The sequence below is a fragment of the Toxotes jaculatrix genome, chromosome 6 (genome assembly GCF_017976425.1).
Source record: "Toxotes jaculatrix isolate fToxJac2 chromosome 6, fToxJac2.pri, whole genome shotgun sequence".
NCBI classification, from domain to species: Eukaryota; Metazoa; Chordata; class Actinopteri; family Toxotidae; genus Toxotes; species Toxotes jaculatrix.
The window spans coordinates 21398318-21470406 of NC_054399.1; the positions used below are offsets into that span (position 1 = coordinate 21398318).

Sequence of the window (72089 nt, forward strand, 5' to 3'; positions counted from 1 at the left end):
GGCGTTTTTTCGGCCAAAAAAAGTCACAATTTTTTTTGACTTCAAAATGTCATAAAAAACGTCATAGTATAGTAAGGCGTCAAAATCGGCCAAAAAAAGTCACAAAATTTTTTGACCTCAAAATGTCATAAAAAACGTCATAGTATAGTAAGGCGTCAAAATCGGCCAAAAAAAGTCCAAATTTTTTTTGACCTCAAAATGTCATAAAAAACGTCATAGTATAGTAAGGCGCCAAAATCGGCCAAAAAAAGTCCAAATTTTTTTTGGCCTCAAAATGTCATAAAAAACGTCATAGTATAGTAAGGCGTGAAAATCGGCCAAAAAAAGTCTAAATTTTTTTTGACCTCAAAATGTCATAAAAAACGTCATAGTATAGTAAGGCGTTTTTTCCGCCAAAAAAAGTCACAATTTTTTTTGACCTCAAAATGTCATAAAAAACGTCATAGTATAGTAAGGCGTTTTTTTCGGCCAAAAAAAGTCCAAATTTTTTTTGACCTCAAAATGTCATAAAAAGCGTCATAGTATAGTAAGGCGTCAAAATCGGCCAAAAAAAGTCCAAATTTTTTTTGACCTCAAAATGTCATAAAAAACGTCATAGTATAGTAAGGCGTCAAAATCGGCCAAAAAAAGTCCAAATTTTTTTTGACCTCAAAATGTCATAAAAAACGTCATAGTATAGTAAGCCGTTTTTTTCGGCCAAAAAAAGTCACAATTTTTTTTTACCTCAAAATGTCATAAAAAAACGTCATAGTATAGTAAGGCGTTTTTTTTCGGCCAAAAAAAGTCAAAAAATTTTTTTGACCTCAAAATGTCATAAAAAACGTCATAGTATAGTAAGGCGCCAAAATCGGCTAAAAAAAGTCCAAATTTTTTTTGGCCTCAAAATGTCATAAAAAACGTCATAGTATAGTAAGGCGTGAAAATCGGCCAAAAAAAGTCCAAATTTTTTTTGACCTCAAAATGTCATAAAAAACGTCATAGTATAGTAAGGCGTTTTTTCCGCCCAAAAAGTCCAAATTTTTTTTGACCTCAAAATGTCATAAAAAGCGTCATAGTATAGTAAGGCGTCAAAATCGGCCAAAAAAAGTCCAAATTTTTTTTGACCTCAAAATGTCATAAAAAACGTCATAGTATAGTAAGGCGTCAAAATCGGCCAAAAAAAGTCAAAATTTTTTTTGACCTCAAAATGTCATAAAAAACGTCATAGTATAGTAAGGCGTCAAAATCGGCCAAAAAAAGTCAAAAAATTTTTTGACCTCAAAATGTCATAAAAAACGTCATAGTATAGTAAGGCGCCAAAATCGGCCAAAAAAAGTCCAAATTTTTTTTGACCTCAAAATGTCATAAAAAACGTCATAGTATAGTAAGGCGTCAAAATCGGCCAAAAAAAGTCCAAATCTTTTTTGACCTCAAAATGTCATAAAAAACGTCATAGTATAGTAAGCCGTTTTTTTCGGCCAAAAAAAGTCACAATTTCTTTTGACCTCAAAATGTCATAAAAAAACGTCATAGTATAGTAAGGCGTTTTTTTCGGCCAAAAAAAGTCAAAAAATTTTTTTGACTTCAAAATGTCATAAAAAACATCATAGTATAGTAAGGCGTTTTTTTCGGCCAAAAAAAGTCACAATTTTTTTTGACCTCAAAATGTCATAAAAAACGTCATAGTATAGTAAGGCGCCAAAATCGGCTAAAAATAGTCCAAATTTTTTTTGGCCTCAAAATGTCATAAAAAACGTCATAGTATAGTAAGGCGTCAAAATCGGCCAAAAAAAGTCACAAAATTTTTTGACCTCAAAATGTCATAAAAAAACGTCATAGTATAGTAAGGCGTCAAAATCGGCCAAAAAAAGTCACAAAATTTTTTGACCTCAAAATGTCATAAAAAAACGTCATAGTATAGTAAGGCGTCAAAATCGGCCAAAAAAAGTCACAAAATTTTTTGACCTCAAAATGTCATAAAAAACGTCATAGTATAGTAAGGCGTTTTTTTCGGCCAAAAAAAGTCACAATTTCTTTTGACCTCAAAATGTCATAAAAAAACGTCATAGTATAGTAAGGCGTTTTTTTCGGCCAAAAAAAGTCAAAAAATTTTTTTGACTTCAAAATGTCATAAAAAACATCATAGTATAGTAAGGCGTTTTTTTCGGCCAAAAAAAGTCACAATTTTTTTTGACCTCAAAATGTCATAAAAAACGTCATAGTATAGTAAGGCGCCAAAATCGGCTAAAAATAGTCCAAATTTTTTTTGGCCTCAAAATGTCATAAAAAACGTCATAGTATAGTAAGGCGTCAAAATCGGCCAAAAAAAGTCACAAAATTTTTTGACCTTAAAATGTCATAAAAAACGTCATAGTATAGTAAGGCGCCAAAATCGGCCAAAAAAAGTCCAAATTTTTTTTGGCCTCAAAATGTCATAAAAAACGTCATAGTATAGTAAGGCGTGAAAATCGGCCAAAAAAAGTCTAAATTTTTTTTGACCTCAAAATGTCATAAAAAACGTCATAGTATAGTAAGGCGTTTTTTCCGCCAAAAAAAGTCTAAATTTTTTTTGACCTCAAAATGTCATAAAAAACGTCATAGTATAGTAAGCCGTTTTTTTCGGCCAAAAAAAGTCACAATTTTTTTTGACCTCAAAATGTCATAAAAAAACGTCATAGTATAGTAAGCCGTTTTTTTCGGCCAAAAAAAGTCACAATTTCTTTTGACCTCAAAATGTCATAAAAAAACGTCATAGTATAGTAAGGCGTTTTTTTCGGCCAAAAAAAGTCACAATTTTTTTTGACCTCAAAATGTCATAAAAAACGTCATAGTATAGTAAGGCGCCAAAATCGGCTAAAAATAGTCCAAATTTTTTTTGACCTCAAAATGTCATAAAAAACGTCATAGTATAGTAAGGCGTCAAAATCGGCCAAAAAAAGTCACAAAATTTTTTGACCTCAAAATGTCATAAAAAAACGTCATAGTATAGTAAGGCGTCAAAATCGGCCAAAAAAAGTCACAAAATTTTTTGACCTCAAAATGTCATAAAAAACGTCATAGTATAGTAAGGCGTTTTTTCGGCCAAAAAAAGTCCAAATTTTTTTTGACCTCAAAATGTCATAAAAAACGTCATAGTATAGTAAGGCGCCAAAATCGGCCAAAAAAAGTCCAAATTTTTTTTGGCCTCAAAATGTCATAAAAAACGTCATAGTATAGTAAGGCGTGAAAATCGGCCAAAAAAAGTCTAAATTTTTTTTGACCTTAAAATGTCATAAAAAACGTCATAGTATAGTAAGGCGTCAAAATTGGCCAAAAAAAGTCAAAACATTTTTTTGACCTCAAAATGTCATTAAAAACGTCATAGTATAGTAAGGCGTTTTTTTCGGCCAAAAAAAGTCAAAAAAATTTTTGGCCCCAAAATGTCATAAAAAACGTCATAGTATAGTAAGGCGTTTTTTACGGCCAAAAAAAGTCCAAATTTTTTTTTACCTCAAAATGTCATAAAAAACGTCATAGTATAGTAAGGCGTCAAAATCGGCCAAAAAAAGTCAAAAATTTTTTTTACCTCAAAATGTCATAAAAAACGTCATAGTATAATAAGGCGTTTTTTTCGGCCAAAAAAAGTCAAAAAAATTTTTTGACTTCAAAATGTCATAAAAAACATCATAGTATAGTAAGGCGTTTTTTTCGGCCAAAAAAAGTCACAATTTTTTTTGACCTCAAAATGTCATAAAAAACGTCATAGTATAGTAAGGCGTCAAAATCGGCCAAAAAAAGTCCAAATTTTTTTTGACCTCAAAATGTCATAAAAAACGTCATAGTATAGTAAGGCGTTTTTTTCGGCCAAAAAAAGTCAAAAATATTTATGACCTCAAAATGTCATAAAAAACGTCATAGTATAGTAAGGCGTTTTTTCGGCCAAAAAAAGTCACAATCTTTTTTGACCTCAAAATGTCATAAAAAACGTCATAGTATAGTAAGGCGTCAAAATCGGCCAAAAAAAGTCAAAAATTTTTTTGACCTCAAAATGTCATAAAAAACGTCATAGTATAGTAATGCGTTTTTTCGGCCAAAAAAAGTCAAAATTTTTTTTGACCTCAAAATGTCATAAAAAACGTCATAGTATAGTAAGGCGTCAAAATCGGCCAAAAAAAGTCAAAAAATTTTTTGACCTCAAAATGTCATAAAAAACGTCATAGTATAGTAAGGCGCCAAAATCGGCTAAAAAAAGTCCAAATTTTTTTTGACCTCAAAATGTCATAAAAAACGTCATAGTATAGTAAGGCGTCAAAATCGGCCAAAAAAAGTCCAAATCTTTTTTGACCTCAAAATGTCATAAAAAACGTCATAGTATAGTAAGCCGTTTTTTTCGGCCAAAAAAAGTCACAATTTCTTTTGACCTCAAAATGTCATAAAAAAACGTCATAGTATAGTAAGGCGTTTTTTTCGGCCAAAAAAAGTCAAAAAATTTTTTTGACTTCAAAATGTCATAAAAAACATCATAGTATAGTAAGGCGTTTTTTTCGGCCAAAAAAAGTCACAATTTTTTTTGACCTCAAAATGTCATAAAAAACGTCATAGTATAGTAAGGCGCCAAAATCGGCTAAAAATAGTCCAAATTTTTTTTGGCCTCAAAATGTCATAAAAAACGTCATAGTATAGTAAGGCGTCAAAATCGGCCAAAAAAAGTCACAAAATTTTTTGACCTCAAAATGTCATAAAAAAACGTCATAGTATAGTAAGGCGTCAAAATCGGCCAAAAAAAGTCACAAAATTTTTTGACCTCAAAATGTCATAAAAAACGTCATAGTATAGTAAGGCGTTTTTTCGGCCAAAAAAAGTCCAAATTTTTTTTGACCTCAAAATGTCATAAAAAACGTCATAGTATAGTAAGGCGTTTTTTTCGGCCAAAAAAAGTCAAAAAAATTTTTGGCCCCAAAATGTCATAAAAAACGTCATAGTATAGTAAGGCGTCAAAATCGGCCAAAAAAAGTCCAAATTTTTTTTGACCTCAAAATGTCATAAAAAACGTCATAGTATAGTAAGGCGTTTTTTTCGGCCAAAAAAAGTCAAAAATATTTATGACCTCAAAATGTCATAAAAAACGTCATAGTATAGTAAGGCGTTTTTTCGGCCAAAAAAAGTCACAATTTTTTTTGACCTCAAAATGTCATAAAAAACGTCATAGTATAGTAAGGCGTTTTTTCGGCCAAAAAAAGTCCAAATTTTTTTTGACCTCAAAATGTCATAAAAAACGTCATAGTATAGTAAGGCGTCAAAATCGGCCAAAAAAAGTCAAAAAATTTTTTGACCTCAAAATGTCATAAAAAACGTCATAGTATAGTAAGGCGTTTTTTCGGCCAAAAAAAGTCCAAATTTTTTTTTACCTCAAAATGTCATAAAAAACGTCATAGTATAGTAAGGCGTCAAAATCGGCCAAAAAAAGTCAAAAAATTTTTTGACCTCAAAATGTCATAAAAAACGTCATAGTATAGTAAGGCGCCAAAATCGGCTAAAAAAAGTCCAAATTTTTTTTGACCTCAAAATGTCATAAAAAACGTCATAGTATAGTAAGGCGTCAAAATCGGCCAAAAAAAGTCCAAATCTTTTTTGACCTCAAAATGTCATAAAAAACGTCATAGTATAGTAAGCCGTTTTTTTTCGGCCAAAAAAAGTCACAATTTTTTTTGACCTCAAAATGTCATAAAAAAACGTCATAGTATAGTAAGGCGTTTTTTTCGGCCAAAAAAAGTCAAAAAATTTTTTTGACTTCAAAATGTCATAAAAAACGTCATAGTAAAGTAAGGCGTTTTTTTCGGCCAAAAAAAGTCACAATTTTTTTTGACCTCAAAATGTCATAAAAAACGTCATAGTATAGTAAGGCGCCAAAATCGGCTAAAAAAAGTCAAAATTTTTTTTGGCCTCAAAATGCCATAAAAAACGTCATAGTATAGTAAGGCGTGAAAATCGGCCAAAAAAAGTCCAAATTTTTTTTGACCTCAAAATGTCATAAAAAACGTCATAGTATAGTAAGGCGCCAAAATCGGCTAAAAAAAGTCCAAATTTTTTTTGGCCTCAAAATGTCATAAAAAACGTCATAGTATAGTAAGGCGTCAAAATCGGCCAAAAAAAGTCACAATTTTTTTTGACCTCAAAATGTCATAAAAAACGTCATAGTATAGTAAGGCGTCAAAATCGGCCAAAAAAAGTCAAAAATTTTTTTGACCTCAAAATGTCATAAAAAACGTCATAGTATAGTAAGGCGTTTTTTTCGGCCAAAAAAAGTCAAAAATTTTTTTTGACCTCAAAATGTCACAAAAAACGTCATAGTATAGTAAGGCGTTTTTTTCGGCCAAAAAAAGTCAAAAAAATTTTTTGACCTCAAAATGTCATAAAAAACGTCATAGTATAGTAAGGCGTCAAAATCGGCCAAAAAAAGTCCAAATTTTTTTTGACCTCAAAATGTCATAAAAAACGTCATAGTATAGTAAGGCGTTTTTTCCGCCCAAAAAGTCCAAATTTTTTTTGACCTCAAAATGTCATAAAAAGCGTCATAGTATAGTAAGGCGTCAAAATCGGCCAAAAAAAGTCCAAATTTTTTTTGACCTCAAAATGTCATAAAAAACGTCATAGTATAGTAAGGCGTCAAAATCGGCCAAAAAAAGTCCAAATTTTTTTTTACCTCAAAATGTCATAAAAAACGTCATAGTATAGTAAGGCGTTTTTTTCGGCCAAAAAAAGTCAAAAAAATTTTTTGACTTCAAAATGTCATAAAAAACATCATAGTATAGTAAGGCGTTTTTTTCGGCCAAAAAAAGTCACAATTTTTTTTGACCTCAAAATGTCATAAAAAACGTCATAGTATAGTAAGGCGCCAAAATCGGCTAAAAATAGTCCAAATTTTTTTTGGCCTCAAAATGTCATAAAAAACGTCATAGTATAGTAAGGCGTCAAAATCGGCCAAAAAAAGTCACAAAATTTTTTGACCTCAAAATGTCATAAAAAACGTCATAGTATAGTAAGGCGTTTTTTCGGCCAAAAAAAGTCCAAATTTTTTTTGACCTCAAAATGTCATAAAAAACGTCATAGTATAGTAAGGCGCCAAAATCGGCCAAAAAAAGTCCAAATTTTTTTTGGCCTCAAAATGTCATAAAAAACGTCATAGTATAGTAAGGCGTGAAAATCGGCCAAAAAAAGTCTAAATTTTTTTTGACCTCAAAATGTCATAAAAAACGTCATAGTATAGTAAGGCGTTTTTTCCGCCAAAAAAAGTCACAATTTTTTTTGACCTCAAAATGTCATAAAAAACGTCATAGTATAGTAAGGCGTTTTTTTCGGCCAAAAAAAGTCCAAATTTTTTTTGACCTCAAAATGTCATAAAAAGCGTCATAGTATAGTAAGGCGTCAAAATCGGCCAAAAAAAGTCCAAATATTTTTTGACCTCAAAATGTCATGAAAAACGTCATAGTATAGTAAGGCGTCAAAATCGGCCAAAAAAAGTCCAAATTTTTTTTGACCTCAAAATGTCATAAAAAACGTCATAGTATAGTAAGCCGTTTTTTTCGGCCAAAAAAAGTCACAATTTTTTTTGACCTCAAAATGTCATAAAAAAACGTCATAGTATAGTAAGGCGTTTTTTTCGGCCAAAAAAAGTCAAAAAATTTTTTTGACCTCAAAATGTCATAAAAAACGTCATAGTATAGTAAGGCGCCAAAATCGGCTAAAAAAAGTCCAAATTTTTTTTGGCCTCAAAATGTCATAAAAAACGTCATAGTATAGTAAGGCGTGAAAATCGGCCAAAAAAAGTCCAAATTTTTTTTGACCTCAAAATGTCATAAAAAACGTCATAGTATAGTAAGGCGTTTTTTCCGCCCAAAAAGTCCAAATTTTTTTTGACCTCAAAATGTCATAAAAAGCGTCATAGTATAGTAAGGCGTCAAAATCGGCCAAAAAAAGTCCAAATTTTTTTTGACCTCAAAATGTCAAAAAAAAACGTCATAGTATAGTAAGGCGTCAAAATCGGCCAAAAAAAGTCCAAATTTTTTTTGACCTCAAAATGTCATTAAAAACGTCATAGTATAGTAAGGCGTTTTTTTTCGGCCAAAAAAAGTCAAAAAAATTTTTGGCCCCAAAATGTCATAAAAAACGTCATAGTATAGTAAGGCGTTTTTTACGGCCAAAAAAAGTCCAAATTTTTTTTTACCTCAAAATGTCATAAAAAACGTCATAGTATAGTAAGGCGTCAAAATCGGCCAAAAAAAGTCAAAAATTTTTTTGACCTCAAAATGTCATAAAAAACGTCATAGTATAGTAATGCGTTTTTTCGGCCAAAAAAAGTCAAAATTTTTTTTGACCTCAAAATGTCATAAAAAACGTCATAGTATAGTAAGGCGTCAAAATCGGCCAAAAAAAGTCAAAAAATTTTTTGACCTCAAAATGTCATAAAAAACGTCATAGTATAGTAAGGCGCCAAAATCGGCTAAAAAAAGTCCAAATTTTTTTTGACCTCAAAATGTCATAAAAAACGTCATAGTATAGTAAGGCGTCAAAATCAGCCAAAAAAAGTCCAAATCTTTTTTGACCTCAAAATGTCATAAAAAACGTCATAGTATAGTAAGCCGTTTTTTTCGGCCAAAAAAAGTCACAATTTCTTTTGACCTCAAAATGTCATAAAAAAACGTCATAGTATAGTAAGGCGTTTTTTTCGGCCAAAAAAAGTCAAAAAATTTTTTTGACTTCAAAATGTCATAAAAAACATCATAGTATAGTAAGGCGTTTTTTTCGGCCAAAAAAAGTCACAATTTTTTTTGACCTCAAAATGTCATAAAAAACGTCATAGTATAGTAAGGCGCCAAAATCGGCTAAAAATAGTCCAAATTTTTTTTGGCCTCAAAATGTCATAAAAAACGTCATAGTATAGTAAGGCGTCAAAATCGGCCAAAAAAAGTCACAAAATTTTTTGACCTCAAAATGTCATAAAAAAACGTCATAGTATAGTAAGGCGTCAAAATCGGCCAAAAAAAGTCACAAAATTTTTTGACCTCAAAATGTCATAAAAAACGTCATAGTATAGTAAGGCGTTTTTTCGGCCAAAAAAAGTCCAAATTTTTTTTGACCTCAAAATGTCATAAAAAACGTCATAGTATAGTAAGGCGCCAAAATCGGCCAAAAAAAGTCCAAATTTTTTTTGGCCTCAAAATGTCATAAAAAACGTCATAGTATAGTAAGGCGTGAAAATCGGCCAAAAAAAGTCTAAATTTTTTTTGACCTCAAAATGTCATAAAAAACGTCATAGTATAGTAAGGCGTTTTTTCCGCCAAAAAAAGTCACAATTTTTTTTGACCTCAAAATGTCATAAAAAACGTCATAGTATAGTAAGGCGTTTTTTTCGGCCAAAAAAAGTCACAATTTTTTTTGACCTCAAAATGTCATAAAAAGCGTCATAGTATAGTAAGGCGTCAAAATCGGCCAAAAAAAGTCCAAATTTTTTTTGACCTCAAAATGTCATAAAAAACGTCATAGTATAGTAAGGCGTCAAAATCGGCCAAAAAAAGTCCAAATTTTTTTTGACCTCAAAATGTCATAAAAAACGTCATAGTATAGTAAGCCGTTTTTTTCGGCCAAAAAAAGTCACAATTTTTTTTGACCTCAAAATGTCATAAAAAACGTCATAGTATAGTAAGCCGTTTTTTTCGGCCAAAAAAAGTCACAATTTCTTTTGACCTCAAAATGTCATAAAAAAACGTCATAGTATAGTAAGGCGTTTTTTTCGGCCAAAAAAAGTCAAAAAATTTTTTTTGACCTCAAAATGTCATAAAAAACGTCATAGTATAGTAAGGCGTCAAAATCGGCCAAAAAAAGTCAAAAAATTTTTTGACCTCAAAATGTCATAAAAAACGTCATAGTATAGTAAGGCGCCAAAATCGGCTAAAAAAAGTCCAAATTTTTTTTGACCTCAAAATGTCATAAAAAACGTCATAGTATAGTAAGGCGTCAAAATCAGCCAAAAAAAGTCCAAATCTTTTTTGACCTCAAAATGTCATAAAAAACGTCATAGTATAGTAAGCCGTTTTTTTCGGCCAAAAAAAGTCACAATTTTTTTTGACCTCAAAATGTCATAAAAAAACGTCATAGTATAGTAAGGCGTTTTTTTCGGCCAAAAAAAGTCAAAAAATTTTTTTGACCTCAAAATGTCATAAAAAACGTCATAGTATAGTAAGGCGCCAAAATCGGCTAAAAAAAGTCCAAATTTTTTTTGGCCTCAAAATGTCATAAAAAACGTCATAGTATAGTAAGGCGTGAAAATCGGCCAAAAAAAGTCCAAATTTTTTTTGACCTCAAAATGTCATAAAAAACGTCATAGTATAGTAAGGCGTTTTTTCCGCCCAAAAAGTCCAAATTTTTTTTGACCTCAAAATGTCATAAAAAGCGTCATAGTATAGTAAGGCGTCAAAATCGGCCAAAAAAAGTCCAAATTTTTTTTTACCTCAAAATGTCAAAAAAAACGTCATAGTATAGTAAGGCGTCAAAATCGGCCAAAAAAAGTCCAAATTTTTTTTGACCTCAAAATGTCATTAAAAACGTCATAGTATAGTAAGGCGTTTTTTTCGGCCAAAAAAAGTCAAAAAAATTTTTGGCCCCAAAATGTCATAAAAAACGTCATAGTATAGTAAGGCGTTTTTTACGGCCAAAAAAAGTCCAAATTTTTTTTTACCTCAAAATGTCATAAAAAACGTCATAGTATAGTAAGGCGTCAAAATCGGCCAAAAAAAGTCCAAATTTTTTTTTACCTCAAAATGTCATAAAAAACGTCATAGTATATAGTAAGGCGTTTTTTTCGGCCAAAAAAAGTCAAAAAAATTTTTTGACTTCAAAATGTCATAAAAAACATCATAGTATAGTAAGGCGTTTTTTTCGGCCAAAAAAAGTCACAATTTTTTTTGACCTCAAAATGTCATAAAAAACGTCATAGTATAGTAAGGCGTCAAAATCGGCCAAAAAAAGTCCAAATCTTTTTTGACCTCAAAATGTCATAAAAAACGTCATAGTATAGTAAGCCGTTTTTTTCGGCCAAAAAAAGTCACAATTTCTTTTGACCTCAAAATGTCATAAAAAAACGTCATAGTATAGTAAGGCGTTTTTTTCGGCCAAAAAAAGTCACAATTTTTTTTGACCTCAAAATGTCATAAAAAAACGTCATAGTATAGTAAGGCGTTTTTTTCGGCCAAAAAAAGTCAAAAAATTTTTTTGACCTCAAAATGTCATAAAAAACGTCATAGTATAGTAAGGCGCCAAAATCGGCTAAAAAAAGTCCAAATTTTTTTTGGCCTCAAAATGTCATAAAAAACGTCATAGTATAGTAAGGCGTGAAAATCGGCCAAAAAAAGTCCAAATTTTTTTTGACCTCAAAATGTCATAAAAAACGTCATAGTATAGTAAGGCGTTTTTTCCGCCCAAAAAGTCCAAATTTTTTTTGACCTCAAAATGTCATAAAAAGCGTCATAGTATAGTAAGGCGTCAAAATCGGCCAAAAAAAGTCCAAATTTTTTTTTACCTCAAAATGTCAAAAAAAACGTCATAGTATAGTAAGGCGTCAAAATCGGCCAAAAAAAGTCCAAATTTTTTTTGACCTCAAAATGTCATTAAAAACGTCATAGTATAGTAAGGCGTTTTTTTCGGCCAAAAAAAGTCAAAAAAATTTTTGGCCCCAAAATGTCATAAAAAACGTCATAGTATAGTAAGGCGTTTTTTACGGCCAAAAAAAGTCCAAATTTTTTTTTACCTCAAAATGTCATAAAAAACGTCATAGTATAGTAAGGCGTCAAAATCGGCCAAAAAAAGTCCAAATTTTTTTTTACCTCAAAATGTCATAAAAAACGTCATAGTATATAGTAAGGCGTTTTTTTCGGCCAAAAAAAGTCAAAAAAATTTTTTGACTTCAAAATGTCATAAAAAACATCATAGTATAGTAAGGCGTTTTTTTCGGCCAAAAAAAGTCACAATTTTTTTTGACCTCAAAATGTCATAAAAAACGTCATAGTATAGTAAGGCGTCAAAATCGGCCAAAAAAAGTCCAAATCTTTTTTGACCTCAAAATGTCATAAAAAACGTCATAGTATAGTAAGCCGTTTTTTTCGGCCAAAAAAAGTCACAATTTCTTTTGACCTCAAAATGTCATAAAAAAACGTCATAGTATAGTAAGGCGTTTTTTTCGGCCAAAAAAAGTCAAAAAATTTTTTTGACTTCAAAATGTCATAAAAAACATCATAGTATAGTAAGGCGTTTTTTTCGGCCAAAAAAAGTCACAATTTTTTTTGACCTCAAAATGTCATAAAAAACGTCATAGTATAGTAAGGCGCCAAAATCGGCTAAAAATAGTCCAAATTTTTTTTGGCCTCAAAATGTCATAAAAAACGTCATAGTATAGTAAGGCGTCAAAATCGGCCAAAAAAAGTCACAAAATTTTTTGACCTCAAAATGTCATAAAAAAACGTCATAGTATAGTAAGGCGTCAAAATCGGCCAAAAAAAGTCACAAAATTTTTTGACCTCAAAATGTCATAAAAAACGTCATAGTATAGTAAGGCGTTTTTTCGGCCAAAAAAAGTCCAAATTTTTTTTGACCTCAAAATGTCATAAAAAACGTCATAGTATAGTAAGGCGCCAAAATCGGCCAAAAAAAGTCCAAATTTTTTTTGGCCTCAAAATGTCATAAAAAACGTCATAGTATAGTAAGGCGTGAAAATCGGCCAAAAAAAGTCTAAATTTTTTTTGACCTCAAAATGTCATAAAAAACGTCATAGTATAGTAAGGCGTTTTTTCCGCCAAAAAAAGTCACAATTTTTTTTGACCTCAAAATGTCATAAAAAACGTCATAGTATAGTAAGGCGTTTTTTTTCGGCCAAAAAAAGTCCAAATTTTTTTTGACCTCAAAATGTCATAAAAAGCGTCATAGTATAGTAAGGCGTCAAAATCGGCCAAAAAAAGTCCAAATTTTTTTTGACCTCAAAATGTCATAAAAAACGTCATAGTATAGTAAGGCGTCAAAATCGGCCAAAAAAAGTCCAAATTTTTTTTTACCTCAAAATGTCATAAAAAACGTCATAGTATAGTAAGCCGTTTTTTTCGGCCAAAAAAAGTCACAATTTTTTTTGACCTCAAAATGTCATAAAAAAACGTCATAGTATAGTAAGGCGTTTTTTTCGGCCAAAAAAAGTCAAAAAAATTTTTGGCCCCAAAATGTCATAAAAAACGTCATAGTATAGTAAGGCGCCAAAATCGGCCAAAAAAAGTCCAAATTTTTTTTGGCCTCAAAATGTCATAAAAAACGTCATAGTATAGTAAGGCGTGAAAATCGGCCAAAAAAAGTCCAAATTTTTTTTGACCTCAAAATGTCATAAAAAACGTCATAGTATAGTAAGGCGTTTTTTCGGCCAAAAAAAGTCACAATTTTTTTTGACCTCAAAATGTCATAAAAAACGTCATAGTATAGTAAGGCGTTTTTTTCGGCCAAAAAAAGTCACAATTTTTTTTGACCTCAAAATGTCATAAAAAACGTCATAGTATAGTAAGGCGTCAAAATCGGCCAAAAAAAGTCAAAAAATTTTTTTACCTCAAAATGTCATAAAAAACGTCATAGTATAGTAAGGCGTTTTTTTCGGCCAAAAAAAGTCCAAATTTTTTTTTACCTCAAAATGTCATAAAAAACGTCATAGTATAGTAAGGCGTTTTTTTCGGCCAAAAAAAGTCCAAATTTTTTTTGACCTCAAAATGTCAGAAAGAACGTCATAGTATAGTAAGGCGTTTTTTTTCGGCCAAAAAAAGTCCAAATTTTTTTTGACCTCAAAATGTCAGAAAGAACGTCATAGTATAGTAAGGCGTTTTTTTCGGCCAAAAAAAGTCACAATTTTTTTTGACCTCAAAATGTCATAAAAAACGTCATAGTATAGTAAGGCGTCAAAATAGGCCAAAAAAAGTCCAAATTTTTTTTGACCTCAAAATGTCATAAAAAACGTCATAGTATAGTAAGGCGCCAAAATCGGCCAAAAAAAGTCCAAATTTTTTTTGGCCTCAAAATGTCATAAAAAACGTCATAGTATAGTAAGGCGTGAAAATCGGCCAAAAAAAGTCCAAATTTTTTTTGACCTCAAAATGTCATAAAAAACGTCATAGTATAGTAAGGCGTTTTTTCGGCCAAAAAAAGTCACAATTTTTTTTGACCTCAAAATGTCATAAAAAACGTCATAGTATAGTAAGGCGTTTTTTTCGGCCAAAAAAAGTCAAAAAAATTTTTTGACCTCAAAATGTCATAAAAAACGTCATAGTATAGTAAGGCGTTTTTTTCGGCAAAAAAAAGTCAAAAAAATTTTTGACCTCAAAATGTCATAAAAAACGTCATAGTATAGTAAGGCGTTTTTTTTTCGGCCAAAAAAAGTCACAATTTTTTTTGAACTCAAAATGTCATAAAAAAACGTCATAGTATAGTAAGGCGTCAAAATCGGCCAAAAAAAGTCAAAAAATTTTTTTACCTCAAAATGTCATAAAAAATGTCATAGTATAGTAAGGCGTCAAAATCGGCCAAAAAAAGTCAAAAAAATTTTTTACCTCAAAATGTCATAAAAAATGTCATAGTATAGGAAGGCGTTTTTTTCAGCCAAAAAAAGTCCAAATTTTTTTTGACCTCAAAATGTCATAAAAAACGTCATAGTATAGTAAGGCGTTTTTTTCGGCCAAAAAAAGTCAAAATTTTTTTTGACCTCAAAATGTCATAAAAAACGTCATAGTATAGTAAGGCGTCAAAATCGGCCAAAAAAAGTCCAAATTTTTTTTGACCTCAAAATGTCATAAAAAACGTCATAGTATAGTAAGGAGTCAAAATCGGGCAAAAAAAGTCCAAATTTTTTTTTACCTCAAAATGTCATAAAAAACGTCATAGTATAGTAAGGCGTCAAAATAGGCCAAAAAAAGTCCAAATTTTTTTTGACCTCAAAATGTCATAAAAAACGTCATAGTATAGTAAGGCGCCAAAATCGGCCAAAAAAAGTCCAAATTTTTTTTGGCCTCAAAATGTCATAAAAAACGTCATAGTATAGTAAGGCGTGAAAATCGGCCAAAAAAAGTCCAAATTTTTTTTGACCTCAAAATGTCATAAAAAACGTCATAGTATAGTAAGGCGTTTTTTCGGCCAAAAAAAGTCACAATTTTTTTTGACCTCAAAATGTCATAAAAAACGTCATAGTATAGTAAGGCGTTTTTTTCGGCCAAAAAAAGTCAAAAAAATTTTTTGACCTCAAAATGTCATAAAAAACGTCATAGTATAGTAAGGCGTTTTTTTCGGCCAAAAAAAGTCAAAAAAATTTTTGACCTCAAAATGTCATAAAAAACGTCATAGTATAGTAAGGCGTTTTTTTTCGGCCAAAAAAAGTCACAATTTTTTTGGAACTCAAAATGTCATAAAAAAACGTCATAGTATAGTAAGGCGTCAAAATCGGCCAAAAAAAGTCAAAAAAATTTTTTACCTCAAAATGTCATAAAAAATGTCATAGTATAGTAAGGCGTCAAAATCGGCCAAAAAAAGTCAAAAAATTTTTTTACCTCAAAATGTCATAAAAAATGTCATAGTATAGGAAGGCGTTTTTTTCGGCCAAAAAAAGTCCAAATTTTTTTTGACCTCAAAATGTCATAAAAAACGTCATAGTATAGTAAGGCGTTTTTTTCGGCCAAAAAAAGTCAAAATTTTTTTTGACCTCAAAATGTCATAAAAAACGTCATAGTATAGTAAGGCGTCAAAATCGGCCAAAAAAAGTCCAAATTTTTTTTTACCTCAAAATGTCATAAAAAACGTCATAGTATAGTAAGGCGTCAAAATCGGCCAAAAAAAGTCAACATTTTTTTTTACCTCAAAATGTCATAAAAAACGTCATAGTATAGTAAGGAGTCAAAATCGGGCAAAAAAAGTCCAAATTTTTTTTGACCTCAAAATGTCATAAAAAAACGTCATAGTATAGTAAGGCGTTTTTTTCGGCCAAAAAAAGTCAAAAAATTTTTTTGACTTCAAAATGTCATAAAAAACGTCATAGTATAGTAAGGCGTTTTTTTCGGCCAAAAAAAGTCACAATTTTTTTTGACCTCAAAATGTCATAAAAAACGTCATAGTATAGTAAGGCGTCAAAATCGGCCAAAAAAAGTCACAATTTTTTTTGACCTCAAAATGTCATAAAAAACGTCATAGTATAGTAAGGCGCCAAAATCGGCTAAAAAAAGTCCAAATTTTTTTTGGCCTCAAAATGTCATAAAAAACGTCATAGTATAGTAAGGCGTCAAAATCGGACAAAAAAAGTCAAAAAAATTTTTGACCTCAAAATGTCATAAAAAATGTCATAGTATAGTAAGGCGTTTTTTTCGGCCGAAAAAAGTCCAAATTTTTTCTTACCTCAAAATGTCATAAAAAACGTCATAGTATAGTAAGGCGTCAAAATCGGCCAAAAAAAGTCCAAATTTTTTTTGACCTCAAAATGTCATAAAAAACGTCATAGTATAGTAAGGCGCCAAAATCGGCCAAAAAAAGTCCAAATTTTTTTTGGCCTCAAAATGTCATAAAAAACGTCATAGTATAGTAAGGCGTTTTTTCGGCCAAAAAAAGTCACAATTTTTTTTGACCTCAAAATGTCATAAAAAACGTCATAGTATAGTAAGGCGTTTTTTTCGGCCAAAAAAAGTCAAAAAAATATTTTGACCTCAAAATGTCATAAAAAACGTCATAGTATAGTAAGGCGTTTTTTTCGGCCAAAAAAAGTCAAAAAATTTTTTGACCTCAAAATGTCATAAAAAACGTCATAGTATAGTAAGGCGCCAAAATCGGCTAAAAAAAGTCCAAATTTTTTTTGACCTCAAAATGTCATAAAAAACGTCATAGTATAGTAAGGCGTCAAAATCAGCCAAAAAAAGTCCAAATCTTTCTTGACCTCAAAATGTCATAAAAAACGTCATAGTATAGTAAGCCGTTTTTTTCGGCCAAAAAAAGTCACAATTTTTTTTGACCTCAAAATGTCATAAAAAAACGTCATAGTATAGTAAGGCGTTTTTTTCGGCCAAAAAAAGTCACAATTTTTTTTGACCTCAAAATGTCATAAAAAACGTCATAGTATAGTAAGGCGTGAAAATCGGCCAAAAAAAGTCACAATTTTTTTTGACCTCAAAATGTCATAAAAAACGTCATAGTATAGTAAGGCGTTTTTTCCGCCAAAAAAAGTCACAATTTTTTTTGACCTCAAAATGTCATAAAAAACGTCATAGTATAGTAAGGCGTTTTTTTTCGGCCAAAAAAAGTCCAAATTTTTTTTGACCTCAAAATGTCATAAAAAATGTCATAGTATAGTAAGGCGTTTTTTTCGCCAAAAAAAGTCCAAATTTTTTTTGACCTCAAAATGTCATAAAAAACGTCATAGTATAGTAAGGCGTTTTTTTCGGCCAAAAAAAGTCAAAAAAATTTTTGACCTCAAAATGTCATAAAAAATGTCATAGTATAGTAAGGCGTTTTTTCGGCCAAAAAAAGTCACAATTTTTTTTTACCTCAAAATGTCATAAAAAACGTCATAGTATAGTAAGGCGTCAAAATCTGCCAAAAAAAGTCACAAAATTTTTTGACCTCAAAATGTCATAAAAAACGTCATAGTATAGTAATGCGTTTTTTCGGCCAAAAAAAGTCAAAAATTTTTTTGACCTCAAAGTGTCATAAAAAACGTCATAGTATAGTAAGGCGTCAAAATCGGCCAAAAAAAGTCAAAAAATTTTTTGACCTCAAAATGTCATAAAAAACGTCATAGTATAGTAAGGCGCCAAAATCGGCCAAAAAAAGTCCAAATTTTTTTTGACCTCAAAATGTCATAAAAAACGTCATAGTATAGTAAGGCGTCAAAATCGGCCAAAAAAAGTCCAAATCTTTTTTGACCTCAAAATGTCATAAAAAACGTCATAGTATAGTAAGCCGTTTTTTTCGGCCAAAAAAAGTCACAATTTCTTTTGACCTCAAAATGTCATAAAAAAACGTCATAGTATAGTAAGGCGTTTTTTTCGGCCAAAAAAAGTCAAAAAATTTTTTTGACCTCAAAGTGTCATAAAAAACGTCATAGTATAGTAAGGCGTCAAAATCGGCCAAAAAAAGTCAAAAAATTTTTTGACCTCAAAATGTCATAAAAAACGTCATAGTATAGTAAGGCGCCAAAATCGGCCAAAAAAAGTCCAAATTTTTTTTGACCTCAAAATGTCATAAAAAACGTCATAGTATAGTAAGGCGTCAAAATCGGCCAAAAAAAGTCCAAATCTTTTTTGACCTCAAAATGTCATAAAAAACGTCATAGTATAGTAAGCCGTTTTTTTCGGCCAAAAAAAGTCACAATTTCTTTTGACCTCAAAATGTCATAAAAAAACGTCATAGTATAGTAAGGCGTTTTTTTCGGCCAAAAAAAGTCAAAAAATTTTTTTGACTTCAAAATGTCATAAAAAACGTCATAGTATAGTAAGGCGTCAAAATCGGCCAAAAAAAGTCAAAAAAATTTTTTGACCTCAAAATGTCATAAAAAACGTCATAGTATAGTAAGGCATCAAAATCGGCCAAAAAAAGTCAAAAATTTTTATGACCTCAAAATGTCATAAAAAACGTCATAGTATAGTATGCCGTTTTTTTCGGCCAAAAAAAGTCCAAAATTTTTTTTGACCTCAAAATGTCATAAAAAATTTCATAGTATAGTAAGGCGTCAAAATCGGCCAAAAAAAGTCAAAATTTTTTTTGACCTCAAAATGTCATAAAAAACGTCATAGTATAGTAAGGCGTCAAAATCGGGCAAAAAAAGTCACAATTTTTTTTGACCTCAAAATGTCATAAAAAACGTCATAGTATAGTAAGGCGCCAAAATCGGCTAAAAAAAGTCCAAATTTTTTTTGGCCTCAAAATGACATAAAAAACGTCATAGTATAGTAAGGCGTGAAAATCGGCCAAAAAAAGTCCAAATTTTTTTTGACCTCAAAATGTCATAAAAAACGTCATAGTATAGTAAGGCGTTTTTTTCGGCCAAAAAAAGTCATATTTTTGTATGACCTAAAAATGTCATAAAAAACGTCATAGTATAGTAAGGCGTTTTTTACGGCCAAAAAAAGTCCAGATTTTTTTTGACCTCAAAATGTCATAAAAAACGTCATAATATAGTAAGGCGTTTTTTTCGGCCAAAAAAAGTCAACATTTTTTTTGACCTTCGGCTAGAAGGTCGGAGGTTTATCTATTTTAGATAAAGTGGACGTGTTTACCAATGTTCGGATAGGTTTTTGTGACAATATGGCTTGTTGTAGTGTAGACTGTACTAACTAGCATGTATTAGCATATTTTGCAGCTGGCTTATGACTTAATTGCCGATTTATGGTCACTGCTGATAGAGATAGAAGACCGTAGCAGCTAATGTTAGGAACTCTTGTTTGTGTGCTGCTTTAACTGTAAGTGGATTGTGGATGGAGGCAGCGGTGAAAGCTGGTAAATATTAAACATTTTAATATATTATCATCATTATCATTATTTTTATTGTTATCATTAATATGACAATAATAATGTTTTTTAACATTTTAATATATTTTATTGATATGAAATAATAATGATTGTTTCAGTTAAATAAAAGGCTAAAAATAAATTTCCCCCCACAACTCCACCAAACCCTGCAGCTCCACCTAAAGCCTCTCTATCTGAAACAGTCATCCACCACTTCTTGTAACAAATATTAAAGTTCTTGAGAAAAATTCATAACATCATTTTAGATAGTAATTTCAAAGAGTTGTAACGTTAACGTTAACATTAAGTTTTAAGATGAGTTTTGGCAGATTTTTTGGCTTTATATCTTATGTAGTATGACCTCAATAAAAGATTAATTATTATTTCAAGTGCTGTGGCGTTATAGTTTGTAAGGAACTGAAGTTCAGGTACAAGCACTCACTGTGTTTCGTGGTTGCATGGGGTCGAGCTAGTTGGGTCGGACTCGGGGACTGTTGTGTGGTGGATGCAGCTGCATGTAGCTGCCGCTTAGTTTGTTAGCCTAGCTGATTAGCATTACGCTAGCTCGGTTGCTCCGAGCTAAGTGGGGGGGTTCTCAGCCGGCTGACCTGTAGAGTAACCGCCTCTCCGCCAAATATGGAAAGTACACTCCCATTAAAATCCAAGATGGCGCAACTCAAATGCCCATGGTTTGGTCACAAAACTGTCTCCCCGAAACCAATGGGTGACGCCACGGGTGCTATGAACCTAACGTTAGACTGGGATGATTCCGCACCACTAGGTGAAATCAATATTTTACATATTAAGGGGGGATACGAATGGCCCCTCCCATTTTGAGCTGATCCCTGTTTCTACTGAAATGTGATTGGCTCAGTCGCTCAGTCAGTCATCAAACTGTCAAAAGAAATCAAGAAAGACGAGCAGGGTAAATTAAGAAAGAAGCCACAGACACACACACACACACACTTAATTGCTTTTATTTGAGCAAAACCACATGCAAGCAACACACAAAGCATCTTCTTTTCCATGTTTTCATGTTACCCAATAAAGCAGAAATTGAACAGAATTTTGCCAGTCTTTTTGCCTCTGTTCTCCGCGCGCACACACACACAGTAGTGTTAATTTTTAAATAAACAGTGTTTGAGTATGCATAATATGTGTGAGCATATGTAGCTTACTTTAGTACACTCTACTGACTGTACATCATGTATATCATTAGATTGTTTTTATATTGCAAATAAAGTATTCATGTTAAAATCACAGTTCCACTTGCGTCTGTCGTGCGATCGGGTAAAAGGCCTCTCCAAACCAACCTCCCGGGCTGAATTTCAACCCCAGCCTTCCCCTGGCCATAGATCATATGGGACTTATGGCTGGTAGGGCACATCCTCTTCAGTGGTTGCAAGAGACATTTCCAAATCATGTGGCAGCACAGCTTTGCCCTTTTTTAGTCAGTGAAAATACCTCAACTAAACTAGACATGAATCAAAGATGAATGGCTGAGTCATCACCTCTGAACACACAGTGGGCTGATTTCCTCTTCTAAGGTGGTTGGCAGAGTAGTGGAAAATAGTTGATGACTACCACTGAGAGCAGATCACTGAGAGCGGAACAAGTATCACTTCACAGAACAGTGCTCTTACAGCATTACCAATGTTTTGTCATGTGACACTTAGGTGAGCTTGATGTCACGTCGTGAATGATGGCATTTTAATGGTCACAAATCAGTTGGACAACAATCGTTTACGTTTACGTTTACGTTTTAAACAAAAACAGTCAACTTTGTAATTTATTAGCCATTTTTATGGCATTTTGATGTTTTTTTTTCAATATAATTTGTATCAACAATTTCTTTTCATCCTCAATTATAGTGGGATCCAGTGTATCTATAAATACATTATAAAACATTACAAAGTGTCTGTCTGTTAGTCTATTGATGGGAAATGATCATAGTTTTCTACGAATTGAGAGGCAGTCCATTACATTTCTGCCTCAAAAAGTTTCCATTATTCATAATTAAAAAATTTTCATCTTACTTCCAGTTTATTTCAGATAGTATTAAAGACGTGCTCTGACTGCGTTTACTAGCTCTGTTCCAGTTCAGTGCAATTAATAAAAAAATCAATGCACAGTATGAATGCCAGACTCTGTTCTGTGGTGGCAGCATGAAGAAGATAAAACTAGATGAGTCATCTCAACAGTAATGAAAGATAAAACATTCCACTGACACAATGCGGTTTAAAAAAAAAAGAAAAAGAAAAAAAGACTTCCGACATTTACAGGTTGATGAACAGATATTAACTGAACCTCTTAACAAACATTCTTTTGACAGTAGTAGAGTTATTTTTAGCCAAGTATGTAGATCATGTTGTAGATTTTCTTATTGAACTGCACACTCTTCTCAGTTTACAGTTTGTTTTACTTTTAATTTTATTTAAAGTGGAATTGTGTATTATTTAGAACGTATAGTTTGGGTGATTTTATATTAATATAAAAAAGTGCTCTCTACTCTAGTACTCTTTACTTACTCTTTAGCTTTGTAACATTCCTTTTTGATAGGCTAAAAACACTGTGAACTTTAACTGTATCACACCTTCTTCATTAGCAGATAAAGTTTGGTGAGTTTTCTTAAAACTGTACAGGTTCAAATTTCCCATTATTCTGAGCACTTTTAAGACAAGTAATCCATACTGGCTTTATCTGTTGATGAAGACTATGTGACACAGTCAAAACCTCCAGAACAAGCCAGTAAGTGGACCTTAACTAGAAATTGTCTGTTCAACTGTTTCCAAGGTGAAGAATGAACTGTCAGCGATTTTCCACTCCTTCAACAGGAGGTCAGATCTTTTCATTCTCATTTTCCTATGAGAAGAAACAGTAACAGCAGACGACCAAAGACAACCACTGGTCGACAGCAGACGACCAGTGGTTGTCTTTTGTTAGACCCACTATTTTTCAATGAAGCATCATCAGTTTCGTATGATTTCGTAGATTGGTCACAACACCAGAATTTCCCCCGATTGTCAGCAATATCCCCCTTTCATCAGGGTATTGTATAATGACTTTTAGACTTTCTCAGAGGGACTATTGTGACATTAGCATTACATAATAATGGAAAATCATGAAATATTTCATAAGACCGACTGATTGACAGGAAGTGTGTTTTGTGAGATAGGAGTGCTACAATATACTGCAAAGAAACTGTAGAAAAGCATGGCACTTTCACTTTTGTTTGAGTTATGGATAGGTATACTGCTTGCCCCACCATACAAACACATTATGCTGATTGAATAAGAGACAGTCAACATGTCATTCTGGCAGGCATAGCTAAAAAGTATTGCCTACCAAATACTGTACACTGCGTCATGTTTTTGTATGTGCGTCACAGTGCATGTGTGTGTGCAGCACTTGCTTGCCTAGACACTGTAGCAGCATATCTGACTTACCATTTAGCAAATCAAGTGCACGCTAAACTAGAAATTGTACAGAGGACTGTATGCGTGACTTGTGAATTGAGGCAGGACCTTCTGCCTTAAAAGACCTTAATTAGCCTTAATCTGAAGCAGGTTCATATTGTAAGGACACTTAGCTGCTGCTTGCGAGTCTGTGTTTGTTTATGAAAATGATTTCTCACAACCAGATGAATACTGATAACCTAAAATAAATGTGTTCCCGCAAATAATAAAGCAATTGACATTCAATTGTGTTCGGGGTCAAGGGGGTGGCAGTGACAATTTCTTTGCTTAATTTTCACAAGAAATACTAGCCACAATAACTCGTGTCTGTATGTGTGACCCTGTGTAGTCATGCCTGTGTTGTCTGAAATAAGCTTTTCCATCAGGCTGGGCTAAGTTAGACATCTCATCTAGATGTGTGACAAGTACAAGTGAGTGACCAGCTGAGGGGGAGGAAGCGAGGATTTCCAGTACTCTTTTCTACATCAAGGCTCTAACTTTCAAATTTCTACAAAAAATAGAAGAAAAGAAAGGGATTTGGATTCTGTTGCAGCTTTGTTAACCAGAAAATAAATCAGTTTTGTGGCTGACATTCTCATGCAGAAAATGTGTTGTGGTAGGAAAATGTCAGATGAATCATATGCCTGAGGAAGTCCCTGTTTAGGTTTTTGTTTCTGATGGATGAGATCTGTTGAGGGCTGGCTGTGATACAGTATGAAGTATTTTGTTGTCACATGGTTTAGGTCCAATTAATCCTTTTAAATGTAAGGTAAATGCTCATAAATACACAATCCAAAGGATTACAGTGCAGTTACAGAACTTGTTTTACAACCCAAAAATTAGAGAAGCTAACGTGCTGCTCCATTTTTCTAATTTTAATCCAACCAAGCAACAAACAGTAGATATTTTTGTGAAAAAACAGTGTACCAATGCTCCAAGGGAGTTTCCGAATAGTATAGCATTACTGTTTATTAAAGCCATGGTGGTGGCCTTATTTTATACTAAGACATTTGCTTTTGTGTTTCCATCTTGTGACTGTTATATGACACAAAAGTGACGTGAAAGCAGAAGCTGTTTAACATTGTCGGCATTGTCAGCCGCAGCATGTTGAACCTGTTGGCCTCAAAACAGCACTGCCTTGGAAGATGTAATCATCCATGGTTTCGAACATGTTTTTGCATCTTTTCTCAGAAGTGATTCTCTTGGCGTGCTGCCCTTCAAATCTGTCATCCATTATTATGATTGCAGAAAACCAGCTCCGTCCGTGCAGCCCAGCAGGGTGGGGAGTCAGTGTCGCAAGTGTTTCACCACAAGACTGTGTGGAAGTGAAACAGCTTTCAGTGGCCGAGGGACACGAGGCCGAGGCAGATTCGGGGGAAGTCAGACTGACAGGTTCCTATTATGCTGCACGCTGTCCTCAGACAGAAGTCCCTGCTTCACTTCAATTCCTGATCTGTTTGACTTTGGTCAGCAGGAATCTTTAACACGTTGTGCTGACTGCATTTTCCTGTTTTTTCATGGTGTAATAAGTGATGAAATTTCTCAAATTTCTCAAATTGTCAATGCTGATTCAACCAATCATGAAAGAGAATAAATATGGAGGAAAAACTGCAGCAGTTATGTCAGTGCTGTACCCAGTGCTCAACTCATTCTTATTTTGTGTGACTAATCACAGTACAGCATAAGTAACTAGTTACTAGCTGACTTATTATGTCATGATTACAGGAATTAAAGTACATGATAATTTGTATAAATAAAATGTAATGTTAATGTTAAACTTGTAAAATATGGTTTCCTACGTCACTTTAATTTTAAACATTGACGTTTACCCCTGTGGTTAAACGTCCCTTAGGGATATGCTGCTTTTCAAATGAGGCTGCTGCTATACATTTGATAACACCAGACATTTGTCTCCATCTAGTGGTAACATGTACACACTAATTTATAAAGATAATGCCCAGTAAAAGGTGAGCGAGGTTACTGTAGGTTCAGTGTGAGGTAGGGCTGAATCACAGACCAAAAAAAAAATCTGTGTTGTTTGGTTTGTGGGTGACTATAACTTTTTATTAAAAATAAATAAAATAAAATAAAATTTAATTTAAAATTACCTTTAACGTAGTAAAGTGACACAAAAATAACTTCGGGCCAGCAGGAACCAGCAAATATCTAATATTTTAGCTTGATGAATGACTTAAACAATAAATCCATTTTGAATATTGCTGGAAAAATTCTGTTGATCAACTAAATGACTGTTGCTCTGTCGTTTTCTTGTAAACAAGCAAAAATTCTGTTGACAAGATAAGCTGCGGGCACTAGGACCTTGTGAAAATGATGTGGTCTAATTGAAGTTTGTTGAAACCCCTTGGATGAAAAGTGAAAAGCGATGACAAAGTGTCTACAGCCAAGACATTGATAGTCTATGTGATAATCTATAAACATATATCTTTACATGTTTTCAGTGTTAAGCTTTGACTTAAATGATGCAAACGCTGTAAAATTGTTGTAAATAGTTGTAATAGAATGGTACAGCTAGACTGCAGGGTGTCTCTTTTTACTTCTCAAACAAATATACAGACAAACACTTATCACACTCGCCGCTTGGAGAAAGCTGGAAGTGAAACGCTGTTCTTTAGATTCTAGGATAGTAGAGGAAAATAAAAAACACACTCTTTCATCACTCCTCCTGTATCATTAAAGCACTGGAAGTCTGCCACAGGAGGAGTTAAGCTTTGGGAGTTTGACAGTGTTTATGTTGAGACAGTGTTCGTTTCCTCCTCCCCAGCCGTGAAGAAAGAACAGTTTGTGGTTGTCAGCAGAGACTCAGTTGCCTTATCTCCCACCCACTGCGGACTCTGCCAGTCGCGTCTCTCCGAGCACAAAGTCGTGGGGCATTATCTCTGCCTCTTCTGCTCACATGTCCACCTGCTGGGGCTTTGCTGCCTCCGAGCCCTCTCTCATCCTTCCTTCTTCCTTGCCTTCATCCTGCTGAGTTCCTTCCTTCAATCATGTCCTGCTTCCCTGCCTCCCATCTTCCCCCCTGTCCTTTTCAACCTTTCCCCCAATGTCTGTGCTCTGACTTAATTTCCTTCTTTACTCCTCCCTGTGTCTCCTTCCCTTTCTGCCTCTCCTAATACCCTCACCTCCCTCACCCTTTATCTTGTTCCATCTCATTGTCCCTCTGTACAAATCCTTCTTTTTCTCATTACTGACTTGCTTCTTTCCTTCCTCTCCCTACTTCTAATACTCATACCTCCCTTGCTTTAATTTGTCGACTGTCTCCCTCTCTCTGGTTCTTTCCAGTCATCCCAGCAGTCCTTTTTCTAATTACACATTCCTTACTTTCCTTCTTCTCTTCCCACTTTTTGACCTTCTCTGTCAAACCCTTTTCCCCTATCCTATCCTATCCTGTCCTGTCCTATCCTATCCTATCCTATCCTGAGTATTAAGCCCATGCTGAGTTCCAGCAGGGCCAAAAATATGATCAGATAATGCTGAACCTCCAATCACACCGATGGGAGTTCGTTCTCTGCAGGATCACTCTCAGAGTGACTTTGCAGATGCACACAGAAACTCGCTGTGTGTAAGGTTTCACGCATGCATGCAAGCAAGAAAGAAAAGTGTGCACTCACACCCCCACACAACACATTATGCATGTTGTTATAAAACAACATCAGACACAATGTGTATGCTCTAATTGTTGTTTCCCCTGCAACGCTCTGGCTCAGAATATGTGAAAGCTCTTAATTCTCATGGGTTTTATATGAATTTTACACCATATTTGAATTTTCTGTGGGTATAAAATCAGCCATTCTGGCTTTGCCTTGGCCACGATAATAAGTTCACATATTTTGGCTGCAATCACCTTAAGTTATTGTGTTTAAAATGTCCTATTCCAGTTTTCCACTGATGTCACAGAAAGTGAAAAGTATTAGGATCGTCTCCTATATGTGTTCATTCAATATGAAGCTGCAGCCAGCAGATGGATACCTTAGCCTAGAATAAACACTAGAGATTGTTGTTTTACACTTTGGTTTCTGATTTGAGCTGCAGAAGGTGCTGGTAGGCAAATTTTGTTGTCTTGGTCAGAACCAGGTTGTCTGTTTCCCTCTGTTTCTAGTCCTTGTGCTGAGCTTATACTGGTTGCGTTAGAGAGTGGCGTCAGTCTCATTGCCTCCAAATGCTAAATAACAGGATGTTAGTAAAGCCCTAAAATTAATCTATGTAGGCATGATGTTTCTGGTTGTTCTTAATCTAATTGTTATGCCCTAACTGCTGTTCGATAACCTCAGTTTACTTCATTCCTCCCAGATGTTTGTACCTTGTGAGCCAACAAAAATGGATTGAAGACTTTCCAGTGTTGTTGGGTACACTGATGGGATATCTAAATTATCAGCAATCCACCAATGTTTAAAGACCCCTACAGCTTATATACTGCTGATGAGAAATCATGCTGATTAATGAAAGCCTTCAGCCAGTTTTATGATGTCCCTGTAAACAATGTTATGGAACAAATGCTAAACTAAATTACGTATAAGCTGGGGTCTCCTTGCTGGGACCTTTTTTAGGCTGAAGAACAGATCTTATTTTTAGACGGTTTGTGAAAACAGTCTCTAGAGTCTTCTATTTATTTATTTAATAACCTACAGTTGAACTGGCAAAGTATTGGGGTTAGTGAGCTAGTGATGAGGGAGCTAATGAGGGAATGGGTAGCGGATGTGCAGTTGTGATAAAGGAGGGACCACACCAGGGACAACTATTGGACAGGGAGGAAATGGCAGGGTCTGGCATTAGTGAGGGGCTCATGGCTGGTGGAGAAAAACAGGTGCAGAAACTCTATAAGTAGGCCATTATGACAGTGAATTAGTTTTGGGAAACAATTGTTGGTTAAATTGTTATGGAGATGTTTTCAGGAGATGTTTCTGCATATTTTTGTACTGTTCTACTCTCCTTCATACTCTGTTGATTCCAATGTAGTTTTATATGTGTGTGTGTGTGTGTGTGTGTGTGTGTGTGTGTGTGTGTGTATATATATATATATAAAATATACTGGCTGTGATTGAGTTCTCCCTGGTCAGACTGTTCCAGTAGTTGGAAGCACAGTTGGAGAGTTACACTCTGTGATCATTATTTTCTCTTTAAGAACAGCCACTGTACAAATTGCTTGCCTTCCAGAGCACGAGACTAATGTTCAACTCAGTTTGTTCCCTTATGAGGGTACTTAAGGTGCGTCTGAAGTCTGCAAGCTGGATGTGCCACAAAGGTTCGGTGGTGTCCAGGTCTTACTGCATTTGTTCCTAAAACTCAAACTTAACCTTCCCCCAAACTTCATTCTGGTTATGTCCTCATTGATTTTTTTTAACTTAACTTGGGAAGGTTAATAACCAGTGGAGAAATCAAGCCACAATTTCACATGGTGGGTTTAAAAGGAGTATTATATTTTAAATAAATATGTTGAAAGATAAAATGCTGGCTGTGGCCTTCACCTTATTCTAGTCCTAATCTTAACTCTAAAACTTATAAATCTTAAAACAGAACTAAGCCCTGAAGATTTGAGCAAAGCGTCCTAACACCTAATTTTTCTATTATTGCATGACCATTTGCATTCTCATAAATTAGAACACACACACACACACACACTCATACACAGCATTTTCATACCCACATGCTCATACATAAAACCATCTGTTAAACACCATAATCAACCTCAGCAGCTGCAGCACTGGTCCAACAAAAATAACACAGCACAATTTTAAATACAGTGTTAAGATGAAAAAATAACTTACAGATGCTATGAAGTTGTCGTTATTATACTGCTGTATGACGTACATCCAACAAAAAACTAAATTACATGGCAGGTGGAGACACAGACTAAATACACTGCTGGTGACAGGTTATCCAGAAAATGCAATGGGATAATAACATGCTTTGGATCCTGTATCAGCACACAGAATGTCAAACAGAACACAATATTCTGAAAAGGAGCCCTTCAGAAACTAAATATTCCATACTCTGAAGAGTTCAAGGGTATTAATGACTAATTTGTAAGTACAAATTATAAACATTTTACCTTTGATATTTGTCTTTTCAAAAAAATGTCAACCTTTCAAAACTTGATGTCAGCCTTTGTCTGAATTAGAGTGGAATATTAGTGGAATATAAAGAAAAAAATGACTTCAAAAGCTGCTCAATACATTATTTAGATCATGTTTGACTTTTAGATCCTGTCAGTCCCCATAACGACAGCTCTGTATCTCCTTTCACTTCTGCTTCCTCTGACAGACAAGCCTTTTTGTTTAAGCTGAAATTCTAAGGAGAGCCAGCTGAAGTGCAGAATCAATCATTCAGAGAGGCGTTGGCCGGGCTTTATTTCCTCACATTGCTTTCATTGCTGTTCAGCCTGTTCCAGGAGAGCTCGGTAGATTTCTGATTTCAGAAATAGCGGATAACAGTCGTTTTCCATCAAACCGTACATCAGTCTCTGTGCCCTGTCGAAGCAATTTGGCCCCAGCTGAGAGATATTTTTACTGATTTCTTCTCTCGTCACACAGTCACTGTTTATCTGAGTTCAGAAAACATTAACTTTTATTTCACCCATGAGTTATTTCTGTTTGTAGATATTCTTTCATTATGATGCCTGTTGAGAATGTGTGTTGAAATAGTAAAAGAAAACTGTGTATTAGTGGGTGAAGAAAAGGAAGGTGGCCTATAAACATCAATGTATTTCATAGTGAGTGAACTATTGCAGGAGTTACAGGGACAACAGGAAAGCCAGCAGTTGAGACTGATGTGAAATTACACGGGTCTGACTTCATTCACGTCTCCCATTACTAAAGCCATACCTATCTCAGAGCATCAACTTGGACAAACTCTGTGCAGATCCTTTTGGCAGAAGCACTCATTTCTGTCTCACTGGTAATCTTGTAGACGTCACAGGCCAGCCAGAATAGAAGGTTCTCCTCACTGTATTCTGTCCTCAAGAAGTCCTCAAACACCAGCTGGCTGGCTGCACAGACAGAACAGAAACACTTTGAAACTTGAACAGTTTCATTTCAAACATTCGACAGAAGCTGAATTACGCTGAGGAAAGCTGAGGTCTTCATACCGACCTGGTTAGTTTGCCGTAATCCCCCCACACCCCCCACACCTTTTTTCCTTTTAATACTTTAATTACAAGGTGACTAGCAGACAACAAAACATACAATAATTACTACAGGGAGAACAGGGTTTACTAGCACTGAGCACAAGCTTTTTCTCAGAGTGGAATCATATTCTCTGTATACATGTATTCATGTGCACAAATACTAAGTGTTACATTCTATATGTATACTCTGTCAAAGGCACCCTGCCCCTGCAGTCCTAAAAGATCATGTTTTGTTTTTTTTTGGTCACATTATTATCTTCTAATATCAAGATATTAACTTCTGTGAAGAGGATATTAGATCCATCTTGTATGAACAAGATAATTATGTATGGGTACAAGATCATTTGCGCACACAGCTAATCATCTTGTGTGCATGGGTTAAAAAAAAGAGGACAGAAATATCTGTGAAAACTGCATTTAAAAATTGCTCTTTAAAAACATGACTGTTTATGCGTGACACAAAATTTCAACTCAAGGTCCAGTTAATAGCTTTTTCTGACCTTTCAAGTGCATCTCAGCATCTTTATCAGTAAATGGACCCGACCTTCACCATATTATACTTTCATCGACCATTAGAGTTGACTGAAAGCTGTGGAAAAGTTGAGATTATGTTGTCAGACGTGAGTGAACTTCCATGTTCAAGATTGTTTTTAACTTTTAACGAGAATCAGCAGAATGATGGGTGTGCTTATTGCACAAAGACTTTGGTTACGTGGTCAGTGTCTTCTTGCAGGAGGAAACATAACTGCTTTTGAGGCCTTGGGGGACACAAAATTGGGTGAAAAAAAATGTAAATGCCCCTTTAAAATAAATAAATAAATAAATTCTCTGTATTTTAACAGAAATGCACAACAGCAATGAGCCTTAGCTAAAGGTTAAGCCGTTCTGTTATCTTTCACTCACATTCTCCCTTCCTCAACACAGTCCTTGTTAGCTCAAAGAAGTCAGTGAACAAAGAGACGATGCAGCAAACTGCCAAGTACTATGGTGAATGTCTGGAGGCCATTTTAACTTAAAAACCTTCAAAACCAAACCCTGTAGCCTGATGTGCACTGCCTCAGCGTCATATTGTTGCACACTCCTATATTTCTTATCTTCTCCTCACACTCCTTACCTTTGTTATAGACGTATTCACGTAGGTGTGATTCTAACAGAAGGTGTAAAATACTTAGCATGTCTTTTGGGAGCACAAACAAACAGCTAACTGTGAGCACCAGTGTTATTCACACAAATTGCTTTATATAAATCACAGCTGGTGCTCTGACAGTAATTGACAGGATACAAAATATATCCAGAGGCTACTTGTTCCCGCCTACAAATCACTCTGGCTCCATATTTGAGCCTTCAATCATAACACAGTCAACTCTTTAAAATAACATGTGATGTAAAGGTATATGAAGGCCATCAGATTGCACCTGTCACATGCACAACTATTTATTTTTTGCTACTGTTTACCTATTTGTCATATGTGTCATTGCATTTCTTCAAAGGGAAATGGAGCAACTGAGGTGCAAGACAATATTCATCATACGGAGGACAGTTAATCTTGACGCAGGAGACAACAGGCTGAAATATTACAGATTAGCTGAATCCATTTCAGTAAAGTAATGAAAGAAGAAAGACAGCAGAAAGTGAGAGAAAGAACCCATCTGCCCCTTTAGTTGTTTTCAAATAGAGGCAGGGAATATGGTCAGGTGAAAACCATCAGTGAGCGCCGGCTTTATAAATGAATACGAGCTAGCTGGAATCACCCTATCTACACTGGCAGCTCAGATTGGGCCTCTTATCTCTGCCAGTGTCATCCTCCTTAAATATATCTCCAAATGGATTTGATGAACTTGAAGGAAGAATATATCCTTGATCCTCCTAAAGAAGCCTGAGGGCAATTCAAGATGATATGCTGGGCTGAGCAGAAGAGAATTGCAAGGGTGAAAAGAAAGGCCAGAGAACTGAGAGTGCAGCATTTAACAAGAAAGTGAGTGAAGTAAATCCATGAGTGGGCTCACTTTTACACTCCTGAAGCTGGTTGAGTGACTCTGCCCATGCTCATCAACAGGAGCCCTGAAGAGCAAAACTGTCATGAAGTTTACATATTGTCAAAGAGGTGATGTGTGTTTTGTGGAAATGACAGAGGTTCATCCCTGCCAGTGATAAATTAGGTGTTTTAAAATGAGTCATTTTAAAATCCACATTTTTATCTCCTTATTATATTAGATTAATTGATAATTAAGGGTTTATCTCTAACTAATCTTTAGTTAAATGTCATTTTAACTAACTGATGGAAATCAATCATACCGTGTAATTATTATGAAATATTATCCTCATTTTTTCACAATTCCAATTTTAGAGGATGAAATTAATGAAAACTTAAATCTTAGGCAATATGGGCTCTTAATTGAAAATCAGGTACCAGATCGGTCTGTGTTGTCCTCGGGGTGTGAGTTGCCTCCTGACCACAGTTAAACAGTGCTCATCAAAATCATGTCCAGCAGAGGCACACAGCTGCTGAATGAAGAGACTTGCATTCAAAATTAGGTAAAATTACAGACATATAATCTGCAAAATGTACATGAGTTTCAAAACTAAAAGCACTCATTATGTTGGATTTCTTTCTTTTTTTTTTTTTTTTTGGTAGATATTTTTGGATTACTTTTTTGCAGTAACAAACTGCTTTATGTACTGTTGGATGATTCAACCCATAACAAAATATCATATCTCATTTTGCAATGAGATCATATGGTGTGTTTGGTATGTAAGATTTTATTCTGTAAAGTAGAAAGTTTAATTATATTATAGCCCCCAAATAAATGTACTGGAGATAAAAGCAATATTGTGTTGTTTAGTGACTTAGAAGTATAAGTTCAATACCTCAAATTTAGTACATGACTAACGGTACTTTGTTACTCTCCCCAATTACACATAGTTAAACACCGGGCCCATGATGGTCTACCTAGGTGGTTTAATACAATTAATATTCTCTGAGAATCGCTGAAACCACTGTGGGAATTGGGTTCACTAACCTACACTGAAAGTCCTGTTTCTGCAAGTCTACTTGTAACTTGTCTACAATGAGTTATATTCATGTCAGCACGGCAACTAACAGCCAAACTGGATGCATCCCCTTGTCATAAGTTTACTTGTTCTGCAATCCTAAATTAGATGAAATTTTAATGATCCCTGTGGGTAAACTGGGTCGCTGGCAGCAGCAGAGAAACAGATAAGAATAAGTCAGGGCTGTGAGTGTAATACAAGGAATTGCTGCCAGTGAACATGCTGAAAAGTAGAGCAAATAAATGGAGAACTAGCATCTGCTTTGACAGACTCTCAGGCTCAAGTGGATGTACGAGAGATATTCACATTATCTGACATGTAGTGTGGATAGGAGCTACTGTACAGAATATGTCTATGGCACATCTAAACCTGCTCTGTAAGCGGGCAGGTTCAGCAGCGTCCGTATATAGAAAAGTATGTCACTTTTATTTCTTAAGTTGTGGCAATTCCCCAGAAATCTGTTGAATCCATATTAAACACAGCCTCCTGTCACTGTCTGCCCCTCAGTTCCCCTTGGCCCCTGTATCCAGCCTCTGCTCACTTCTCCAAGGCCATGGTTTTTCCTTCATCTCCCCCAGACCTGCTGTTCTGTATCCGCCCACCAGATGTCCCTGTATTTTTTTCCTGTCTGCAGTTCCACTTACTCAACTGTTTGCCATTTTCAATCACTCGAGCTTCCCTGCCCGCCCACTCACACACCTCTTCCCTGTTTCCTTATGACCCAAGTCGGAATTTAAACCTGCTATTGCCACCAGTTCCTTGTCAGATTGTCTGCTCCTTTTTCAGCGTGCGCAGCTGTGCCTGCTACCTGCCTGCTTGTATGTCCATCCATATGTAAGGCTGGTTCTCTACTATTAGAGTAACTTAACTGAACCTGCCTGAATGTGTACATGTTCTTGGGTCCCCCCTACCTGTTCTGCTACAGCAGTTTGCAACACCTACTGCATATGGATGAATTTCATGACAATAAAATGGTAGGAAAGTTTAAAGAGTGCACCGTTCACAGTGTTATGTTAGGCAACATACATCCCTAACAGATTAAAGCACCTATAGTTGTGTTACACAGCACCATTACCTGGAAAAAAGACTGCTCCAGGCTGCACAGTCCAACAAACCATCACTGCTAACTGAGTGTCACACAGTTCTTTTCTGCTGTGACAGCTGTCTGACTGACTGAGAGGAACAGACGAGAGCTTGTGTGTGTGGCTACGTACACCTCTCACTTCTTACAGAGACTTGTGTTCAAAGCAAACTGCATCAACAGATTTCCAGGTAGTTTTCCATCAGGTTGTAGAGAAGAGAGTACCATTTATTTTTGTCTAATTCTGTTGCTTGAAACGTAAAAAGACAATGCTAAGGAAGAAATTAGCCCTTTGCCTGCTGCTCCTGTACAAGTATTTCTGTAAAATAAAATGTTTGCAAGATCATAGATGGATCGTGTAGTAATGGCACTGCTAAATTTGTTTGCAATTGTGATAACAATAAAAGGTAAATATTCTATGGATGCACAAAATCATTGTCAGGTTTTTTTTTCTCTTTCTTTCAGTCCATCAACACATTTTTAAGATCCATAGTCCCAGTTTAAATTCTCTTGCCTTCTGTTTTTTTTTTTTGCTTTGAACAGGGGTGAAGCCCACTGTCCTATATTAATTAATTGAACATGGATTTCCTAAAAAGGTTTGATGTCCCTTTTGATAACAGAAATCTAATTGCTCAAAAGTACATCATTTAATGAAACTGGATGAAAATGCCCGAGCCCTTTCAACAAAAGTTCTGACAGCTTTGACAGTGCAGCTTTGAACTGTAGTTTTAAGCCATATGTTATCAAAAAGTCCCTCAGAAGTAAGGGACAAGGCATCAGAAGAAAGCCTACATCCTGAGGCAGGCACTCATGTTTTTTTGATTGCATCATATACAGTGCAGAGCACATGCAACTCAAAGAATTCTCACTCGTCTTTGGACCTTTTACATACTTTCTTATGGAGGGAAGGAAGGAAGGGAAAGAGAGCTGGAGGCATGCTGAGAAGCGCAGAGAAACACAAAACCACAGAGGGAGAAACTTCTAACAAAAATTGCACAGATCACAGAAGTCCCATCAGAAACACTTGCTCACAAACTCATAGACGAGAGACAACCATCCGCAAAACACATTTCAGTTTTATTTTAGCAACACGCTTTGTGGCTCGGTGAGATCAGAGAAAGTCAGTCATTACCGAAGAACAAGGCAGACCGGAGGGGAAGTAGAACATTCGAATTTTTCAGCTCTATCAGAATGCTCGGTGCCAGCAGACTACTAGTTTGTCCAGAATCTGCAAGCATAAAGCCAATTTGGAGCTCACACTTAAAACATGTGTTTCCTGACTGAAGAATGTTTTGTAACTGCAAGTTGTTGTGGGAATACGTGCTCCGTAACACACTCACTGATTTTCAGTTGCTCAGGCTTTCCTTTCCCTACCTGACTTACACGTCTGGTAAAGCCCATGCATGTTGAGTTGTTGTACAAACAGGCCTGGGGTTTACTGAAATGTCACCTTTACCTCTCTTTACCTTTTAACCTCAATCAGACCTAAACAAAAATGTTTCACCTCAGCATTTTGGCTAGTGACTGAACAACTGCACTGCCCAAAGATTATGAAAGTGTAAAAAAATAAAAATAAAAAAATCAAGACTTAAAGTCAATCATTAGTTTACAGTGCAAAGGTGATGGAGACCGAAAGGCACAGCTGTGACTAACCCTGTCCTGACAACACTACTGTAGGCCTGAACATCAGTTTGGCTTGGGTTTTGATTTAAGGCCCCTGAAGATAATCACAAATCTCTTTTGAAAAATGCATTTGTCGGTTCAAAGTGTGTATTTGACAGTGAGGTGGGAAGTCCATTTTTAGATTTAGTACTAACTTTTTTAACACCTTTAATGTCCAATTATATATTTACAAGGGATTTGATATAAGTTTTTATTTATCAGTTTTTTGGTTATCCCAGAATGGTGTTAACGGAGTCCTACTTTCTTGTCTTTCAGCATGGACCTGTAACATTCAAGACCATTTTTGGACTAATTCTTGATAGTGACTTACCCGTAGTCAGCGTTTGTCTTAAACTGGATTTAACTTTGGTTTTAAATAAGCAAAAAGTGCTCCTTGAATCTGAGAATCATATCAAAGCAGGTTCTCCAGAAGCACAGGTGAATAATGACTATGTGAAAGGGGGAAAACATCCAGCAGATTTGAAGGCACACTGGTTTGTAAAAGCAAAAAAATTAAAACACCTCTGTCAAAATTGTAATGTAATTAAAAATTAGACCAAAAGCGCTATCAGCTGCACGCAGATATTTCTCACAGTTAACTCTAATTATTATTAATTCCATTGTGATTTATTTATTTTTAAATCTATTAAATATCCAATTAAATTCTTTCATTACTTAATGTGATTTGTTGACAGTTGGGGATCAATCTCAAGTGCAGAGGACTATGAATACAGCAGAGAAAGGCAGTTTGATGGGAGAAGTAGAAAGGCATGATTACTGAAAATTTCATGACAATCTTATTGGTTGGATGTTATTGTAATACCTGCTTGTACAGCATGAAATCACCTTTGAAAAGGTGCTGTTTTCCAAGAAATTAAATTACCCCAGTAATGGGATATTTAAGTATCAAAGTTGATCAAAGTTTTGAAGTGGCAAACTGATTGTTGCTGCTAGGAATGAGTTTTGTTAAGGTTAGATGTGCCTGTAAGTTTGACTTGCCACATGGTCATCCACCTGTCTGGCCTCCACATCCCCATACATACATAGTCACACCACTTCTGGCAATGACAGTACATATTGACTTTGGGTGTAGTTGTTAAAATTCCAAATCAACCATAATTTCTGGGCTGCATTGTACTGTATCAAGTTTTCCCACTAGTATCCATAAATAAACCAATGTCATTTCAACTATGGGAAACTGGATTGTCTTTACTGCGGCAACCTTATTTTGTGATTTATACTGATAACAATGGTGTAGGTCTATTTTTGCATATAATCCTTGCCTGGCAGACCTCTAAATTTATCATACATGCAGTGCTTGGTAGGTACTGGAGGATTATTCAGCAATTCAGAAGTGCACTATTCACCTCTGTTAATGGCACAATATTTTCTCAACTTGTTATTGGGACCTATTTTCTTTGCATGAACCAGACATCTGTACAGGAAATAGGAGGCTCTTTGACCCAGTTCACACAGAACCCCCATAAGAATCAAATTCTCTGGAGACTCCGGGTAGCAGAAAGAAGCAGATGCTCAAGTATCAGGCAGAGGTGGGGTGCAATGTCCTCATCTAACAAAGAGTGAGAGAGACAGGAAGAGGGATGGGGCTATGAAAACGACTGATGAGAGCAGAAATGGCAGAGCTGTGATCGGGAGAAAAGAGGAGAGGGGGGAGTGAAGGGAGACAAGGAACAATGCTGACAGCTGAGCGAGGCCTACCTGCCCGGAAAACAAGAACAGGTGTCATAAAACACAGCTGCGACTGGGATTTGCATCTGTAATGACCCCACTGGAGATGCTGAGACTATGATGTTCACAACAAAAAGCTGTCAGACATGAGCTTGGAGTGGTATCCATCACCAGCTCAGCTGCAACATGTCTGCTGTCCTACCACTTAACGATGATGGAAAACAGCTTTTTTTGTCTTCTTAACACAATGACGTGTTGTTTATCAAAGCATTTTCTTCAGTGTCCAACTATGTGTTCATCTGTGGCAGAATCAGTCTTACATGCTTAATGACTCTGAAACACATTTTTTTAAATAACACACCTGGTTAATATACTGGATAGATTGATATATATAGAAAGGATTTTACAAGTGAGGGGTTTACAAATTCAATCATTCCCTGACTGATTGACTCTCACATCTGAGCTGCCACGTTTCCTGTTTTTGATCAGGCGCCTGCGGAGTACTGAACAAGTCATTTAGTGTTTAGAGATCACAGATTCAGATCAAGAATGATAGCCAGTGAAAACCCAGGTAACTATGAGATGAAGTGGAATTGTTACATGTAGGAGTTGTAGGCATACAGAACATACCCCAAGCTTTGCTTTTTAATGTGCAGTAGCCTGTAGCCTATGTTATGTTGGCAAAACTGGTTTCAGGCTCAACTTAGGTCAGTATACAAATGAAATAGAGGTCATTTCATTTGTATACTGACCTCATAACTTCTGCATGAGCATTCCTGTAGTGACATGTTTGATACTGTTCATGTGTTATATTAGTTGTTATTTTTGGATCACATCAGTAGGGCAACCTACTGTACAGTAACTTGCAGTCACACAAACAATAACATGTAATGCTACTTGAATTACATTTTAAATATTCATATTATTAGTTAATGGTATATTGTTCATTTCCAATATTTGTCCATTTCATTATTGATAAATGTTGGTATGTTACTAATGAGGGCTGGTGTAACATTCCTTTATGGGCATGCAAAACACGCATTAGACATAGCTACAGTTCATCAGTTGTTCTAAATCAAGGTAAATGAAGATGCTGGTAACCATAGCATCAGTACCTCTGCTTAATTTTAATTCTAACCAGTGAAGCAGACCTAGTCGTGGGTTAAATGGTCTACAAACAAAACTTAAAAATAAATGACAGTATCGTGACCATGGTAGAAGTAAAGCGTTATGTTATCCTAATATGTGAAAATAACAGACTTGGCGAGAATAGCACAGTGCCATGATTCCAATTCAGTACCAGGCTTGTTTCTAGCAGCAAGAGGAAGCTGTTTTCAGTGAAAAAGCTCAGATGTACACTACCATTCCAACATCAAAGACAGACTGACAAAGTTAGCGACTGATGAATAAGGTGAAGCAGTTAAAAAGTTGCATATTTTAGTAAGTAGTCCTTGGAAAACAAAACAGAGGAGGAAGGAGACTGAATACTGGATCTACTTTCATCAGGTTTTTAGAGGCATGACTCCAAATGACTCCAACTGTTTGCAAACACGTTCATCATTACAGGATGATAACACATCCTCATTATATTTACAGCTTCTTCCTCTACTCCCAAGTCACTAAATAATCAATCAATGCAGCTTTAAAGTCCAGGCATTAATGCAAATTACATAATGATTCTTAAGAGCAAGTAATAAAAAACAGTATATTCAAAGCCAAATTTAAGCTAAAGCTCCTGACCTATGTGGCTGACCATGAATGAACCAAGTCAACTCTGAGAAATTCATAACCACTGCAGCTTCCTTTAAACATTTCACATTTCAGATACATCCAAGGACATTAAATGTGTTTTTATTATTTAGATATTTGAGTTGTTTGGATGCCTTCTATTCCCAAAGCCTTCAGTTACTGTGTTTGTGAGTTGTGAAGGACAATGGGAATATGATATAACCATAGTGGATGGGGAGACCATCTGTTGTGTGTGTAGATCAAGGTCTTGTCTTAAATAACACACATTTGCTTTTGAGACACTGATTAAACTGTAAATACAAATGTTCATTTCCATAAACCATTAAGGTAAGATGCCAGTAACTGTAGGCGAAGTCCATGGGAAAGCCATACACAGCATAAAGACAACTTTAGTTCACAGAAAGATATTAGAGGATACCTGGAAAAGCAGTTTCACTTCATTATTTACTGAGTCAGTTGTTACTGACAATGTCAATGCAGCTAGCTATGCTTTCTCATAATTTATTACATTTCTGTATTTTGATTTTTAATTGTTAGCTAATTAAGAAAACATACTACAAAAGCTCTTATGTAATAACACCAACAGCCACACATTCCCTCAACCCCAAGGAGAAACAAAAGCCCTGTATAAAAATGGTCTACTGTATAAACGGTGGATTAGAAAAACCCCATTTACAAATATTTGAAATGGCAACAGAAACTCCCAGAAACAGGTTAGCTTCCTGCATTTTTCACCATGGGGAGCACTTATTTGAATAACACCAATACAGCTCATGCATACTTAGCAGATGATTGACTATTCTCCACACATTGGTCTGACTTTGCTTGTCCCCTCTGTGGGATTAAATGCACACTTTCACATACAGACCCATGGGAACTGCTACAGAGCTTGTGCTAACTCAGAATGTTTAACATAAATAGTGGATGTTCATTCAGATCTGTTGAGCAGTTTGACCAGTTTGATGCTAGTGGAATTATGTAAGATTCACAGTCTGTGGGGAAATGTATTTATGGACAATAATTAAAATGATGAAACATAAAACAGAAGGGAGAGATGGTGACCAGTATACCTGCAGGTAATTTACACATAATATTCAATTTTACATAATGTTCACAATCATTAGAGGTATTTTATTTATAACTGGGTGCACTATCCTTAGAATCTGAATAGGAAATGCTGCATAGTCAATAACAATCTAAAATTCGACCAGGTGAAGCTTCATGCTAACACATGCTAGGACTTGGGCAGAGCCAATAATGACATAGTCATCATTTCAATAATATACTAACATAAACACAACATAAATGTCTTACTGTGGCTATAAATATTGTAATTCATTACTGTACAACATCAGTGGCTCACCTCACTCATCAAGTGTGGTGGCTGTTGCAGCAGCAGCAGATGAATGCTGATAGTGTTGAATGACATCCTCAGCAGTCAGGTTTGGGTGTAGTGCTTGTGTGTCCACAGACTTTTGGCCATGTTGTGCATCATGTGTACTTGCACATGCACTTTTGGTAAAGTTTCCTCATAGAAGTCAAGGAGAAGGAAAACTGGTTGCAGAGACTGGGGAAATTAAGGCAAAATTTAAATAAAATGATCAGTTTAATTGTAATTAACTTCTCTTAGCACATATTTGGTCTGGGATTCAATTTCTAATCAATTTAATCACCCTCCCTCACTCTGCCTGTTTTTCTCTTGCTGTCCCTCTGATGGAGATGGAGAGTGACTCAGAGAGTTGATTAGCCTTCCTCATCCCTGTTAGGCTGTGTCGACCCTATTCTCTAATTACATTACGTTTGGCAGAAAGCTCACAGGGCATGCCCTATTCACAGCTGAATTCCAAATATACCACCCCCATGCACACAGCATTTGATCTGATATAAAAAGTCAAGGCAATAACAAAAACAGGAAGCAACACACAGATGTAAAAAAAAAAAAAGTCTAATTTAATAACGTACTTTTGGGGTGAAATCTTTATGCAGCAGGCTCTGAAGGTGCAACTCGGGGACTTGCACATTTCCTACAAAGCTATCTTTTTCTGTGAGTTATAATGCAACTCTGTTGTCATGCAATAACCTGAACTAGAGCAGCTGCTGTGAGGAGCAGGAGTTAAAATATGGATTGTAGGTAGCGTAAATAAAGCTATGTGCTTTTGTTGAAGCTTTTACACCAGTTTGTTTTTTCTTAATGTTTCCAATGGTGTTCTGTAGACTGTACAATGCAGCTCCACTGTGGGGAGCTGTGTCTCTGTGTCTGCTCTGTCTCTCTCTAGCTCCCCCCTTCTTCTGTCTTTCTCTCTGTCTGTCTCTCTCTCTGGCACATAGCATCATATGCAGTGGCTGTGGGCCGTTGTTGCTCATGTTAAAAGCTCAGCTGGGAAGTCAGAATCCCTTAGACTGATGCTCTGTGGCCTCGGTGTCTCACAGCTCTGTAGCTTGGACCGACCATCTGTGTTAGGGTGGGGGAGGTGGTGTATGTGTATGTGTGTTAGTGTGTGTTTGAGTGATGGAGTGTAGGTGGTGGGCAGGCAGGCAGGCGTGTGTGTGTGTGTGTGTGTCTTTTTGCGTATCTGTTCATGTGCATGCATGTGTGTTAATACTTTGATTTCCATTCATCATGCAGAGAGGTAAGGCAGCTATCAAGGTGAGTCTGCACTGTACAGGTGTGTAGGGTAGTAGTTGGGCCGTGTGTTAGTGCGGGGGTAGTCTCTCTGTTGGTCTTTATGCATATGCAATTATCCTCTTCTCTGTGGGCAGCGCTTGAATTGGGATGAAAAAGGTGCTGTAACTCCAAATTAGCAAGTGCACGGCATGCAGCTTTTATGGTTAAGGAGTGTTTTTGTCTACTTTACAAAGATGAATGGCCAAATACAAGTACTAGGCCAACAATTATATTATCTCATTTTCAGACACACTTCTCTCCAAGACAGTGGAAATGAGACTTGGACTTTATTGTCTTATCCTTGACATTTTTGTAGTTGTGTGTGATTTAACATCCTCTTTCTCATAATGTCAAATCAAGTCCAGTTCTTTATGAAACAGCAGATACCACCCTATATGAGTAATAAAACTTTTCTTAGCTTTAATTCTTCATAAATATTCAAAAGCACGTTTACTGAAATCATAACACACTAAGAATAAATGTCATTAAGTTTTAGGGACAGATTCAAACATTGGTAGAAGGACATTAACTATTATAAGATTTCAGAGACAAGAGAAAAAGGCTACGATTTTGTCCAGCTGCTGTCTGGAAAAACTCACAAAACCAGTTTGTTTGGGCAGAAAAAAGAAAGATCTGAGTCTAATAATTGAAAGAACTCCTCTGATTCAGACAGATTAAATAAATAAATAAATAAAATGAGGCAAAGACAACCTGACTTTCAGTGATTTGGGCCAAGATCCAAAAGCACTAAATCCTACTCTTCCTATGACGCAACATTTTTTGTTGCCTGGCAAACAGCTTTGTCTGTCAAATTCAGTGACTAGATTTCCCCTCTTTGAAATTTCCAGATGGTAATTTGAAGTTGTGCTGATCTCAAAACATTTTTCTGGGTTCAAAATTTCAGATGGAAAATTCAAATGTGTCTGGGTTCGCCTGAGCACTTTTGGATCACATTTTTGGATCACAGCATAAGCAACTGTTTTCACTGACCGAAGAGAATAGAACAGACTGGTAAACTGACTTATGTGCACACACAGAATCATCAGTAAGGAGCTGGGTGCAGATGTAAGTAACAACACGTTAAATTAAAAATAATAACATTTAAACATCATATTGTCTGATAAATAAGAATTATGTCCACACAAAGTGTGGTAGACTTTAATGCATAGATAAATAGCAACATGTACACATTTGATACTCAAAAACATCCGCTCACTGAATATTCACAAACATCTCACACACATTAAAATATTCCTCTCCAGTGCTCTTCTCATTATATCTTCTCAGCTGCTAACGATCTGCACTTTCTATAGCCAACAAAGAGGAATGCCATTCTGCAGATAAAGTCTTACAAGGTACAACACAAGACAAGAGCATTGACTTTGTTTTGCTGTTGCCTTTCTTTTCCCGCAAAAAAAAAAAAAGAAGGGAAAAAATGGGCCAACAGTAATTAAATAGCCACATTTCAGGGTTTGTTAAAACTGAACAAGTGTGTTCATGGTGGAACAGGAGAGGAAAAGGAGGCAGGCCCCTTGTTCTTCACTCAAATAACAAAGACTCCCCACCCTCTTTTGATTTTTTTTTTTTTCCTCTCTCCCGCCTGAAGATGCAGATGAAGACTAGGTAATTATTTTCTGATTGAGTATTCATAAACGATTATGCTATTCTTTTGCTTTTAATGATGCAAATTACGACTAATTACCTCACGTTAATGGATACCGAGAGTCTTTATGAGCTGTGGAATAGTGCAATTAGGCAACTGTTTATCTAACAGTGCCATGTGTAAATATTAGTTGTCTGTGTCTATGTATAGTTAATGTAAGCGTCCATTTGTCTTACTCATCATCTGTGTGAGTTTGATGGATGTCCAAGAGAAAAAGGCCTGACTCTGCATTAAGGAAACTAATTCCATTAGTAGGCACATGAATGATAGTGCAGCATAAAGAGACTAAATGCTTATGGAGGTTTTGTACATTTAAAAAAGTTAAGGTTTTGAATTCTCAAGGACTCTTAAACTTTATAAAACACCACTGGAATCATTAAAGGCATAAATGAAGTTGCTTCAGAGTTTATTTAATAAGTTGCCAACATCATTTATTTCCTCCCTCCTTCTGAGTACAAAATCTGTTGCCTGACTTGAATCGGTCTATTCCCTGGTTTTGTTTTTTTTTTTTGGATGGTTGTCTCATCTGTCAAAAAGCCTCTCGCAGACTCCAGTGAATCATGTCGCAATTTGCTGCTGGCACTTTCATCATTAAAACTTTTGCACCACCCTATGATCCTACAACTTTCCCGTGATAAGACTTTCTTGAGTGTGTGAATAGAAAATTAATTCAGTAACAACTGAACGGGGAGAAGCACGGTGGCCCTGAGGGTCAAAACACGGCAAGATTTTAGAAAAAAAAAACAACATTTCACAAAACACAACATTCCAGATTATGGAAAAGGTGGGACAATGCTTCTTGTTTGTGATTGGACAAAATCCCCCAGGCGACAGTTCTATGTCATTCCCTGTTTCTGTTGCGTACTACTCTCCTTGCAAGTGTCCTTGCAAGAATTTAAAACAGTTGAAAGGATGGAAGAAGAGATTGAAATCACAAGGTAATATTTTAACAAAGGCCATTCATATGATGCAATTCTCAATAGGTCATATCATGACATTAAAATAGTCACATGATGCGGAGGGCCTATCCAGCACAAAAATGTGCAACAACACAAATCGATACACTGCAGAGAAGAAGCAAAAGGCCTTAACGATTAGCCAGTTAGCCACCTAAAGGGACTTCGATGTAGCTGACCATTCCACTTATCTTCAGCACATGCCCAGTGTGGTATCAGTTGCCTGACAGCAAAATAACCAATCACAGCAGTGTAGAGTTTATAGCATCACTCCAGCTTACCCAGTGTGGCACCAACCCACCTGTATAAATTCTAAATTGACATTTGTGAAATGTTGTGTTTTCAGAAAGGTTGTGTTTTCTGAAATGCTGTGTTTTGTGAAATTTTGTGTTTTCTGAAATGTTGTAGCGTTTTGACCCTCAGGGCCAAAAAAAAAAAAAAAACATGGCAGGGCTATTGTTCTGAAGGCTGCAGCCAAAAACCAACCTACTGCTAGAATACATAACCGTCTCTCAGACTGGAGAGAAACTAGATGTGGATATTTTAGCCTGTAGCGGGCTAAATTAATTAATGATGCAATCAGAATTAGCAATTACTGCAAAGTTTTGCATAGAGATTGTGCTATTTCTGCCTTTAAAGCATTATTTTTTGATGGTGGCATAACTCTGGGGATATGAGATGGTTTCAGGTAGTCTCATCCCTCATTTCCTGCTTTATTTCATAATTGAATTATGAGTCAAAAGCTAATGACAAGGCTAGACTGTGGTGACATAATAACAGAGCAACAAAAGTTCAACCAGACAGAAGACCAAAATAATTGCCCATCCAGCTTTTTCTTGTGAAATTTGGAGACAGTACAGTATCACCAACATATTGTTTAAAGAACCTGTGGGCATTAATAAACTCATCATTGTTTTGATTTATTTATCCTGCCTCTGGGTACAGAGAGTTTCTTACACCACTGTTCTAACACTCTACCCTAAAATAATTGAGTAGGTTTTCACCAGTGGCCCATTTTTGATCAAGACTTGTGAAATCACACTCTAAATCCTGGCTCTCTGTATTTTTTTAGCCCCATTATCAGACAGTGGACAACCAAGCTTTGACAAAAAAAAAAGAAAAAATACAATTTCCATTTGTGTTCATTACAATACAGTAAAGTCCTCCCTTCTTAATAGAGGTCATGCAGAAGAATGAGGAGCTCAGAACTGTTAGCTGCATTGAAAGTCCAGACCAGCTCATTAAAAATGGATAAATGCATGTCCACATATTGTGAAATGTTTTGTACAGTTCAATTTGGGGTTTAATGCTTCAAATAGAGAAAATGATATAAAATTAATGGAGTCTATTGTTATTTTCAATTGTTGTCTCATTATGCTCATTCAGTAGCTGGGTCAATTTGCATCCAGTTTGAATGTAAGTTTCCATGTTGTGGTTCATACAGACCGTGTATACATACAGACACAGTATATTCTCCATGGTATTTTCTTCACTTTCCATTATCAGAAGCGTAGTGTGAACAGGAAGACCTGATTTTCTTTTAACTGCCTTCCTGCAGCGGGAAACACTACAACACTGGGTATATGGATATAAAAGATTATTTTAAAAAAACAACAAGAAACAGACTAATAAATATTAGCATTTCTAATGCTACAATGAATTATATAATAAACTTAAATTAAAATCTAATGTCTTGTTATCAGTAATTTTAAATGTATGTGCACAGCTCTTCCATGGTCAGTGCGCTTAACATTATCTGCTGTCAATAATGCCTGTAACATAATTGATCGGGACATGTGCAGGGTATTTTTTTATTTTTCATGGATGGCTGGCTGCCTTCATGTGTTGTTTTGTGCACCTATGCGTAATTAGGTGCAAAAAACAAAAACAACAGAATTTTTGTAAATTTGGTGTTTGATCAGTGATTCTAAAGACCATGCTCCTGGAGCACACCTCCTCCCAGCGCACTTAGTTCTGCAGCCTTTCTCATCATTTCTGCCGTGCATTAAGGCTGAGTATTCTGTCATTCAGCAGGCAGTAAAGACTTTACTGCTCATCCTGATCACAAACCTTTGTGAAGCAGGTTTCTCCTTTATGTCAGCCACAAAAACAAGATTTTGGAATAGAATAAATGTACTAACCCCCTCCCATAGCAGTCTTCCCACTCAACGATGAATGAATCATGAAACAAATTTGTTACAAGGTCTGATCAGCTGTGTGGTCCTCCCCTCTGTAAGTAGTTTTTTGTTATATTTGTTATCACTTAACATACAGTAGTGCAGGCTAAATCATTAGTTTTGTACAGTGCATGGCAGCCAAGGCAGTGATCTCTTTAATATCTGAGGTTGCATTTGCTCATTGGAGGCAACACTGCAATACTCGAATATTGGATTTAGAGAGTTTTGCATCAGTGTGATAAAGTATCTTGATCCATCAGATATTTAATTCACTGGGTTAGCCAAAACTGACTTTCTCATCTGGTAATTTTATAAACAGTTTCTCAATTGAATTCCCATAAAATGTACAATATTGTGACATATATTGAAAGCCAGCAGCAGTCAGCATGTCTTTATGACCGTGTGCCCCCAAAACTCTGACAGATATTTTTACTAAATTGTCTTGGAATCTAATATCAGCTCCATGTATTGACCCTATACACAAAAAAACAACCAGAGAGACTTTTGCCACCTGCCTGCACAGGTAACCACAACAATGATACTCAGTTTTCCTGTCATATAGAAAAGGAAATCTGTATTTTTACACGTTGGATGGCTTCTTCTGGTTCTCATTCATACAGTAATTGTGGTCTATGCATGAATAAGTCAGGAGTCTCTGTTTCTTATGTTCAGCTATTTCTTCTTTTCTTCTGCCCACGCTGCCCAAAGTAAGCATTGCAGTAGCAGCAGCTGTCTCAGAGGATGAAAACGTGAGGGAGAGCAGTCGCTTCCACGTCTCTGGGTGCCCCACTCGGGCTAAATTACATGTCATTGCAGCCCAATTTCATCACAGCCACTTGTTTTGTCTTCTTTTGATTTGTTTATTTGCCAGGGTGTTATAGCCTTACACAAAACAATATGAATTTTGCAGAGGGGCATGTTGCTTCCAATGCTTCACCACAACATTTGATGTTGGCAGCTTTTTTTCTTTTTGCTGCTGAAGACCCTTTTTTTCTTTTCAAGGGCAAAGCATCCTTCTGCAGCTATTTATAGCCAAAGTGTGCAGACCAGAGTGAGAAGTAAGTGTATATCTACATGTATGTGTGTGTGCATGAGTGTGTGCTTTGGGGGCTGGTTTGATATTTGAACTGATGGGTCATTTAATGTAAAAATGTAATAAAAATGGAGAAGAGAAAAGAAAAGAGGCCAGTAATTTGCTATGCTAAATCTATGTAATACCCTGTTGTGTCTGGTTAAACATAGCATACAGTGAGTCATCCAGCTTTCTCCTTGCAATCATCGTAAACACTGGTTTCATTCCTAGTTTGACAAATTAGCCGTTTGCAGACAGTGGGCCTGTTTAAGTTCTCCATCAAACTTTACCCTCTGTGAATTGCAAATACAGCTCAGTGTCTCACATGTTGAGCGCCTGTTTGTCCTTATTATCTTTCCAGAATGCCATCCTGCAGGTTGGCCCTTACTTGCACTGCATTGTTTAGTGCCTTCTCTAAAAAGATGCATGTGTTAGCTGAAGAATGTGACACATGGCGCCTAATGGCATGCATCAATGACACGCCAGCAGGAGAGCGAGAGGCTTCCTTCCTTCCTGCCAAGCTTTGCTATCAAGTTGGAGTCTCACCCCAAACAACAGACCAGAATAAGTCCTCAGATAGGGATTAGCATGAGAGTGAACCACAACAGGGGAAACACAAATAAACAAACATTTTCTGTTGGATTTGGTTTAGACTGTGTTGAACACACAGGCTAAAAAACACACTCAAATACTGTACCCATGCATGCACGATTACATTCACACTCACACACACACACCCCCACACACACAGACAAACAGTAACATGCACCCCTTGCAACATGTGTGCTGGTTGATGGACTCACTGAAGCTGAAACTCATGTTTATGAATGTGCAGGATTTTTGTATTTCCATGGTTTTGTTTGTGAAATTGGTAAATTGGCCAACCTTTAGGTATTCACAGAGATCTGCAGGCTGTATAATCGCACAGAAATGGCTCAACATTTTCCTCTACATAATCATTGTGGAAAACAGTGCATGCTTGATTGACAGAGCTTTTTAGAGGGCTCTTATTTTTCCAATCAGCAAAGTAATTATAAAGGGAGCCTCTTGGGTTCCCCCCATGTAATCTGGTCACAGTGGCTAGATCACCCCCTGATAGGAGAATGATTGCTGAGCTCCCTCAGATAATGCTGCCTATAAGCTTGCTATCTCTCGCCCTGCTGTCTTCATTAATGAAAATATCCCAAATGCTCTAAATGTTCTTACAATCATTTATATATACACCAGCACTCATTTCCTGTGTATCACACCAACTAACCAGCTGCAGGAGGCAGAAACATAATGTGTAAACCCCAAGGTAACAAAATCATGAGTATAAACAGTGTTACACAGGAAGGTCATGTTAGGGTGAACAGCAATTACTGTAGCAGCATTTGTCATCTATAAAAAAAAGAGCTCTGACCATGAGCACTTTAATTTGTATTTTCAAAGAAACGAATTAGCATGTCACCTAAAATGACCTACCACTATGGTGCATGGGTAATTTTGCTGTTCTTGAGTTAGAGTTTTCCAATAAATAAATAAATAAATAATGAATAATAATTTTGTATTTTATGTAAGCTTTAATTTTCATTGTTCTCCCTACAACCAATTTTATGAATCCTCGAATGACTGAAATGTTTGTGTTCTGTTTGATTGTCATGCACAGAATGACAGTCATGGATTTGTGCAAGTGCTGAGTATATATTTTTTTTACAGTTATGTTTAAATATCAAGTAGTTACCAGTCTAACATTTATCCCTACACAGCATTTTTGGTGTTGCACAGCAACGAATGCAGATATAATGACAGATAATGATATATTCATCAAAATCTGAGTTGTGATACAGTGTGAAGCATAGAAGATAGCCTTCCTAAGTGGCTGTGAGATTGGTGTGGGGGGAAAAAGCTGAGCTGCAGGAAGCCAAATTGTTAGGTTTGTAATGGTAATGCTGACCAATGCAAACTGATGGCACAGCCAGCTCGGGCTTGAGCTCTGCAGCCATTTAAGATGCTAAAAACGTTCAGGCCGCAGCAAATCCTCCGCTGATCATAATACACTGAGGAAACCTGCTTTTTAAACCAGCTGTCAAAAAGTGTTGGAATCGGATCTTACTATGTTTTTAAAGGTGTAAGGTGTCTGACAGCCAAGACGTCAAATGTGTTTTTAATTGGAGGTAAGAGACGTATGGCAGCACAGTTCCTGACTCAGGGTGTGACCAAATGGATGAATACTGCTTTTTGTTCTGAAGCTGCTCAGTATGCTGAGAGAGACTTGCTTTTAAAGCATTTTAAAAGGCTATTGTGTCACCTCCGTGCTTGTCTTCTCATCATTGATGGAGTACCGATGATGCATTGAGAGCATAAGCCCCCTTAAGCTGCAGTGACTGGACCTATCACGCTCTGCAAAATACATGAGGTGGTACCCATAATACTAATCTTTGTCACCACCTTTAATCACAGCACTCACTCAGCCACAGGTCTATTGTCGAAACTACGTCTCTGATCTGAAAATGGAAAAAAAACAAAAAAAATCGATTTCCTCTGTCTTTCAAATTGGACAAAATCCCACAAAACACACTACACAATTCACTTGCTGTCTCGCTCTTGACCCGGAAAGCAGCCGAGGCAGACAAATGAGGCCACGGTTATCCATTCTGCATGCTGAGTTCAGAGGGAAAAACAACAGTGAGCCTGTATGATATTAATGCACACGTCACGGCGATGGGAGAGACCACAACGATAAACATTGAAATTCTCTCAGATACATCAAAGCTGGTGTGTAATGAACCTCTGTATCTTTAGGGCATGGAGACATATACTGTACGCCTCTAATGTGATATTTCCCATTTCAGTGTGAGCATTCAAATCATATTTCATCCACGACACCTCCTGCTTTCTGCCTGAGTCCGGCCCATTCCCAGGGGCCGATGTTTGCACAGCAGCAGTCCTCATCAAGAGCCGGTGACAACACAGGTTACCCTGCTCGACAACACAGACACACCGCACCACACACATAAAACCTCAGCGCCGATGCCGTACTTAGGGCAATCATTCAGTCGCTTCAGGATGTATGAAAATTAAAGAGGTGCATAGGTTGTTGTAGCAATTATCGAGGATCTACAGTTACTTTTTTGCAGTGGCTTCCAAGCAGCGAAATGGATTCTAAACGCGTTGGCCTTTCTCCACACTCACCGGCCTATGGTAAATTATGTCCCGAGGAAGTGTTTTAATAACAGTTTTTTTGCCGAGTTTACACCACACTGCATAAGAAGCAGCGAAATGAATAAGTACCCCACCACCTGGGTTCTGGGTCATTCTGGTTAATAGGGTGTGATATAGTCACTGTATGACTGCAGAGTGGGTTCTGGTGGGAGGAGGGCCAGGTTACTGATTACTCCCCCAACATTTCTGCCTCTTATTATTCAAGTGTAGAAGCTCTCAGGAATACAACGCAGGTATCTCCCAAATCTACAAAAGACACTGAATTAGGAATGTTAAGTTTAAAAATGTATTTAGATCAATTTTATTCACAATCACACACAATCACACTTAACTGTGTTTGCCGTATATTTTGTTTAAGGCACTGTTTCCTGTACATGTATCAAATTTGTATTTTTTTTCTGTGTGTGTAATCGGCTTATTTTTTTTAATTTAGTGTGGACACCTATCAACATAATGACTTGTGGTATTTTGAAGATGGATGCATAACTGCACCAAATATATTGTTAATACTTCCACTTACTGAAATAATGCAAAAGAAATCTGGGGTGGAATTTCACAGCTTTGTTCCATGGTTAGACATAAAGTTATCAACCCTGTGAACCTAACTCTCTTTAATTTGCTATGATTTGGTGATTAAATAAAGCGCTGCAATGTGTTTGAATATTAAACCTCTATTGTGCCACAGCCTAGCAATTAACATTTCAACATTGCTGTTAATGTGCTTTTTGTATTTTTTTTTTGTTCTTGTCACAGTAATTGGAAGTTATCAGTTTAACACCTGTAAAAAAAACTGTTATGTACATGAGTCCTTTTTTCTTTTGCATACTTGCTTCTCTCATTGAAATTCTCGTGTACAGAAAGCATCCCTGTGTTATTTAGATTTTTTTTTTTTTTACAAACCTGCCCCCTCTGCTGTCACTTCTGGAGGGGTGGGAGAGCCAGCATGGACTGAACGGTAAGTCATTGTATATGTTCTTCTCAGAATGATAACCATCAACTATCTTCCCATGATGCATCAAATCCCTGCTGCTCCTCTGCCTGTATTTTGTTTTATAGCATTATATTATAGTGACTGCCAACAGCCAGGAATAATACAATCAATTTGTCTCGCTCCTGGGGAGGGCAGAAGACATATTCTGTCTTTCTTGGTGTCTCTCTCTGTCTCTGTTTTTTTTCTCTTTTTGTGCTTCCTCAGACTTGAAGTGAGACAAGCTTTGACTTGCGCAGTTGCTGAATATGTGAAAATATGGATTACTAATCAATTTCCAGCCACGTCAACACTCCGCTGCAAATCGTCATAACGTCTCAGCGGGATCCTTCAGCTTCAGGAGGGAACGTTTGGCAACTTATCACTATGGTTCCAACATCCGAAAACTGAATATAATGAGAGAATAATTACTTTCTTCTGATAAGTCTCATCATGTAGGACTTGCCTGTCTGTGCTTGTTTAACAATATCAAACAGACATGTCTCTGCTCTACATCCATTGATATTTTCACACTGTTGGTGGGAAACCAGTGAAAACTCTTTAATATATTTTTATCAGAATGACAAGTTACAGTGTGCAAGTCACTCTGCAGGAGGCACAGAAGCTTTCCTCACGGCCTATTTGTATTATGAAAAGTAAACTTGTTAAAACTACAGTAATTATTACTGTAAATACATGAACAGTGCTGTTTTTTTATTCCTCTTATTATTCTGCTACAAATGATCAGCCCCATGGAACATAGCCACATCCACTGCTGATGTTATTATTATTTTTCATGAGGGCATCTACATCAGCGTATCCACCACTGTAAGTGACGTGAGGGAAATTTCATTGTCATCACAAGATGTGTCTGTCTCGGTAAATAATAAATTGTGGATTACAAAATGTATGCCCCAATCACGCTACATTGTAATTATGTGCAATTGTGTTGGAAAAACATCACATTAGCCTCCAATTTGATTTCTGAGTCTGGGAGCTGTAGAATTTTCTGCTCAGTACAAAGACAAAGTGTCAACAGAATGGCAGAAAAATCACCATCGCACCATCTACATCTCAATAAAACCCAACATTAACACAGTCACAGTCAGGTAAAACCTGCTGGCCGAGTGGGACCTTCCAGTATGCAGTTTGTCCGCCCCCCCCCCCCCCAATGCCTGCGTGGCACTCCTCAGGGTGCTCCGGTTTCCTCCCACAGTTCAAAGGCATGCAGGTTAGGTTAATTGGTGGTTGTAAATTGCCTGTAGGTGTGACTGGTTGTCTGTTTCTGTGTGTCAGCCCTGTGATTGACTGGAAACTTGTCCAGGGTGTACCTTGCTTCTTGCGCAGCGTCAGCTGGGATTGTCTCCCACCCCCTACAATCCTCACAGACAAGTGGGTAGAGATGATTTATAAATGCATTTGTATCTGGTTTCACAAACCCCTCCATAAAATGTACCACAGTCAAAATAGCTAATTCAAGCTCTTTAAATGATCTGACTACAAGGGTAACATTGGGGTTAATACCTTGGAATAATGCATGAATACAGCATTGTTTTATAAATAAACCATATTTAAGACAGCTCAAATTAAATATCTGGTAACTTTAATTTAAAAACACAATACAAAGAAGAAAAATTAATAAAGTAGATTAAAATTAAATACAACAAGGAATTAGAAAATTTAAGTGCAACAATAAATAATTAGATGAAAAGTGCAGTCGCAAAAATGAGTCAATCAAAGGCAGTAAAACAAGTCTCTATAATTATAATTTGAAAATAGCAAATAAGAAGTGAAAACATGGAGAAATGTAATGCATCTCAACTTTTTGAGCCAGCTTTTTGAGGAAGCAGTGTATGTACCGAGGACAATCTCTAATGTTTTTCTTTGACATTAAAACACAAGCTCCATGTGTCTCCATGTGTCAGAGCGCTGCTGCCTCCAAACTGTTGGTGTCACTACACAGTGCTCCACTTTAACGGGGTTCACCGAAGCCATTTCCTACTTGTGCACTTAATAGTTATCACTGATTGCTCCTTGGCTGCTCTAAATTGGTTTCATTGAACTGAGCATCTGATAATGTTGTAGCCAGTGAAATAACGGTGTACTGCTACTTTCATATTCTATCTCAAATATTTGCCTTTTTCTCAGTTTGCAGAGACATTTTCTGCGAGCTGTGGCCCAGAGCAAACCCTTTGACATTTGCCAGGTTTGCCAGATGGTCTGTGCATGTGTATGTGTCATTGGGCTGTGCATGTGTGCATTAGTGTGTGCACGCCGCCTTGCATATGCACACACTAATAACATATTATTAAGGGACATATTCATCAAAAACCCTAGGAACATGTTGCCATTAGTGGAAATGACATTTAACATGACATCTTTACACACACACACACACACACACACACACACACACACACATATGACATTAGAGGCATCGAATATTATCAGTGATGTCTTGGAGTGATGTCTTGGTTTGTTAAAAAGTGAGAAAGGAATTTCCTTTGTCTGAATCTGTCTGGTTTCTCAATAAAGGAGTCACCTACACAAGGTCAGTGTTTTTTTACCAGAGGAGGGCAGACGATTTGGCATTTGAAGACAGACAATACATCAGAGATCAAAATCCGAGAGATGTGAAAAATCAATAGAATAATGAAAGTGTTACAAAACAGCTAATACTTATACCCACAGCGTTAAAAGTACACAGGTTAGAGCAGAGGAAAGCCTGTACTAGACTGTTCTTGTTTAACTGTCCAATAGCTTCTGTTAAACAAGCTTTCCTGTTTTGCTTGGTTTTGCACCTTGGGGGCTGAAACTGCCTGTCAGAAGGAAGAAGATTTGAAGGAAGGGATCGATCCTGAAGAACTGTATAGGAGCTTCACTGTAGCTTCACTGTATGATCAGAGGAGTAAACAATGTTTCGCAGTTCTTTTCAAATGATGATTGGCATCTGCATTATTTTACATTTTTCAACAACCTATATTTGTTCATCACATTTTTAAAAGTTTCTGTTTCATTTAGATACTAAAATTTCTCTAAACAGTCTGTCCTTATGTCCACCTTTTGAGATCATATAAGAGAAAATTCATAAAAATGGTGTTAAGCTCATCTACGCTATGCTACTACTTATACGCTACTACTTATAAGCAGGTTTGGATATGAAAAAAATGACAAAATAAAATATTCTTAAAACAGTCTGTTTGCTGGCTTAAAACCCCTTGATTCTTGAGTGTGCTGTTGATGAACACTATTGTCCCACAATTCAATGCACAATGGAATTGGAGGAAATGCTCACAGCTTGAAAAAAACAAAAACAAAAACAATAAAACTAATTGTGGATGGTGATGAAACAGCTACAGAAACACCTTGGGGAAAAAAAGCAAAAAAAAACAAAAACAAGAAAAACCACATTTGGCTCACTCTTTGTTAGGTTTAATTAAAGGCTTCCTAAAGTGACAGTTTGCTTATGCTTATAATATATAATACTAGTTCTATATATAATCAGTAAGTAGTATTGAATTGAATCTGATTGTTGCAGCTTGTTAGGGCCGTACACAGCTTGGAGCAGAGAGGTCTGCAGGTCCAACTCAGGGCTGCAAACACCACAGAAACCATCTACATTTCTGTATGTTGATAAACTGGTGAGGGGGTGTAATTAAAATACTATGCTGAAAATTGTTGGAATTAAACATAAATCAAAGATGAGGCAGTACAAGTGGCAGTAAGACAGTAGCAAATACAACATTACCTAACAGGAATCGAGGTCCATCAGTGAGACCACACCATAGAAGAAACAGCTTCTTTTTTTTTTTTAAAAACTTGATTTTGTTGTGATTCTCTATTTCTGAAAACCAATTCTAAGCCCTTGTACTGTGCCAAAGCACAATATTTGAAACTACACTTGTTCTCCTGCAATAGAATTATGAATATATTACAACAACATCATTTCATAGAAATACTAAATAACATTAAATAATAAACTCAAAATGTGGCTTATTCTCCATATGGGGCAGAACAGATCCAACAGGGGTGTTTTGTTATCACTGGCTTTATTATATTGTCTACATTACGAGATTGATGAGAATATGCACTTTTGGTGACAGGATTTCATTCAATTATATTTGATTCATTCCGATTCCGAGCTCCTTTTTCCCCTGTCACATCGCTTTACGAGGCTCTGACAGATCCTGTCTCGATAAGCCACTGCTGTTAGAGATTTTCCTCTGACATGTGCCCATGTCTCATCAGCGAGCTTTTGATGTGCACTTTATTGAAAATTGCCATGAACTGATGTTGGTTTCATGATGTGTGCAGAAGTCCTTAAAACTGCATAGACATAAAACACAGGCCTGACACATTCCTCAGGTGAAACACGCATTTACCCTCTCACACAGTGATGCACACTTATGCACTTAAGGTTCTAGAAAAGCCAGAAGTGCTATTCTATGCAATAACCTCAATATTAAATACCCACAACCAACACAGCTCAACAAAGACTGTAATTGTTTCAAATTGATTGTGTACTGTCGCACAGCAGAACACACAGTCACCTTATGTCGAGCAAAAAGCTGATCTTCCACTTGCATTCTTTCCAAATGGTCTTTGTTAACAGAAGCAATGGAGACCCACAGATATCAGCACAGGGAAAAGAAACACGACAAAGTGCCAGTGTATTTTGTATGTTTGGTGACAATACTGGCTGTCGAAACAAACCCTGCTTTCAGATGTACACAACGAGGAAGCAAACTGCAGGATGCCAATTGTTTTTTTTTTTTTTTGTTTTGTTTTGTTTTTTTCCTCTGTGCAGCAAAAATAATTACACATTCATACAAAACTGATTTGGGAGGGTTTTTAAGGGGGAGAGACAGAGAGAGAGGGAGAGAAGAGCTTGGCATGATTGCACATTATGTGTCGTAATTACGCTTTCACTGTGTTTTCGGGTCGAATTTTGAAAAATGGATTTGTCACATCTTTGTGAATAAAAACACATATCTATTCTTCAGTGAAAACCTCACATCACCACACATTGAACTGTTTAAAAAACAGAGCTCTTTCAGTGTTTGGCTGTCTGTTAAAAAGACTGATAGGATTTGTTTTATTTTTAACATCAACAACAATGTTAACTGATTACTGATTAGGTTGCTGAGCTCTTTACGGCACATATGGAATTTTGGAAAATTATTGAGATTCAATAAAATTGCTGGGTTAAAGATTGTGGCTTTTCCTTTTCTTGACTCCTTTCTTTTTACCACAACCAAACCTGTCCTGCTGTTGCTCTTAAAGGCAACAAAATCCAATTCAGACCAGCACCTTTTTTTTGTAAATCAAATCCTGCCCACTGCAAAGCAAGTACTTCTCTTTTATCATGACCAAAATGTCAAATCCAACGACCCCTTTTTTTGGCTCTACCAAGAGCCAGTTAAGTCTGCACCTTTCAACTCAGAAAATCACAGCGTGAGAGCCGTCCAGTAGAGAAGGGTCAGAAGTAATGCACAGTGAAGGGGACATTGCTGTGAGAGAATGGATTGTTTCCTCAGCATTAAAAGCTTAATGGACATAGAAAAACTACCTTTGATGCTACAGCTGTGAAATGAAGATGAAAAATAGACCCGGGCAGGGAGAGTGAATTGGAAATTCAGTGGGCTGAGAGGGACACAGAGGCACTGCAGAGGACAAGCTGCCAGTGCAGAGGACAGCAACTTAACTAACAAACTACCTGTGATAATTTGCTCAAGAAGTGTGACCATCATGCTAATGCTTCACATATTAAAAAAAATATAAAATCTGAATAGTCTGATTTTAATCTGACCATCCTCTACTCATTCCTAAAGCATGAGTCAGTCTAAGCAGTCAGATGAAGCATGCATAAGTCAGATGAAGAACAAAATTCAGATGTTTCTTTTAATCGTACAGCAAGAAACACACCAGTAGTAACATTTTGCATTTTGGCACATCAGCTGTTTGAACAGAGGTTTCCTGATGTAAAATCAAAAAGATAATTACATGCGCAATTTTGGGTTTCAGCTATAAGACCAGTGGTGTGTTCAGGCAGTTTGAAGTTTGTTTAGACAGAAGTCAGACAGTGGCAATGATGATGGCATTTTGAATTCCCACACCAAACCAAGCTACACTCAGACTAACTCGCAGGGAGTCGTAGCTCTTCTCAGAATTTCTCTTTGGTGAATAAATCCATTTCATTTCTCTTGTTTTTTTTTATCCATTAGCTATTAAAATGTGACGAGACTGATGTTTGATAAAGGCTTCAACAGGTACTTTGAGTGAACAAAGTAAAAGGAATTAAAGAAAAATCCTTCTTGAAATTACACTGCAAATTCATCTTGCCAAATATGTTTTGAGTGGAAATGTAAAGCTGTGTGTGTTTAGTACAGATACAGATTTTTAATCTTATTTTTTTGTATTTTTATCTTAAGCCTTTTTGCATGTCTGTTATTAAGACTGTTTTTGGTCATTTCAATAAAAACAAACAAACAAACAACTAAACATATTAAAAAAAAAAAAAAAAAACTCCCTTGCCTGCCTGACTCACTGATGAAACTGTTGCATCCCTGACAGCAGCCTTTCAGCACCACCAGAATCTCAAAAAGCCATTTGCCGGAGTTGTTACTGGGACATGTCATTCTTCATTTACGAGGTCTTTCAAACAAATAACATATTATGTGGCATTTTTTTTTTCTTTTTTGCACTTATGTATGATTCATTTTGTTGCCCAGACATTCTGTATGTTTCGTTTCTTTATGTGAACAAAAATGAACACACTGTGAATCTGGCATCGTGATTTGGTCATCTCAGCTAAATAGTGTGCATCATTCTCTTCGAACATCTCCACTGAATCTGGGCCTCTGTGATCAGCACAAACATACTCAGTGAGGCAAATGCACGACTCATGACCACCTGCATTCGCTAAAAGTTTTTAAAAACCATAAGCTCCTGATGCAGGTTGAAAAACTGGACTGACCCCAGATATGAGAATAAATCACTTATGCTGATGCTGAACATAGAAGCCCCAGAGGAGCGTGCTCAATGACGCTTAGTCTCAACAAAGTGAATATTTGTGCTGACAAAGTGGCACAGCAGTTTTTAACTCAAAAGGCAAAATACTTCTCATTAGACGAATGAAACAGTTGAAGTGCTTTTTGAAGATACACCGCACATGCCCTATACATACCATTGTGACAATGCCCCAATACATCGAAGTGGGTTTAATTTAAGCGACACACATAAACTGTTCAATTCAAGAAAGTGATAGTGATATCAGAAAACATTTTGACTTCATTTCCTTTTCCCTCACAGTGAAATTAGATGAGCAGTGTACAGAACATGACAAAACATCTCTTACATCAAACTGTCAAAAATGGAGAGTATTTACCTCAAGGCCAATGGAATGTATATTTTTTTCATGAATATAAAACTTATCCAAATGTAAGGCACATTTCCACACTAATTTAATGCATACCTAACATGAATGATTTATGGAGCGGACACAGAAGGAACTGAATTTTGTTTTAGTTTTAAAGAAAAAAAACTTTCTTCCAAAACAACAATTCCTCAAGACTTATTCTGAGTCCTTCAGATTCTCATAGCAGCTCAAAAATATTCCAAATTACCAACTATCTGACTTTGATACACTGGTCTGTGCCTCGGTAAACACATCAGTCTGGGTGGAGTTTGCAGATGGAAGTTTATCACAGGCAGTTTTGATGATGTGCTGTAGATATTAAGAGTGTTTCCTAAGACTTTCTAAATTTATGTTTTCCCTTTAATCATTTAGGAGATCTAAAAAGCATGTACTGTACATCAACTGCAACTCACTGCATTACAACTCGAGGAAGCTGGTCCTTAGAGACAGAGACGAAGGACGTTAACGAGGAATTAGTTCTGAAACTAAGTCCAGTAAATGAGGCCATTAAATTTGTTAGTTTATTTAATCTCTGTTAATACATCTCTTTAATGAACAAAGCAGTCAGTAAATAGAAAATATAAAAAAGAGCAATAGGTAAATTGTATAAAATATGTATGACATTTTAAGCTCATATTCATAAACATGAGCTAAATGCAATGAGCACATAAAGAGTTACATTTGCTCATAAAGACAAACCAGGGACACCTGCATGCTAGGCCACATCTTGCCTCCACACTTCCAGCTGACTTATGCAATCTGACGGCTGTTGGAGCGAATGGTCTGCATCATTGCCTGGAGTCAGAATTAAACACTAGAATATGAAATTTGCAGTGGAAGCAATGTGCAGTTAATAAACTGATTGATGCCAAGGATGACATGTTTTTTTTTCACTGTATTTTTTTTTAAGTTAACACGAATTAAGAATTAAGCTTAAGACGTCTGTAAAGCCTCAAAGGATGTTCTGTTTTTGCTCATTCTCAACACTTTAAGACATCAACTGCCAGTAATCACAGCTTCAATCAAACAGACACACTATCCATTAAAAATGACTGCAAATGTAGTCTAACATCCATGCTGCATGGCCTAGGCAGATTAGGCTTTAATCATCTACAAGTACGAGAGAAGTGGTGCTAAAATATACAGCTCAGAATTTGACACCAATGTTTCCCCAAGGGAAACAGCAAAATTTATGAGCCAGTGTCAGTGATGACTAATCTAATGGTTTCTTTTCTTTAGACGCAGGGCACTACAGTATGCACAACAAGCTGCACCACAAACTCTTGTACCACTGTTGTTGTGCAGGAGATGTAGAATCAGTGCAAATGAATGTACAATGCCTTAAAAAGTTAATGGCATCCTTAACCAACCTTTTTTTTTAAGCACAAGAGGCATTATAGGGGAATATTTGCCAAAGCATGGGGACTGATATGGTGCAGATTTCTGCCAGCAATAACAGTTGGTGGCTGCAACGTGATGTGCACCAGTAAAAGTGCAGGAGATAAGCTGATGTAAACAATGCAGGAAACAAACCATTCAAAACATAAGCTTGGCAAATGTTTCATGAGATAGAAACTATGTGCACAACGATATGCACAAAGGATTTTGTGAGAAAGGTAAACAAAAAACATGTTTGTTTACAGTCAAAACTCCGACTGTACCTTTAAATAACCTTGGGAAAAGGATCACATTCACGATCAAGGTCACAGAAAAAAATGTGGCATGATGTTAGAAATAGTTCAATGATATTATTTTTCATGTACGGTTGTACTTTTCCAAACTACAGTGGAGGTACAATTATACAATCAAACGCACAATAAAACTTCTGTAATTTTTAAACACAGAATAACAATTGTTAACTAGCTTTTGAAAAAAATAAATTGTTGGACAGAGGTTTGTTGTTACACAAACAGCAGCACTTGTTTGGATGGGTTATTTCAATTCAGGTGCAAATGTTAGCAGTCTGAGCAAAGAATGACATACAGTAACAGACATACAGTTTCTGGCAGGTGTCAATCTAAATGTGATACGCTGTTGTTGCTGTTCCTGTATTTAGATAGCTACCACAGCTGCCAGTAGCAAACAGAAACCACTGAGTTTTCAGTTTAGATAGAAGCAAAAATCTCAACACAAAGAAGGAAGAACAAGATTCAGACTGAGGTGACAGAAAAAAAAAATATAAAAAGACACTGCCACTATTCTGCCTAAATTTAAGAGGTTTACACATCATGGTTGCCATATGGAGAGCTGTTGTTTTGTGCTTTAGTGAAATTTGTATATAAAGAAAGCATCTGTTGAGACTGCGACTGACAAAAGCAGTTGCCTGAGACAAGAATTTAAGAGCTCTGATGTGTTTGTTAAGACTTTTGGTGCTTGATGTTTGCCCCCTGTCGCCCACACCATCCTGCAGGTGGAGAGACTGCTCAGTCAGACAAGCAGGGTCTTAATTTAAAGCAACAAAAGTTCTATGAGGAGATCGGGTCATTCATCTAGCATTTAAGCAATTAATACCATCTTTTAAGTCATTCACACAACACATTTAGCTGTACATCAGGAGGCATACAGTTTCCTTTCGCAGTGTCTCTCTAAACATGTCAGTATGTTTCCTGCCATTATTTATGTTATCTTTCACTTTCATCTGGATTGTCTCTAAAGTGTTATAGGCAAATTTTAGTCCATTAATCCACTGAACTTAATATGCACTTATTTTGATAACATGAACATTTTGTTGTATTTGTGTGTTTTTTTTTTTTTTTTTTTTTTTGTGCTTTGTGCTCCTGCTGGTCTGTGCTGTTTTGATCCGGACAGCCTTCAGCTCGACAGGTTGTATCACAGTTCATCTGGTCCTGATCTACAACTGTGGACTCACTCACGAAGACCACAGTGGTCACAGTGCTTCAGTTTTAACCTCTACACATCCTAATAAAGGCTTTCAGATTTGATGTTGACAGCTGACAGTCTCAGGCTTTTTCTCTGGAATGACTGAAAGGACTTTACAGAGCACAGGAGGAGAATGATGGAAAAATTCTAGATGTGCAAATCTCAAACAGACAAACCAATTCACACAGGCTTGTGGCTGTAATTCCTGTCAAAGCTGACTCTTCTAGATATTGGCTTGGAAAGGTTGAATACTTAACCAATCAGTTACTTTAGGTTTTATGTTTGTACTTAATGTTAGCTGATTTGTTGTCAGGGTATCAGCCATGCACCTCCCTTATCCCAGTGTTCTCCCACTGTTTCCCGTCCAAGTGTTTCACGTTTGTTGCCACTATGTCTTTCTCTGTTAGTGAGTCTGTATGGGCTGGACGTGTCCCTCCGTCCCTCTCTCCCTCCATTCCACCTGTGCACCTGCTCCAGATCAGCTCCTCTACTCCTCCATATTTAAACATCAGTTCATTCCTCCAGCCTTTTGCCAGTTTCTCCTGTCACCCCATGCTTTACAAATGCCAAGTCAGTATTTTCCATGCTCACCCGAATCATTGTAATCGTGTGTCTTCCTTGTGCTTCAGGTTCATTTGCCTCAAGTTCTGTCCATCTCCTATGCCCAGCTCAGTCCTCTTCAAAGTGTCACCTGTCTGGATTACTGAACAATTACCTGCTCAGCTCTGACATATCTCCACTGCCTGCTCCACTCCATCTACCCACTCTTTGCCTGTCCTGCTCCACCTGCGGCTTCATTAGCCTCAGCTCAGCTCTCTCTAGTAGTTCATCTACCTGCTCGGCTCCGCCATCGATCCACACTCCCTGCTCAGCTCCACTCATTGACTACACCACTCGTTCTGCTCCTCCCGGCCAAACCTCCTCTCCTACCACTTGCCAGAAACTGCTCCGGTCCAGTCGCCTCATCACTCAACCCTTCAAGTTTTCAATAAACTGCCTTTTAGCTGCTTTTCTGCCTCCTGGTCTGTGTTTGCGCTTGGGTCATTGACATTAAAGAGTCATTCATATGTCGATCTGTGTCGAAAAAAGTTTGAAATTAAACTAAAATTAGAAAATATATTTTGTTTGTTTTAACTTCCATACTCATTTGGGCAAAATTGCATTTACTATAAACAAGAAATTTAAGTTTCAGGCTATTTCTTTTCCTGCAGCAACAGTGCTCCCCACATTTGTGTTCTCCAAGGGTTTTTTTTTAAACAATAAAAAATGTTTGTACTGTAATTTAAGTGGTGCAGTATCTGTGTGGGTGGACAGTGAATATAGTCTGTGAGTTTGTCGATGTTATTAGCTGCTGTGATTTGAGCAGTGACGTGTTACCTGGAGTGCTGAGGCTACAGGATGACTTGTTGCTGTGAGTTCTGACAGTCTCTTTGAACCATGAAATAGAGGCAGCTCATGCTACAGGCTAGCTGCTTTTAATTAACCTCTTGTAATTGAACATTATTACACAACAGAAGATTAAAAATTCCAGGCGAGGGAGCTCACTCAGCCCTGTCCAGCAAACTCATCAAGGCAATTTGTGTGGTATTCCTTTCATGTCAATATATCACTTAGTGATAAAATAAATAAACTTTGGAAAATGTGTCAAAACGCAAAAGGCTTCTGAAAGAATCACTTGTTTTTTCTTTGCTTTAACTGAAATAGATAAACATGGTGGAGATGATGGCAATGACTTATTACTCCATTCACCTTTCTCTAGCTGCTCTTGCCAGAAACTCTGAAAGCTTTAGCTCCATTTACACAGGATGAATAGTGTCCCCTGCCTGTTTTTTTTTTCTACCCTAAAGCAATCAGTGTGCATTAGGCAAGCCAGAAGATTTCCTGCCAGCTCTGACCTGGTAGCTCACAAAGAAAAACGCAGAAGCTGAGAGAGGCCACTAATCCTCTTGGCAGTGAGCTCATTTGTTTATGGTAATGATTTGAATGTCTCAAAATTAATGAGGTAATGACTTATTGATGGGTGGCAGTGGTGGTTCAGCGGTTATTGCCTCACATCAAGAAGGTTGTAGGTTTCTAACCTGACTGTAGCCTTTCTGTGTGGAGTTTATGTTCTTCCTGTGTTCACACATGCAGGTCAGATGGGTTGAAACTCCAAACAGCCCAAAGGAATGAATGTGATGAATATTTTAATTCATGTAGTCATTGTTATCTAGGTGTTTTTACAGCCATTTGCCCAGAGCATGCTGGGGTATGCCCAAGCTCCCTCCCTGAAAGCCCCCAACCCTGAAAAGGCATAAGTGAGTACAGGGAATGGATGAGTGGATGAGTGGATGGTAGAGGTACAATCTCCATACAACAAGAGAGCAATAGCCACCTGGACATAAAATATGAATGGAATCTAGAGTAACATCACAAAAAAGTAAGAATCAAAAACAGGATGTGACGCAAATACATTTTCAGTAAGTCTGTAGTGTTTTAAAGACTAGCATAATTTTAATCTCTAATGTATGAAAACATCTGTAAAAATAAAGGACACATTGTCAATTCTGATCAGTTTAGAAACACAGATTGCAGATTTTCCATCTATAACTCAAATTTGTCATTTATGGATGAGAATGTATCACTGATCATTTTCGATTGCCTTTGAAATGCTACAGTTTATGCAGTTTTACCTCTAGGGGGCAATAGAAATCTACACCGGTACCATGTATGAATGTAGTTTAACTTCATTGGTATTGGTTAAATATTAAAGTTTCCTTCAAAACACGTAATTATTAGGAGACAGCAGTGAAAAAAAAAAATCCTGTTTGTTTAATTTTTAACAAACTTGTTCTGTCCCAAATCAATTTACACTAAAATATTAATATCCCATCCAATCAGCGGTGCTAAAAGTACAAGATTTGAGTCAGAAATGTATTTTAGGGTCTATTTTGCACCAAGTCACTTAACTAGAGTGAAGTTTGGATTATGGAACACATTTATTACACTGTTATTCTAATATTGTAACATTTCTTACAAAGTACAAGATGTTTTCCACCTTCTTTCACCCACTGAAGGAATTGTGTCATTCTTTCACTGACAACATGCTTTACACAACCCGCTATGCTGTTTTTTTCTTCTTCTTCTTCTTCTTTTTTTTTTTTTTTACAACAACAATGGAAAGGCATCTGGCATTCCCTGAATAGCCATCATGCAAGAGGCCTGAAATCTTTTTGCTGTGTGTACATAACAAGAGCCAGGCAAGCATTGTGATGAAAAATTCACGTCAACAACTGAGTGATACAGACTTAGAATGACAAAGAGGGAGACTGAGAGACAGAGCAAGAGAAAGACAAAAACAGCCTGAGAATAGACAGAAAGAAGCAAACATATTTTGCAGAGCAGGAAACAATGTGCTTTTTGTACAATAGGCTGAGAGTGAGAGCATGTTGCAATTTCTCTCGGCTGCGACTTGCACCAAATGAACTTGTGTGATGCATTGTTTTTCCTAACGAGCTAAAGTCAGTTGTTAAAGATGTCCCCCAAAAGCAGGAATTCAAATACTTTTGACTGGCTTTGTCATTGTGATGCACACTTACATAAATTCACATGACAGAAAAACACATAGATTTCCACTAGAGCTCACAAGTGGTTGAGCAGTTGACATGGTGGCAGAAGCTGTTTTTGAAAAATGAACACCCAGATTTGTAGGAAATAAATCCTACTCTGCCACCTGAACAGATGGTTAATAACTGCAGAGAGTGGCTCCAGATTAGAGTTAAAGTATAATCACATGCAGACCACCCCTGTTCCACTGTAGGAAAGAAGTTTTCCAATGCTATTCATTATTCAAAACGGCAGCGGAAGAAAGCACTGCTGGCCTTGCCCCATAGTATGAGACACCACCTGAAGCACAAGTCATGTCCAAAGAAATAACTAAAGAATTATCCAGCCATGTTTTTTCATTTCTAGGCTTTCTGGGAAAATATGATCATGGAGTCAAGCTAAACTTAACAATAATCACTGCAAACCTACCCCCAACCTTAAAGCTTAAATAGTTCAATTTAGGAGGCACATTTATTTTCTTTTTTGCTGAAAGTCAGCTAGGTACAAATTGGGACAAAGAGTTTGCCTGGTTTTGGTCAAAGGTCACAAAATCCGCCTGCCAGTTCCTCTAAAGCTTACACTTTAACACATAAAGGTCCTGGTAATATGCACAAAAACCAAAATTAATATAAAGACATGGGCTAATCCAAGCTAACCAGCTGCTGACTGCAACTGTACAGATGAGAGTGGTATTGATCTTCTCATCATTGGTAAGAAAGTAAATTTGTGTATTTTCCAAAATGATGAACTAGCCCTTTAACCACAAATGAAAATCTGAATCTAAAATGTAATATTTTCCCATGTGGGGACCTGATTTTAAAGATTTCTGAGTTGAGCGATGCGACTGCATAAACATATATCTAATATATTTATATATAAGTTCACACACAAATATGAAATAAAGCAAAAAGCCTCCAAGCAGAGCCAGACACATAGCATACAATCAAACATAAACATACAGCCCTAAAATAGAATGACCGTACATAGCCATGGAATTTAATCAGCCAAAAAGCAAAAAGTTGCCATCTTTTGGCAGTATTGTTAATTTTTGAAGAACCGTGCTGCTAAAGCGTCTTTGACTTCGGTTTAGAATCACAAGTGATAAGGAGAAAGAGAAACAGGCTGACAGAGGAGGAATACAGTGTAAGCGAGTGAGAAGATGACTGAGCGAGTACAGCAGCCTGCAGACAAACCCAGTGGCTGTAATAGTGTCTGCTGCTGGAGTGATAACTCAGACAGCCCTCCAGTCTGCTGATCCATTGCCAGTCTTGGCCATTTGTCAGAGCTGACTTGAAACTCCCGGTGGCCGTTGCGCTCTGCACTGCTGTATGCGGCTTTGCACAGCAGGATCTCACTTGACAGGTGAAATCATTATGGACAGTCTTGCTGCTGTTAATGGCCAGTTGGTTCTAGCGTGTGTGGGCGTGTGTACATCTGCAAGTGAGGATGTGAAATACATGTAAAAATGTGCAAAGGTATGCACAAAACATACAGGTTATAACTCACTGTTTTTTTTTTTTTTATTTGACTCGTTAAATAGCAAAAAAAAAAAAAGCAAAGGGCTCTGATGTGTGTATTTGTGCACGATGGAGAGGGAAAAAAATGCCAGAAAAAAGAGAAACTTGAAACCTATTTTAAGGAATCTCTGTCTTGTCCCAAAACTGATTACAGAGATTGTTTTAAAAAAAAAAATCTTTTCATGCAGGAATGCTTTTTAGTCCACACAAAACAAGACAGAATATATTAAAGTTGTGGTAAGATGTGTGAGATGAGAAGTCACTCAGCTACCATTTTATTCTTCTTCACAATGATGTGGTAATAACCTTAGTTCCTCTTACAATCATGCTGATAATGAAATCACTTGCTGTTAAAATGTCAAGCTGCATTCCAGAGATCTTATTTTGATTCCTTTAATTAAGCTGTCTAGTGGTTAGTGATGGACTGTCCAGCAGACTGTCATACTGTAGGAAGTTCACTTTGTGTTCTGTCTGTCAGGTTTGGAAGCTGGTTTCACAGACTTCTGGTTGAAAGCTTTATTCCTCTCTTAGTGCCTGTCAGTCTTAAACACCACGGGGTGGTCATAGAAACACACATCTGAATCCAGTTGAAGCTGAACGGATGCATCAGGTGTTCCTTGAATGTGCTCTTTCATTTTGTCTTTTCTTTGAAGTCACTCTCGGCAAGAAAAAAAAAAAAGTCAATTATTCAAAATCACCAAAAAGGTGCTCCAGCAAAGGAACACATTTTGCGTTTTTGCCCAAATTATATTTTGGTTTTGGGAATGGACATTTTTGTTTCACATTGAAAAGATAAAACTCAAGAAAATAAGAAACGAATAATCACTCAGTTCAAAGAAAGCTGGGCTCTTGGCTCTCTTAGATCTTTGTTGTTCTTTGGTATAAACATTTTGCTGTTTTTCACTCCTCAAAGTTTAAATAAAGCAAAAGATAAAGTGATGGAACAACAGGCAGAAGTAAAAAGCTGAAAAGCTGAATAGAAACAGAGGTAAAAGTAGAAGATAAAAATCAACATTAAAACAGTGAAGACATAAAATACCAGCCCTTCCTTGAACGAACTGATGGTGCTGCACTTGTTGGTGCACATGGAAATTTTTTTCTGTGAAGAATAGAACAGAACAAAGCTTCAGAGAGAGATTTAAAGAAGTGAAATGGGCTGGAGGGAAGCGGCTTCAGAAAAGTTACAAAGATTGTCCAACACAGTCTCCCCAGTGGCAGCATTGTGAAGGCATGGGGAGGGGGGCGGTGGTTTCAGACGCTGTTAGACAATCCGCTGAGCAATTTGTTCGACCTGTTTAGTTTATGTAGGCTGGGGTGGTGGTGGGTTGTGTAACTGTGTGTCTGACTTCCAAGCAGGGAAGCCAAATTTACATTCCATTACAGACCTGCAAATAATCTTCTCCTTTTTAAGTGTAACCACAATGTCATCAGCATAATTTTGATGAAATATATATTTTGCTTAATCTTAAATGAAAAGTCATTTGGATATCTGGTTTTAAATACGGTATTGAACCCAGCTTTAACTGAGGTTTTGCTCTGTGCAGCTAATGGATAGGGGGAAGAATATAGTCAAAACAATGTTTTTATTCAGGTATGAGAGATAAAAGGTAAAAACAAAAAAAAAAAAAGAAAAGAAAGAATCAAAACACAAACTGTGCAGCAAATGTCATCCACTCCTCAGAAATAATCAGCTTCATAATTAGCTTAGCACCAAAATTAGCCTGACTGATGTCAAGACATACGCTCATACCTGACAGCAGGAGTGACCCTGTAATTGCAGTGACGACAGCTGTGAGCGCTGGACAGCCACAGAGCACAAAGCTAATTGGTTTTTGCCTCACCATTATCTTTTAAATACCAATCCAGATTGCACTCCTGTTAAGCCGGCATCCAATACAGCTCTCCTTCAGTGTTGTTAACCTCTAGAGAATAAAGTGTCAAAGCCACCTGGCACTGGTCAGTGTGAAGTCTGCATCTTGAGCACAGAACTATAATACTTTACTGTATTGAGTAAACAAGTTAGTTCACCCTACCAGAACAAACGTCCCTTCTATCTTGTGCATGATTACATCCTACAGCCTGAACACCACGCGAGTTTCTCAGAGGGAATATAGAGACTGACATGAATGTGCATATATATTGATCTTTTAGTCATCTAGTCACCTTTTATTCATGTTATTAGAGTCAAAAGTCAAAGAATTCACTGATGGCTTCTAAATTACTTTTGATTGTATAACAATGAAATCAAAACATTTTGCACTTGGTGGTTTCATAAATGGAGAGTAAATTTGAATTTAGGCAACAAAAAAGCATAGGTACATCCTTTGGTTGCATAGTGTTAATTGACATTTTGTTCATCAACTTTATCAGGTGCTGCTTTAAGTGTGAAACATCCAAGTGAGAAATAAAAATCCTAATCACCCCAACTTTGACTGATCAGATTTGATCAGGTTGTCTATTGCATACATCTTTGCCTCACTGCAAAAGTGTATTTTGGAATATAACTGCCAGCTTTTCCAAATCAATTTGCTACAGAGCACTCAGCCTCAGATCAAGATCACAAATATGATGAAGGCGGAGTAAACCAATATTTCACCATCCTAACGAACAATTTTATCTGAGGAAATGTGGTAGAGAACTATTGTTCAGACCTTGAAAAAGAATCAATAACTACCAAAACCGGGGACAGGAGGTCTTCATCAAAACCCTGTATATCCAGGGGGTTTAGAAAAAGCGAGGCATCGTGGAATTCTGGCCAAAACTCAGAGGAGAATGTCAGAAGCCACTCACATAGCTCCTAAGTCATCAGTAAACTTTACAGATCTATCACTCGATCATTCATCCTGAGCCTCGGAGACCCTTTCTAACAGTACCTCTTTACCCGAAGGCCCAAGGTCATCTTATTAGTGGTGGCCTTGTTCATGAGATTGTAGTTGTATGCTAATGATGTGACGCTGTACACCCATAAAACATCTTCTGTAAAATGTCCTGTCAAAAAGTACATGACACTGTCAAGAAAGAATACTCTTTTAAAACTGGATCTGCACTCTGAATGTCACTTGCTCGTGGCCACTGGCGAGTTCAGCAGGTAGGTCATAAACATCAACAAAAAACTGTCATGGACAGAACACTGAGCCAACGTTTTCATCGAGAAAGGTCAAAAACTCTAAACTATGAAGAGTGTCTGCTGAATTAAACTACAATATCTGAGCCACTATTCATCTATAAAACGCAGGTCCGCAGTATCATGGAGTAGGCCTTGCTGAGCAAGATGAATGCTTCACCTATTCACAGGCCTATCTAACAATATCCATGGGAAGCCCCTAAAGAGCCATCCTCAGCCTTACCCACGAACTTCAGGTTACTGCTTTTCCCACACGTTAGGTGTTGACCTACCTACAGGCGTATCATTCCACACTCTTTTCCTTCCGCTCTCAAGAACACAATGTGGGGACAGAGGCTTCCTCCCATCTGCTGTCCAAATGTGGGATAGGCTCCATGAAACTGAGACAGACTCTACGAAACAGTGAAGATAAGTTCACAGATAAGCACAACCAATAATCACATAGTGAGGTCAGTTGCAAAAACACACTTTTAATGAAAAAGGGAGCAGGGATATGGCACATTTTTCCAGAACATCAAATAATGAGTGCTTTTTGTGATTTTTTTTTTCTTTCTAATGGTAAAAGTGGTCAGAGTGGCTTCTATTTTCCTCATTCCCTCTGTGTACCGAGTCTGCAACCTCTCAGCTGCAGCTGGGATATAACATGAATGGAGTCATTCCACTCTTCCAAAAATAAGTAACACAAGTGTTTGTTTTTTTTTTTAAGGCGCCATTTACTGCATTTATTCTTAGACAATATTAAAAACATCTTCTACAGAACAAACTATCCATCACTGTCAACATTTGGTTTTGTCAGTTTCTATATTATCATTGTTTCAGTGCTGCAGTATGAGGGTTTTCATATCAGTGTCTAGAATTCACAGCATTGCTGTGACTGCTGGCTCACTTAGAAAGACGCAAGGCTGTATCCTCATCAGTGTAGTGTAACCTGCATCCTCTTCAGAGCCTGGCTAATGTAAGCATCCTAAATCTGCTGATCTCTGGAAGAGTATTTGCTGAGTACTTATTACTGCAGTCCTGCTACCTGACCCACTGGCTAAAAAAAAAAATGGATGGGAAATCAAAGCTTAGTTAGACTTGCTCAATACTCAAACTTTTGTTGAATAATGTGATGTGTGGTCTCTGTAAAGCGGTTAAGCATCGCTCACAGCCTCACAACCAACTGACTCCTGACGCACTAAAGCATAAAACACTGTCCCCGGGTATAATTTAAATCTCATCAATAACACAAAGCAGTGCAGGCACATTGCCTAAAAGCCAATAACTTGTGCCAGCACACCACAGCCTTATGCACTGGATGAATGAATGGCAGTGGATGCTGCGAGCCCCTCACTGAGTTTCCCCTGGTTTCTGGGTCAGGTGCTGGAAGCAATGAGGTGCAAGGCTAATGGATGGACTCCTCACAGCAGAATGGAGATGGAGAAGCTCGAGGAGTTAAGTGCGATTCTATTGCCTTTTAGGGAGAACAAAGCTGTGGAGATGGATATTGTTTGCCACAGATATGAAGAGGGATTGGAGATGT

The 72089-nt window shown here is 36.7% G+C and overlaps 1 pseudogene; it reads right to left on the reverse strand.

Annotated features, from left to right (window-relative positions):
- Positions 1–29349: 29349 nt before the first annotated feature.
- LOC121183391 lies at positions 29350–35645 on the reverse strand (annotated as a pseudogene).
- Between the last annotated feature and the right edge of the window lie 36444 nt (positions 35646–72089).